Source organism: Arvicola amphibius, chromosome 3, assembly GCF_903992535.2.
Source record: "Arvicola amphibius chromosome 3, mArvAmp1.2, whole genome shotgun sequence".
NCBI classification, from domain to species: domain Eukaryota; kingdom Metazoa; phylum Chordata; class Mammalia; order Rodentia; family Cricetidae; genus Arvicola; species Arvicola amphibius.
This window is the reverse complement of record NC_052049.1, coordinates 152,370,763-152,442,851: the sequence shown is the minus strand read 5'-3', so window position 1 is coordinate 152,442,851 and position 72,089 is coordinate 152,370,763. Positions and strand designations below refer to the sequence as shown.

Below are 72,089 nucleotides of genomic sequence, written 5' to 3'. Positions count from 1 at the left end.
TTCAGGCTTGTTCCAGCACATCAGGCACAAACAGTCTCTTTGATCTTTTTGCCACTTTCAAGAAACATCTGCATCTTTGTAGTAGACCTGGCAAGATGGACCAAACATTTGTGAAAGGGCACCATCATACACAAGATGACAGAACGGTCTGATTGGAGAGCCAAGTCCCTTGTTAGATCCTAGAGACCTCAAGAAAGACAGCAGGATGTAGGACTTATAAAAGAGAAGTCATTTTCAAGCCTTGATGTTCAAAGGGGACCTGTTGATTCCAGCTTCTGATTGAACAGACACAGAAGGATAGGCTTCGTTTCTAGGGTTATCCAAACACTTGGACAAATAAGGAAACTCACAATCAAGCAATTCATACTTTGTCCTCTTCCCCCCACCCCAAGATGAAGCTTAAAACTTTCTTTGTCAAAATCCCTTTGCTGTTTTGCATGTATTGTAACAGTGAGAGATAAGAATCTATGTTGTGAATATTGAGCAGATGTTAATATGTTGATGCATGCCTTAAAAAATCATTGGTTCCCGTATCTGCTCCCCTCCATCAATGTTCATCAATCCTCATCACCTTCCACTGCTCCTGTTGTGTGCATGAACTGGACTGAACTTATTCTGTACTAGCTGAATGCTAGAGTGTGCCAAGTAAAATAGCATTCAAACACTTTTCCTTTTCAGTGGTGTTGCAAGGGACAAGATGGCAATTCTGAAGGGACAAGCAGCATAACTGAAGCAAGGAAGGCAATGAGCATCAACATGGAGATATGGAAAAGGTACTCCTCACCTACCATTTCTTCTGTTGCTCTATGGTTTACTTTCCCAAGCAGGTGGAAATGCACCATGGAATGAAAGAGAAAGCAGAGGGGCAAAAGACAGAGAGCAGAAGTTTTCAATCTTAGCTGTGTCCAGGTTTCTAGCACATGTTGTGGATTGAGTGTTCTGTGAAGCCCCAAAAGCATGAACTGAGCAGCAGTTTGAGCCAAAACTCCTGATGGCTTATTGAAAACATTTCCAGGCCTTGGAAATATATCCTAATAGGAATTCCTATCATTTCTGGAAAAGCCAGGCAAACCAAGATGTTCTGAGAATCTAACTCTCTTTCTAGCATGAGAGACAAAACAGACAGTTTGGGCAGCCTGTGTTCAAAAATAATTCAGTTTCCGAACTTAACACAAGAGCAGAAAAAGCATTAGAGAAAATCTCAGAGAATTCCGAATTCTCTAAAACTTGAATAGTTGCATCTGGACATGAATGTTCATGTATACATCTACACAGCCATGTTTATTGTTAAAACATAGAATAGGAAGCAAAATAATTAACCCAGATTCATCCTGTGTCACTTTCTTCTTTAGATGCAGAAACTGGTTTAGAGTTTCAGGACAATCACTAGACAATCTCTAAGGCAATTTCTATCCCAATGAACACATTACACTCTATTTTATCAAGTTCATTAAAATGTAGTTAATGTATAACAAAGTAAATGCATTTGAAGTGTACAGTTATATGAGTTTTGATAGGTGCACACACACCCGTTAAGCCAGCAACATAAAAGGCAGAACATTTCCTTCACCTCCAGTAGATGGGCTGCAGTGCCTCTGTAGTCATTCCTTTCTTCTGTTCCTACTGCAGACAACTATTGGTCTCTTTTCTGTCAACATAAAGGAATGGGTATTTATACAAATAGACCATACAGTGCATCCTCTCTCATGTCCGGTCTTATTCATTTGAAATAATGAGTTTTGAGACTCATGTATGTGGTTGCATGCATCAGTAGTTTCTTCATTTTAAGTGGTAATGGTTTTGTTTTAAATCCAGCATCTCCTGATGGATATCAGGGTTATTTCTACTTTGGAATTTTTGTGATTAAATCTACTATGAACATGCATGTACAAGTTTTTCTGGCATCTATTTTCAATATTTTTAGGCAAATACTTAAGAGTAGAATGACAGATTAGGTGACTTATATATCTAAAAGTTTAAGATCTCAAATTACTTTCCCAAGTTGGCTACCTATTTTACAGTACTATCAGCTTACAGGAACTCTTCTTCTTCTTCACCAAATCTGTTCCTTTTAGTAGTTTCAATTTCAGACAGGCAACTGTGTTTATAATAGTGTATGCATCATTTACATTTTTTCTACATTCCTTGAAGATGTGGAGTACAAATATTTTCATGGGCCTTTAGCCATTACTTTTATCTTTTTGTGGGTAGCCAGTAAAAATTATCATTTTTATATGCTATCCTATGGTTATTGTTGTTTTTAAAATGTGGATAGAAATCCCTTGACAGATAAACACATTACAAATGTTTATTACTTGGTTTTGACATATTTTTGCTCTCCTTATTTATTTCTTTTTGAATTAGCATATAAAGCAACAGGTTTACATCTGACTTTTTAACGTGATCTTTTTTACATGATCCTAGTTTTGCATGATCCTTTCCACAAGCACACTCTTGATTCCCATCTCTAACATCCAAAATAATATTTTGAAATTCCATCTATTGTCTTGGAAATCTTATAACTATTGTTCTTATCAGCTGAATAAAATCCTCTTGTGTGTGCATATTATGTTTTCTATGTATTTGTATGCACATGTTCATGTGCATGAGTGTACATGTTGATGTGTGTCTACATGGAGCCTAGAGTTCAACCTCAGGTGTCATTCCTCAGTACCCACCCACCTTATTTTATAAGACAGAGTCACTCCTCGGGACCTGGTGTTCATCAATTCAGTTAGACTGGGTGGTTAATGAGTCCCAGCATTTTGCTTGTCCATTATATCCAGGATTATAAGTGTGCTCCACTGTGTCTAGCTTTTTGTGGGTGCTGGTAATTGAACTCAGGTTGTCATACTTGTAAGCAGTTTTTAACTGAGTCTTTTCTCTAGCTCTATACCATATCTCCATTATTCTTTCATCTATTGAAGGCATGCATACTAATCCTTTGTTATACTATTTATAAAGAGAGCAACAGTAAGCATGAATGGGAAAGAATCTCTGTGTTAAGTTAAAGTCTTCTGGGTATATTCTCAGGAGTAGCACAGCTATATCATCTTGTGGTTCGACCCTCAATTTTTGAGACTCTCCCATACTGTTTTCCCTAGTGACCACACAGGTTTATACTCCTGCTACAGAAAGAGTGAGATAGCATGTCATCGATAGAACTGTGTTTTCCTTGCAAATTGATGGCTCCACAGGTGTATCTGGGTTAGTTTCTTTGATGGCTTTCATCTGTTACCAGCACCAAGTAAGCCTCATCCAAGATTGGGTCTTATATGAATACTTGACAGCAAGTTCAGAAGACACTAAGTATTCAATATTGAGACATTGTTAGATCTTTTTGTTTTTGGAACCTTGTGGCAAACATTTGGCTGAAATTAGAACAAACAGACCAGAAAAATGGTGCAGAAAACCTGCGAGACTCTTAGCACAATTCAAAGTGATGGGATCTAGGTTCAACATCAACTATTTATTCTCCACAGAACTGTATTTTTAAGAAAAAGAAAGCCAATGTCAATTTACATTAGGAGTATCTGATCTCTTAGCCTTCTCTGAGCATCAAAGACAGTGAGTATAGTTGTGTTCTTTCTTGCTGAATACTCAGTGAGGGCTTGAGAGATTGAGGATCAGCCATGGGTTTTGTATCACCAGCTAGTGTGTTAATCTATATTACATGGAAGTTGGAAGGAAGATGGAGGGATGAGTGATCAGGCACCTATCTTCCCTGAATTATTTATATTTGGTTGGCAAAAGCATATTAATTAAATTCACTACTGTTTTCTTGAGTGTACAGTTTAGTAAATGATTTCCAAATAGAACTCTGTGTTTCTTACTGCAGCAAACTGTTTTTATTGATTTATAGATTGACTCGCTACTTATTTTATTTTTCTCTCCTTCACCTTTCTCTAATATGTTTCGGGAAATTGGGCTATGTATATATGTTTCATTTGCCTGCACTAGTAACTAAGACAATTTCTAGCAGGTGGGTGGCTCTCAATAATATGATATAGATGTTTAGTATGGTTATGCACAACTTTTTTACTTTTCTGATTTCTGTGCTTTTTTATTTTTATTTTATGTCTCAAATGAGCCATTCTTATTTTTTGAGAAAATGTATCCTATTATTTCTACCTTTACTTAAAAAAGAAAAATTCTTTCTAGATTTCTTCGACTGTATAATTCTGTCTTCTAGTATGAACTTTATTCCATTGAAACAGTGATCACTCAATGTCATTACCTCATTTTCATAATTGCCTTTTTCATGCTACATGCTTACTCAATAACAAAATATTTTCAGATATATTTCTGCCTAATTGATCAAAATAATCCAAAGTCTCCCTTTTAGGATACCTGAATATGAAAAAAAAAAAACTCTGATACTTGTAAATCTCATTCCACTTGTTAGTAACCAGCATTTTCTAATGAGACCATCTGTATTTCTCAAGACATTAAGATATGCTATTAATCTATACAGCTGAGACAGTGGACCTGATTAAAAGCTCTTTGTTCCTGAAAGAGTCAGAAGAACTCATCCAAATCTTCAGTTTCTGGTCTCAGTTACACTGCATTAGCATGCATTTGCTTCTTATTGTGGACATGCAGAAATATCAGGTCATGTCCCATCCTTCCCAATGTGACCATGTCTATGGCCACTAGAGCATCTTTGTGGGTCTCACCAGAATATCTTGATGGAGTTGAAGACATGCTTTGAATAACTCAATTGTTAAAGGAAGTCATTTCTCTTTATGTTTTGTTTTTATCTCCACTTTATGTCCTGAAATGGGACTTTCTCCTCTTCATTTTATATATGTCTTTGGAGACAGACAGACAGACAGACAGACAGACAGACACACACACACACACACACACACACACACACACACATATATATATATATATATATATATATATATATATATATTCTCAGTATAAATGTATTTATGTACAATTGTACATACAAAATCATAGCAACACTGAATGATGCCACCTACTACAACATGGACTTCCTAGAGAGTGTTAATTTATGCAGGCGATAATTTTCTCTAAGCTCCATACTCCTTAGTCTTTAAACACAATATGAATATGATTAGAATCATACAATTATCTTTTTTATTATCATCACATTCATTTGTTTCTTTGTATTCTGAACACAGCATATATTTTTTAACCCACATACTCCAGAATTTACCAAATCCAGCATCATTTTCCAGCTCACCAAATGTGCCTTTATTTTAATGATGGGAAATCTGACATTCAGAATAGAAAGGTACTTTTTCTAATGGTTCACTGTGTCTCATTGATGGGGCTGGTAATAAACCTTGACTCATCTGAATCTCTTAATCAGTGTTCAGTTGAAATTACATTCTTCATTCAATTAAAACTACCCAAGAAAATAAAAAGCACACACTGATTCTTCAGGGTGTTCCGTGACAAACTGTCACCCATTCTACCTCCAATGTAAGTCTTCTACAAATACTATTTAGTAGATGATCCATCCAGAAGGCATTTTCTGCAACAGTTAAATTAGAACTCATGCTATGAATTTTATTCTGTGACCTCCCCCTTCTTCTCATAAAATGAGCATAACTAGTTCAATATTCTGTTATTATAAATGCTATTAGAAATTATTCAGGCTAATCATAATAAGCAAAGAACTAAGTAGTGATGGAAAGTTTAAAAATGTATCTGTCGTTTATAGAAAAATAGACACAATAACTTATCTATCACACTTACACTCCACTGAGATTGCTATTAGTATTACTCCATTAATTAAGATAATTCTTTCCATATTTAAGTCATGCAATTAAACAGCACAATAAAATTGCGGCCCATAAAATAACATATCCTAATAAGAAGAGATTATTCTGACAGTTCTTTAATTCACGTCTAGTGAAACTATGAAACAGAATTATAATTCTGATGAAAGAAGGAAGCCAAGAGGACACAACAAGATGGACAGGCCTCTCATGCTTATCAACTGAAAGAAAGAACACCATGAAAGTGGCTGCCCTAGAAAAATAAATTTGCAGATTCAATGCAATCACTATCGAAATCTCACAACATTCTTTACAGAAATAGAATGAAAACATCTTATAAATTCATCCAAAAGACCCAGATTGCTAAAGCAATCTGAAGCAAAAATCAAAACTAGCAGTTTTGGAGGAAATTTCATAGCTAATATCAGCTTATACTACAAAGCAATGGTAAATAAAAAGTCATGATAGGAATCTATGTTCAAATATACTTGCAAAAAAATCATATATCTTAACTGAGATATTTTTTCCCTTGGATAATTTTCACAGTACTGATTTGCTACACATGGTGCTGATGGAAAAGACATAAACTGATTTACCCAGTGGTAGACACTGCTTGCTATAATATTAGCCTGGTTGATAAAATAAGCCCACTGGTGAAAAGTGGGAGAACTGATTACTAGCCTAACCAACTGATTTCAATTGGATTTGAGGCTTTCTCCTTAGGACATAATTCATGCCTGGTACTCTAAGGTACTCAAAATAAATTTGGTTTGCAAATCAAAACTACTTTTAGATACCGTCTTACACCTGTCAGATTAGTTAAAATCAAAAACACCAATGAAAGCCTTTGCTGGAGAGGTTGTGGGGTAAGGGGTACACTAATCCATTGCTGGTGGGAATGCACACTTGTGCAACCACTTTGGAAAGCAGTGTGGCGGTTTCTCAGGAAATTCGGGATCAACCTACCCCAGAACCCAGTAATTCCACTCTTGGGAATTTACCCAAGAAATGCCCAATCATATTACAAAAGCATTTGCTCAACTACGTTCATAGCAGCATTATTTGTAATAGCCAGAACCTGGAAACCTAGATGTCCTCAGTGGAAGAATGGATGAAGAAAGTGTGGAATATATACATATTAGAGTACTACTCAGTGGTAAAAAACAATGACATCTTGAATTTTGCATGCAAATGGATGGAAATAGAAAACACCATCCTGAGTGAGGTAACCCAGACCCAAAAAGATGAACATGGGATGTACTCACTCATAATTGGTTTCTAGCCATAAATAAAGGACATCGAGCCTATAATTCGTGATCCTAGAGAAGCTAAATAAGAAGGTGAATCCAAAGAAAAACATATAGTTATCCTCCTGGATATTAGAAGTAGACAAGATTGCCAGGCAAAAAATGGGAACTTGGGCGTAGGGTGGGTTGGGGGGATGGGGGGATGGGGAGAGAAAAGTGTGAAGTGGAGGATGAGGAGAGCTTGGGGGAATAGGATGGTTGGGATATAGGAAGGGTGGATGTGGGAACAGGGAATTATATATCTTAATTAAGGGAGCCATTTTAGGGTTGGCAGAGACTTGACTCTAGAGGGGTTCCCAGGTGTCCAGGAAGATGCCCCAAGCTAGTTCCTTGGACAGCTAAGGAGAGGGAGCCAGAAATGTCCAGATCCTATTGCCATTCTCATGAATATCTTGTATATCACCATAGAACCTTCACCTGGCATTGGATGGAGAAAATGACAGAGCCCCACATTGGAGCACCGGACTGAGCTCCCAAGGTTCTGATGAGGAGCAAAAGGAGTGAGATCATGAGCAAGGAAGTCAGGACCGTGAGGGGTGCGTTCACCCATTGAGACAGTCGGACAGAACTAACAGGAGACCACCAAGTCCAGTTGGAATGGGGCTGATGGAACAGGCGACCAAACCGGACTCTCTGAATGTGGCTGACGGTGGAGGAGGACTGAGAAACCAAGGACAACGGCGATGGGCTTGGACTCTTCAGATTGGACGGGCTCACTGTGAGCCTTGTCAGTTTGGTTGCTCACCTTCCTGTACTTAGGGGGAGTGGGGAGGACCTTGGACTTAACATAGTGAAGGGAACCCTGATGGCTCTTTGGCCTGGAGAGGGAGGGAGTGGGGGGTATGGGTGGAAGGGAGGAGAGGGAAGGGGGAGGAGGAGGGGAGGAGATGGAAATTTTTTTTTCTTTTTTTTCCAGTTTATTTATTTTTTATTAAAAATTGCCATCTCCTCCTCTCCTCCTTCCCCTTCCCTCCCCTCCCCTCCACCCACACCCCCACTCCCTCCCTCTTGAGGCCAAACAGCCATCAGGGTTCTCTACACTATGTTGAGACCAAGGTCCTCCCAACTCCCCCCAGGTCCAGGAAGGTGAGCAACCGAACTGACAAGGCTCACACAGAGATTGGATGGAGAAAATGACAGATGGAAATTTTTAATAAAAAAATCTATCATTGTAATTCGCCATATAAATAAACTGAAAGAAAAAAAATGGAAGATAGTGGTGATATTGCCATTCTCATGAATATCTTGCATATTACCATAGAACCTTCACCTGGCGATGGATGGAGAAAATGACAGAGCCCCACATTGGAGCACCAGACTGAGCTCCCAAGGTTCTGATGAGGAGCAAAAGGAGGGAGATCATGAGCAAGGAAGTCAGGACCGTGAGGGGTGCGTTTACCCATTGAGACAGTCGGGGGTCTGTCTCAAGAGATTGCAGTAAAGAAGAAAGGTAGTATGTTGCCTAGAGACAGGTCTTGTGATGTCAGTGACGAATATGACTGATTTTGCCCTTGTTGGAAAAGTCTGTCTGAGGCTAAAATGAAAGAGTTTTAGATTAATTCTGTTGGCAGAGAAAAATCTCAAATCAGCCTAAAATAGACTCTGCAGTATGGTTACTTGTGGTAACTAAAATGAAGATTTATAATGAAATGGAGAAAGCTGATCAAGGAAAAATGGAAGATGTAGAACAATTTGAGGAGAAAAAAAAGCACCAGGAAGTAGAATAAAGCTAAGTCCTGTGTTCAAGGAGCTATGCAGACGAAGAAATGGAATTAATGGGGTGGTGACCTCAGGGTCAGATCCCACCCAGCTATGATTCCAACTTGGAAAAATTAACAAAAGTAACAGCATAGGTCAAGGCATGATGGCATTTCCACCGCCGAGCACTCTGGAAACAGTGCCGGGGGATCTCTGAGTTTGAGGCCAATTTGGTCTACAGATCCAGTTTCAGAACAGCCAAGCTTAAGCTGTGAAAGAAACCATGGAAAACAGAAAGCTGTCAAAGATGTAATAATGCAACAAGAGGGCCATGTTCCAGCTCCAGCAAGTAGCAGAACTTGGCAGCTTCAGTCACATGATTCTGGCTTTAAAATCAAGGATAGATGAAAGGGGTTATAGAATCTCCCTCTGCAACTAAGGAAAGCAGTCGAGGCCACGTGTATTTCAGGGGTGTCCCTGCATGGTCTTCCAGAAGGGCTATTGAGTGAAGCTATGAAGGTAAAGCCTGGATTGCCTTGGAAACTCAAAAAGTTGGAGATGCCATAGTCATAGGATATCTGCCAAGGGAAGCTGCTAACAAGGAATGGAACCAGCCCAAGAGAAAGATGGGTGTTGTTGTCAACAAAGTTTATAGTAAAGTATTTGAAGATCTGAAGAGTATTTTGACATCAAACATAGAGATATAGAGTTTGAAGTTTGTCCAGCTGCTTTTCAGTCTTGATTTAGTCCAGTATTTTTCACTGCACTCCCTTTCCTATGTTTATAACAGCAATGTAAATGCTGTGCCATTTTATGTTGGATGTATGTGATCAGCTTGTGTGCTTTGACTTTAGAGGGGATTACAGTTAAGAGATTGCATGAATCTTTGAACATTAGCCTTTTAAACAAGTTTGAAACAGTGATAGACTATGGGACTTTTGAAGTTGGACTGAATACATTTCTGCTTTATATATTGCCTCAAGCCTATGGTGCTAGGGATTGGAATGTGGGGGTTTGAATAGAAAAGCCTCCCATAGACTCAGGGAGTGAGCCATTAAGAGGTGTGGTGTTGCTGGAGTAGGTGTTGCATTGCTGGAGGAAGTGTGTCTCAGTTCACGTCCTGATGCTTGTGGATCAAGATAGAAAATCCTCAGCTTCTTCTCCAGCACCACATATGCCTACATGCTTCTGTTTTCCACTATGAGGGTAATGGACTAACCCTCTGAAACTGTAAGCTAGCTCCAACTAAATGTTTTCCTTATAAGAAAAAAGCATAGATTAGTAAAACTGAAGTTTATAAAGGCAAAATGGCTACCTCTGACATGTCTTAGTTGTGCCTCTTGACTTCTCGGTGATAGGGTTGTGTTAACTTTGAAATGTGGATAACAATATCACTTATGTCACACAGAGACATTGTAAAAAGGATTTGAATCACTACATGTTGGACTACTCCCTGACATACAGTGGATGCTGAGTGTTATGTATTATTACTGTCATCTTACCTCTTCATTAACTTATCCAAAGATAAGAAAATTATGATATAAAGTGATCATGAATTCATAAATCACCATCTATCTTCTCCATGAACTTCTCTTCATCAAATTGTAATTTAGTAACAGTGTAATTCAGATTAATGTTGCCTTTACCATTTTAAGTTCTAACTCTGCCCATTCTGATGAAAAGGGAGTATTTGTCTAGGCCCTGGAGAAAATAATCTTCCTACCTTCCAGCAAAAAAAAGATGAGACAATTAAGATAGTCTACAACGAAAGAAAGTTATTTTCTTTAGTTAATAATGCTGTGTCCAGTTGTAATGGATTACTAACAGACCATGAAATACAACTGTGTGAACCAATAAGAGAAAAGAATTTTTATGTGCACAGAAAAACTGGTAGCAACTGAAAGGTTACAGACTTAGAGAAAAAGCAATGATCAGAGACAAAGGATGGTATGGAACACCTAAGAAAGCAATCTTGAAGTCCTTTTTGGAAAGCAATAGATAAATAAAAAGAGAAGGAAAGTCAGAAGAATTATATTTCAGGATTGTTCAGCTGCATTGGAAAGGATTATTCAATGGTTTGTTCTTTCCATGAACTGTAAGGGACTTTTATCAGCATCCTCCAGACGTTAGAGTATGAACTACCTACTTTGTAGATCAAGAAGAGAGTGATAGGGAGTGGGTACAAAGTTGTAACCCCACTTGGTCGGTCAGCTATTCAGGGTCCGCTGAAGGGGCACTAACCTGAAAGAACATGGGCTGGAGAGAGAAATGTTGACCAAGCAAGATTCTATTGTCAAGGTCTCCTTTATTAAGGTGAAGGTTACAGCTTATATAGCCCTTGAATGAGAAACTCGGCTTGGGGTGGGGGGTAGGGGGTAGCAAAGGTTACCAGCTAGCAAACCTGGTGTTCCTTGTGCTAGCAGAAACATTCTTTTTGTGGTTCCCTTAACAGTTCTCAAGATAGTTAGGATGTGAGTCAGGTTCAGTTAACAAACAGTTCTCAAGATAGTTAGGATGTAGGGCTCTCTGCAAACATCCTTAGGACAATGGTCCCTGCTATCATCCTAAGGACAATGGTTTCTGCTATCATCTTTTAGGACTATGGTCCCTAACACAAAGTGCACATGTAAAAATGTCACAGTGATTTCCATCATGCCATATGCTAATCAGAGAAAGGAAAATTTTCAGGCTCCAAAACTACAGAGAAACCCTGTCTTGAAAATCCATTAAAAAATTAAAACTTAAAAAGGGGGATGTTAACATTTTATGGAAATGTGACAATGAAAAAACTAGGCATCTTTTCTATGGAGAAAGAGTATGTCATCTACTTAACATGGTCACCTTGCTGTGCGGTGGGCTTGAACAAACTGGCTCCAAGTAATTCAGTTTATCCATATTGCATTGATAGCTAAGGCTGACTCCTGCTTTAGTTCAGTTTATGGTCCACTGAGATGTAGTCTTATTCATGTATATGACTTAATAAAATTGAAGCTGGTACAGAGTATAGTCACCATAAAAGAATTCAGGGCCATTGAGTAAGCTTAGCAGGTAAAGTCATTTGCCACCAAGACTGAAGACCAGAGTTTGATTATCAGGTCCCACATGGTAGGAGGAAAGAGGTGATTTATCCTCTGAGTTGTTCTCGGACTCCCACAAGTACTCAGTGATATTTGTGGGTGTATGTGTGTGTCCTGGCACATTGCAGATATATACATACAAGTGTATGTATCCTACTATGTACATGTAAGTCAGAGAAGGTTTTCAATGCTTACTTTTCAACTGTTGAGCTGTTTGAAGCAAGGTTTTGCATTATTTTGCTATTTATTCCAGGCAAGCAGTACTGAGAGCTTCAGGGTATTTCTCCTGTCTCCATAGCTCACTTCGCTGGAGGAGTATTAGAACTGCCCATTCTTACCATGTACCCAGGAGTACTGAAATTTATTCTATGGGGATTTCACAACATGCATAAAATACATACAGACAATGTTTACCGTCACCCCCTAGGATACACCCTCAACTCCCCTCCTAAGATAATCTCTTCTTTAATTTTTACTTTAATAGCTAAATGGCGTCATTGAGTGAGTTTGATCAACTTATGTGGGACTACATTCCTAATGAAAACATACTTACCTTTCTCTAGAAGCCATCGACGGACAGAAATTCTTTAGTGAGGGGTGGAGGGTTATGTGTTTTTTTGAAGCACTCTGCAGGTCTTGTGCAGCCAGTCACAGATGCTGTGAGTTCTTAAAGGCAAAGAAGATAATGAAAGGGCAGGGTACAAAGACTGTATGCATCTCCATTTTTAAAATTAGGTTTTTTTTATATTCATACACCATCTGTGTATTGTCAAGTTGTATGTCTCAGTGTTAATTACCAATGCTTTGGTCTATGAGTACAGCAAATGTCATTAGGAGTCATTCTATTGCTATGTCCTCTTAGTAAAATAATAGCATGTTTCCCATTAGGGCCCATGCCCTATCAAGGCTCAGGTTCTTGGATACCTTGACACTATCAGTTATAGGTTCTTTCTCTCGGAAGTGTCCTAAAATCTGATCAAAAAGCGGTTGGCTACTGACATAGATTTGTGCCACTCTCACATCAGCATATTTTGCAGGAGGGTTGTCATTGTAGATTGTAGGGTTTCTAGTCGTGTGATATTGATTATTACTCTTCTCCACTGGTAATGTACAGAGTACCTTCCAGCAGCATGAACAGAGGTGAAGCTTCTAGTTGGACACTAGCTCTGTTTCTCCATGTTTGATTTACTGTCAACAACATAAGGGCATTATCGGTAGATTTGGTAATAGCCTGTAATATTCGGGGGTGAGAAAATTTATGAGAACCGTTTGACAAATGGTTCAATGTGGGGCCATATTATACAGGTGCATTATATATACATATTTCTGCATTGTATCTGCAGCCAGACTCTCACGTCACAATAGCAATGGAGGTGCTAAAAGCTTCTTCAGAAGGCTGTCTCCAGAGCTCAGGATATGCTGCTACTTTCTTTGTAATTATGTAGATCGCTTGAGAAGAGGTGTCAATTCCAAGCTAGTGATAGAGTTGTGGATGTGACTTTAGTCCTGCTACCCAAGAAACAGAATGCTAATGAACTTCCCCCTCAGTTTACCTTGGGGAATAAAAGGTGTTTGGATAATAAATGTGGGTGAGCTTCAGGATTTGAATGAACCCTGAGACTTCCTTCCCATATTGCTGTGTGAGTTGTATCTCAATTAGTCACGAGAGAAAGATGTAACTTATTCTTGGTACTGGAGGTTTAATCTGTGGCATAAAAAATGTCTACTTAGGGTATTGTCTCCCCAAATATATGGTGACTCCTTTTAAATCTTTTCATATATGTCTATATTTTAGGAAACATCTACAGTATTAGATTACCTGATGGAAGTTTGACTAGCACCCTTTATTAAAGATGCTATCTTTTTTCTAGTATGTATTTTTTACTTGTCAAAATTCAAGTAGCTGTAGGCATATGGAATTATGCTTGGCTCTTTAATTCTATTGAATTGATCAATGTTTCTATAAAAATACCATGCTGTTTTTATTACTATACTTCTGTAAAATAACCTTAAATTTGTGATAGTAATAACTTCTACATACTTCCTTCATTACTTAGGGTTGTAGCTCTCCTGGGACTTGTTTGTTTATTTCCATATATAGTTGAATTGTTTTCATTTTTATGAAAATCTGTGTCAGAATTTTGGTGGGAAAATGCTTTGAATTTATAGTTAACTTTTAGCAAAATAACAATTTTCATACCACTAATTCTATCTATCCACGAAGATGTCAGACCTTTCCTCTTCTGATGTCTTCTTCAATTTCTTTCTTCAATATCTTAAGTTTGACTCATAGGAATATTTCACTTTCTTGGTTAGAGATATCCTCTCAAAATTTTTGAGGCTCATGTGAAAAGTACAACTTTCCTGAATTCTTTTTCAGTATGTTTGTCATTTTCATATGGCGAGGTTTCTGACATTAATTCTGTGTTATGTTACTTTGCTGAAGGTGTTTATCAGCTGTAGACATTTCTGAGAGGAGTTGTTAGGGTTTTTTACATATAATATATCATCTATAAATAAATATATTTTGGCTTATTCCATTTCTATTTGATGACCTTTAGTTGTATTATTACTTTTGCTAAGATTTTGAATACTAAATTGAATAGCATGGAGAGAGTGAAGAGCCTTGTCTTAATCTTGTTTTTAGCAGAAATGTTATAATTTTCTCTCCATTTTGTCTTCATTATGTTGAACTGTGCTCTTGTATCCATAGTGTCTCCAGAGATTTTATCATGAATGGGTGTCATAGTTCATCTAAAGCTTTTCTATATCTAATGAGATGATAGTGTGCTTTTTATCTTTTAGTCTGTTATATAGTAGATTATACTTATTGCTTATATATGTTGAACTATTTATCTGTGGGATGAAGCCTACTTAATCGTAGTTTAAAATATTTTTGATGTTCTTGAATTCAGTTCTTAAGTATTTTACTGAGAATTTTTTCATCTAAGTTCATGAGGGATACTGGCCATTTATATATTTTTTTCTTTTTTTTGTTGGATCACTGTAGGGTTTTGGTGTCAGGGTCATGGTAGCATCATAAAAATATCAAAAAATGTTTTTACTTTGAGAAATATTGGTATTAACTCTTCTTTGGAGGTCTGATAGAATTCTATGCTAATTCCATCAGACTCACATCAGACTCAGGTTTTTTTTTTTTTCGGTCTAAAGGTTTTCAATTAAAGTTTCCATTTCACTAGGGATTACAGGTCTGTTTAAATTATTTATTTCATCTTGATTTAAATTTGATTGATTGGTCATAAATACCTCTGATTTTTCTACTTAAAAATCTTAACTATTCAGGCTTCGTATATGAAGTTTTCAATTTAAAAAAAATATCTCTGATAAGATATGTAACAAATTCTAAATCTAATTTAACATGGAAAACATATAGAATTTTCTGTGATACTAAAGCTAGAGGAATTAACACTGGTATCGGAGAATGCACAAGTGAGACAAATACATCATTTGGCATCATCCTGAGTTCTTTATTGATAGCCATGGCAGCATATATGGGCTCTGTTCTCAGTTAAGATAGTATCCAATAGGTGACATGTGCATGTGTGAGTGTCATATGTAATGACACCCCACTAACTAATAATATTAATGACTGTGTTTTACTCAATGTTCATACATAAATCTCAGACAGTCATGGTCATATCATTTATTCTTTCACCAATGTTATTTGGAAGAAAAATCACATCTTCTCCCAGAATAATAGGAAAAACTGATGTCAGTAGCAAAATTCCCATCTGTTTGGCTATGTGAGGTCTGTTAACTCACAAGATAACCTCTCCCAAAGGACTCATATTCATAGTCTAAAACATAAATTAGAAATTTGTTTTTGAAGGTTCTAAATTATTTCCTTAAAATTTGAAGAATCAAGTATGGTTTGTAATATATGCCACATGTCTCTTAAGTAAGTAGAGACACGACCTCATGACCTTTCATGTATTTTCCTCTCAACAATTTGGTATGGACAAAAACATATTAGATAACCTCATGACATCCATAACACTTTGCAAATCATAATAGAAAACTAATATTGAGTCCTTTAAAAGGTTATAGAATATTTATAATATTGTAAAGGGTAAAATGCAAAATTATAGTAAAGATCAATATTGTATTTTCTGATAACACACCTTAACATTTAAGAAACACAAGAATTCCAAGTTTAAAATTGTTTATTTGATCATGTGATGTGGTTCTATTGCTTCCTATGATTTATAGCTGTTTTGTCTTTTAGTCGAGAAGCCATTAAAAGACAGAAATAATTTATTTTTTTGAATGTATAAGTTAATGAGCAAAAATAAGCAAAGAAACAAATAAGCAAATGAACTAAGGTCACCTAACAATGTTCATTGACCTAACAATGACCACAAATTCTCGAGTATCACTTTTAAATCATATTCCTATTTATTATTTTATGCTTATTATCTGAGAAATATTTAGAATCAATTACAATATCAAACTGAAAAATAATATACAACCATCATACATAATGAATTGGTCTCTATCAATGTCTATTCCTCTTAAAGATCAGTAAGCTAGAGAAAAATCATAAAAATAGGCAGACAATTATACACAAACAAGTTAATAGAGTCAAAAAAGTTATTATTTGTTATATTTCTTACATAATTATAAAAATACCATATTTATTGCATTTATAATATTATATAGCTTTTTCTTGGCTCTGTGTATTTCTGTACAATAATCTATAATTGAGTAAAAATATATCTGCATGTTAGTAATTAAGAGAGCTCTCAGAACTTAAATCTCCAATGACATCTCTAGACAATTTATTTCCAGCAAAAAAAATGCATTAGATGGAAATAAATAAGCAAGAAATATTTCAATATTATTGTAATAAAGAAAAGACAATTCTTTCGACTCCACTGAAAAAGAAATCTACTAAGACCTTAGTTTACAGATGAAGTAGTGGAAAGGTCCCGGAGGAGACCTTTAAGAAGTAGATTAACCAATGTGTTTTAGTCATCTATTGACTTATAAAAAAATTTAAATGCCCACAGAAACTGTTAAATAAAAGTAAGTTTTTCTTGATCACATAGGAAAGGGAAGACTTACAGGTCTTTGACAAAGGGATTCTTGGTTTTTAAAGCTGTTAGAAGGCTAAAGCAAGATTTGTGATATTTTTAAATGTCAGAGAAAAACTATAATGAAAAAGAAGACTTTGTAATAAGATAGGAACCCACTTAAAATAGTCAAACTGGATTGTCAGGCCATCATGCTTAGTCCCAGGCAATTGTGATGAATGAAGAAGCTTCTAGATATTAGGCATTACATGCATATTTATGAGAAATTTGTATAATTAATATTTGGTATAGTCATAAGGAACAAATTTTATATATATTCAATCATCTATAGAATGTATTGCAATAAAATCTCCATTACTTGCTTTCCTTTTTCTCCCTCACCACTATTTCATTTCAATTTCATGTGATTTGTTTATTTTACAGAACATTATCAGTTTTGTTATGTAATCAATAATATCACATATTATCAAAGCTGTTTTGTTTATTTTTGAGGTCATAATTTTATTATAAATTTCTCCCTTTCCCTTCTTCCCTTCTGTACTCCCAAATTCCCTTCCCTGTTATTTTTCAAAATCACTTAATGCACTGGGTCCCCTTAGTCCTATTTGCATGGGCCTGCATCTCTGCCTGTCTCCTGGAGCTTGGGTAGCCTTTTTTGGGCCACATGCTTAAACAAAACTACCTCTCCCTCTGCTGGCACCCTTCAACTATCCGCAGATCCTCTGCTGCAGCTGGGAGTCGGGTGGTGGTGGCCGGAGCCAGAAACATTATTTTTGTTCTTGTGAAATAGTTCTGTAGAAACACATTTTTTTCAGGAGCTTTTCCTCCGCTATGTTAAAACAAATGTCTCTCATCAGAGGCTGTTTTCAATATGCTGTAAGATTTGTGCAAATGTTGAGTCTCGGTTTCATGAGATTTCTGCTATGTAGTGAATATATCAGCTATCACAGGGGACTTTCATTTACAGTCACACATTCCTTTATCTCAACATAAATATCTTAGACATTGAGTAAAATCATGTGTGAAATTAACTTCTTATGAAAATTGAAATTGCAAGAAGATGTCAAACAATGAGCTTGGATAATATCAACTCTTGTGACCAGGTTAGTCATTTGAATTTTGCTTTAAGTATCTAGTTAATATGATACCTTCTGGTATAATATAAGATTAGATCTCCTAAAACTGACAAGCTGAAACTGGTCATTGAAGTAATAACTGACTATATTGTTCATTTCCTATATATTCTTTTGTTAGTGGGAAAGCTGTAGGCTCATATGGTTAAGATGTTAATTTCCAGAAACTCACTAACTCACTTAAGTAAACTCAGTGTTAGAGACTAAAAGGAAAACGCCTTTCCATTCTCTGTGGCCAATTCATTGTCAGCTTGAGCCAAGGAAAGAGGATATGAAAAGTCAAGATTGCTGTGAAGAAACAAATTATAAATTCTTGCAATCATGATGAGGTCAACAATCCTCAATGCTTATCATAGAGAAGTACCGTCACATCAGCAGGGGTTTAAGATTCTGTTCGTTGTCCACAGTGAGTAAAATAATGAGTTGACAGTTCCAAGAGGATGTTTTTTCCTGCTAATTCCAGGAATTCTGTTTCCCTAAGAGTTGTGTGTGTGTGTGTGTGTGTGTGTGTGTGTTGTGAGAGCAACAGCTTTGAAAGTGACTAAGAATAAGGAAAAACAAATTTAAAATTTGTAAGTGAGATTTCTAGTTTAGAAATTGAGAGAAAAATGATAAAATGACAATTAAAACACGCAGAGAAAATAAAGTAAATATGAATATCCACTCTATTTTAACTAATACAATATTTAAAAAGGAAACACTACTTTAAAAATCATAATTCTTAGGTCACATTTTAAAGCTATATGCTGGACCAAGGTTTATAGAAGATCAGCTGTGGAGTTTTTGTTTGGTAGGCAAGGATTCTAAGCTCAAGAGCAGTACCACTTAAACAATGTATTCAATGTCTCACCTAGAGATCAATTTTTTTAATATTTATTTATTTATTAAGTATACAATATTCTGTCTGTGTGTAAGCCTGCAGGTCAGAGGAGGGCACCAGACCCTATTACAGATGTTTGTGAGCCACCATGTGGTTGCTGGGAATTGAACTCAGGACCTCTGGAAGAGCAGGCAATGCTCTTAACCTCTGAGCCATCTCTCCAGCCCCTAGAGATCAATTTTAAATCATATTTTACACTTGTTTATTTATTTTGGGTAGTTCATATATGCTTTGTTGTGTGTGGAGAGATGCGTGTACTACCTGCAGGAGTCAGCTTTCTTTTTTATTTCCTGTAGATATAGGAGATTAAATTGACAGTCCAGCTTGGTGTCAATACAAGCCATCCCCTATGTCATAATTCATATTTAAACTAAAAGAGGCTATACAATTTTAGTGTGTGGCTTCTGAAATCACCCTTGTCTCCATTATAGATGACTATAAAGAATAGAAATCAGGGCCAGTAGATAATACAAGGGAAATTTTCTGTATGAGGTTGGAAAATGACCCAAGTGACTTCTCCTCTTATATCATTAGATAGCACTGTTGATTCCACCTTAATGCAAAAAGATATAAGAAATGTTGTTTCTCATTAAAAACTCTGATTCACATGAGGAAGCATGTGTGTTTAGGTGACAGTTACCTGTATTTTCTGAACTCTACCTACCATACTACCAAATATGGCCTATTGAAGCCTCAGGGAGACTATGCAAAGTCTAATCCCATCCATCTCTACATTCAAAGGGAACCCCCAAAGCTCTAGAAGATATGAGATCTTCTCATCAAGTCCAGAGGTGGCTTCTCATAATGTAATGACTCTCATAAAATCAGGGATCTGTTTTCACAACCCCATTTACAAAAATACCAAGAAAAGCAATGAAAAAATAAAGAAGTCTACAATATGAATTGCAGCTTCTGTACATTAGCTATTACAGTACTTTCAATGACCATCCTTCTAAAGCATTTTTTTGTAGTTTTTCCTTTTTGTATTCTGAATTTTTAATGTAGTTAAGCATGCAGCATGACATGGAGAGTTGATTTTCTGTTTTTTTGTATATGGGGTTCTGTGGGTCTCTTGAGCCAGGGTTCCCAGAAATGACAAAATGATAAGACGAATCTTGAAGCAGAAAGATTTTGAATTCATACCATGCTTTAAGTGTCTTAAAATAGCTGCTATAGCGCAATCAACTACAGAAATCATTCTATGAAATTCAGGAAATGAGCATTTTCAAACTTAAGATCTTAAATTCTACCTCAGTGGAAGGTTTCTAATAAAGGGTAACGTTTGGACCACAAATACATCTATATGATTTCTTTCTCATTATTATCCCAGATAAGCAATATGCTTCTTCCTTTTTAATATTCTTTGTTTATTTTTCTTAAGGAATAGGGATGGTTTTCTTAATTAGAAAGTCTACATATAAGGATTAGGAATTGTGTGGCTAGGGTGAGGGGGTTGATGTTTTCATGTTTGTTTATGGCTAGGATTTTCAGAGAGAAGAACTAGAGCTTGAATTAAAATATGCATGACTGAGTAGTGAGAGCAGCAAGGGGTACATGAATTTTAAAAAATGTCTTATGTTTATTTAGATGTTTTCATTTCAAATAATATAGTTCAGAGCCATCTCTTTTCTCTAGGAAGCATTTAGAGCATTAGGCAGGAAAGGATTCCCTCGTGGGCTCAGGAGACAGGGGATATTAAGCAAAATATGCAAGGTTCCACATTCCTAGTTTGGTGCTTCCTTGCATGAAGCACAGAAAAAAAACAGAGAAAGATATTTTTGCACATATTTAGATAATTTACAAGAGGACAAATGAGACATTAAAATGGATATGGTCATTGTTTTAAAAGATAATTATATATCCTAAGAATGTGTTCATTTTCTAGAAGCCTGATGTTGCTATCTACATAATGTGTATTAATATACATATTTAAGATATATCAGGTTAACCAAAACCAATTTTTTAAACAATATTAAATATAAATGGATGAAAAATTTTCCAGAGGTGAATAAAAAAATTAAGATTGTCATGCTCCCTAAAAGCAACATCCGCAAAAGTGACTCTCAAAATAATTTCCAATTTGAAAATAAATATGAAAGATAATATAAGAGAATGTGTATGTAGTAATAAACTGATGTACAATAAACATGCGGAGGATATAATACAAAGAAAATACAGAGTATGATGTGTTCAGAATGAAAAAGCAAGGATATTTCAGTAAAATAAACTATAGTAGAGCACATTACTACTTAATTAAGGTAGTAAATGCTATGTTTAAACAGTTGTAATTTTTTAATGAATCTGTTAGTGTTAAATTATAACATCATTGTTAGATTTATTTCAGCTTGTAAAGTTTTGTATTACAGTGAGCATAATTTAAGAGTATCTTATCTGGCTATGGCAGTTCTCACTTATAATCACTGCAGTTTTAGGGCTTTCAGGAGAATTCACTCAAGTTCTAGGCCATCAGGGATTGCAGAATGAGATCTGTCTCAAAATAAATCACTATGAAGAGTATCTTGTAAATCAAGAAAAAACACTAGTCCCTCTCGTTTCATTTGATTGAGTATAAATATACATTTAGTCAAACAATGGTATTATAATTCAAACTATTTCACATAGCTTTATAAAAAATTAGAAGACTGAACATAGTTGGTACTTCTTATTTGAACTCAGAAGCCTAGTTACAGAATAGGGGAACAGGATTTGTCAGGTATTTCATCTCTATGATGAATAGCTGCCAGAAACAATGCAAATCTGGGGTGAGATCATTTAATTCACAACTTCAGATGTTTTGCTCAGTCACTGATTAGTTGATTACACTAACTTCAGTCCCATAACAAGGCAGAAAGTTCATGGAGGAATGAGAAGGCAAAAGAAATGTAGAAGTAGGAAGAAAAGAAGTTAGAGATTTGAAAGGCTCAGGGTAAAATAGATCTAAGATTATGCCTTTGCTGGCATACTTACTCCAGCTAAGCCCCACCTCCTGAAAATTCCTAGCACTTCTAGAAATAGAACCATAAACTTGGAACCAAGCCCTCAATGGATGAATTTGGTAATATGTCGTATTTAGACAGCAACAGGAACTCTTAATTACCAGTAGTTTATTTTAATCCATAATTAAAATTGGTAGCCAGTTTCATCATTAAAGCAAAACTCAACTGCAATGATGTTACTGGCTCAACAGTATCATTCAATATGTGGAAGCTAGAGAGGAAGACTTGGAGTTATCAAATGGGAGAATTTCAAAACTGAGTTTTACTATTACCGTTCTATCTTTATAACACTTAGTGTGGTTTGATATTCAAAGGCTCTTTGCAACAGATACTGAGGAATAAGAGGAGATTCTGTGAGAAATATTAAGGGCATAGCAGAATACCAAAATGAAGTCAGGGAGCTCTGAGAACTAAGTAACTCTAGTCTAAAATACAGATGGCTGGCCAAGCTACAGCATCTACAGACAGCAGTATTATGCTGTTGCTCAAAAGGAAACCTTCCTACACTCTACACTTGTCTTTCACGTTTCCTCCAGCCCCATGCCTTGCACTTTCACAAGGTGAGCAACGTTGGTGATGCTTTACCCAAGGTTAGCCCTTAACTGGCCGGTATGCCACTTTCTTGGTGAAGTCTTCCCATAGCTCCCAATTCTAACCAAGCTCCTGCTCCTCTGTTCATCCCTGTTATCCTTCACTATTTGAAATTATAATTCTACTGTTTCCTTTGAAGTTTTATTTCAGAAACTGAAATTCTGAAATAATTTCTGGGACTGGAAAGTGTGTCAAAAGGAAAGCATTTGACTAGTATGTGAAAGGGCTTAAGTTGATTCTGATATAGCTAAAAAGTTAATTAATTTAACTGACTGATTAAGCATATGAATAGAAATAAGAAAACAAAATTTAAATAATACATAACACTTTATTTCCTTGAAGGCAATAGTTGTAGTAACCAGTATTCAAATCATTTGTTTTAATTACTAAGTCATTTGAATTATTGTGGAAATTTAAAAGTTTGCCCTGTGATCAATCCATTTCTGTAAGATAAAATTACTAAGACCAGTAGGTCAGTGCTATTATTAAAAGGGAATAATTTAGAATAATACAAGAAAAATATCTTCAACTTGCAAAAAATTCCCTGAGAAGATAGAGAAAGCCAAGTCCCTGGAAGTGCTCAGGCTAAGGCTGGAAAAACATCTCACTGAAGGAGGGATTCCCGTAAGATAACCTCCCAGACCTTTTCCAGATGCGCTCTTTTAATTTATTAGTGATGCCTGTCCATGTGAACGAAAGGTCAGGAACACAGAAATAGCCAAACGCTATTTCACGACTCTTGTAAAGTTTTCAAAGGCTAGTGGTAGAGTAGGAGCTGGAATCGTGTCTCTGGAAACATTTTCAGGAATGCAAGAATCAATGGATGCTTAATGAGTTCTGAAACAAAGTTACTGGAGCCTAAGATATAAAAACCTTTCTGAAAAGTAAAATTCCAAGTAGTTCTTCCCCAGCCTGACTGCTTCAGATTTTCCAAATCACAAATGTGGCTAGATTTTTCCCATTTTATCATATCACTGAGATTAGCCGAGGCCTGTTTATATAGTGATTACCCATATCTGTCCATCTACATGTTAGGTGCCCACTTGGAAATAATTAGAGTTCTCTCATGGGATGAGTTTTACAGGTCGGAAAAAATAGTAGCATTAAGAATCACCTCATTATAACAGATCCTCCCTATAATTCCAGCACTTGGCAGACAGAGTCAAGTGGATCTCTCTGGGTCCCAGCCTAGCCTAGTCTAGAGTATACATAGGGAATTCCAGGCCAACCAGAACTATTTAAAGAAACAATCAAATCAACATACAAACCAAGTGAAATAGAACTCTCTTACCATAATACATAAGCAAAGGACTTGCAACATTAAAAAGAAAAAAATAGGCCCTGACAAAATGTCATAGGATAAAGAACTTTTAAAGATGCCTTTGAGTTTGATTAATGTTTCTCATCTACTACTTAGCATGGGCCTACAATTAAGAAGAGTCTGTATACCCAGTGAGACTCCCTGGAGAAAACCAAGATTTCCTTTACAAATGGCCATTAGCTGGAGGCGGCTACTGAGCTAGGGATCGAGGCATGTCTGCTTCTCCTCTCAGCTTTAACACTTGTCTGGTGCAGACCTACCCAGGCCCTGTGTATGATGCCACAGGTTTTATGAGTTCATCTGTGTACTGGCCCTGTTGTTTCTAGAAAGCCTTGATTTCTTAGTGTCCTCAATCTTCTCTGCATCTTACCCTCTTCTTGCCTTCTCTTCCACAGAGTTCCATGAACCCTGAGGGGAGGGATGATACATTCCTTTTGGTGATGAGTTTCCAAGGTCTCCCACTCTCTGGATGATGTCAGACTGTGGATCTCTGTTTCAGTTCCCATCTGATTCAGGAGAAGACTTCACTTGATGGCAGTCAGGGTACTGAATATGAGCATAACAGAATGTCATTAGGAGTCATTTTATGGCTACATTCTTTTAGTGAATGGTAGTCTTTGGTTTTCCCCTAGGTCCCTGGCCTACCTAGTCTCAAGCTTTTGGCTACCCAGGCAGTATTGGGTATGAATTGACTCATGGAATTGGCCTTAACTCGAACCAGATATTCATTGGTTATTCCCACAAGCTTTTGCCACTATATCACCAGAATATTACAGGCAGGACACCACTGTAGATAGCAGAGTTTGTAGGTGAATTGGTGTTTGCATTTCTCCTTTGGTAGCATGAAGAGTACTTTCCAGTACCATGAACACCACAGGTGAATGCATTATGCAGACACCAGCTCGACATTTCCGTGTTCAATGAATTGTGTATATTTTGTCTTCAATAAACAGATCTTACTATAAGTTTTGTAGAAAACAACCAATAGCCTTGACAATAACCTGGGTTAATGGGGATTCTTGTGTGGCCTGTTTGGTCAACAATTCAATTAGATGTAACCTGTTCCTGGTACTAGAAGCTTCATTTGGTGAACAGAGATATCCAACTGGGACTATGTCTCCTCTGTTATTTGGTGATTTCACATAGAATGCCTTCAGATATGTACACATTTTAGGAAGCTGCTACTGTATTAGGTTTCCATACTGCCCCCCAAAATGGCCTTTAGTTTTAGTCTTTTTCCCCATATTCCCTTTGTCACTGCCTTCTTCTCTTGCCCTCCTTCTTTGATCCTCTTGTTTCAGTTGCCCGCAAGACACCCCAACCAACCCTCATCCATTCATAAATATCTATTCTATTTCCCCTTCCTAGAAGACCCATTCCTCCACACTAATCCTTACTCTCTATCTAACCTGTATAGCTCTACAGATTGTAGCCTGCTGATCAATGACTTAACAGATAACATCCACATATAAGAAAAATACATGCTGGGCTGGGCAGTGGTGGTGCATACCTTCAATCCCAGCACTTGGGAGGCAGAATCAGATAAATCTCTTTGAGTTTGAGGCCAGCCTGGTCTACAAGAGCTAGTTTCAGGACAGCCAAGCTATTACACAGAGAAAAATCAATAAAAAAAAGGAAAAAAGAAAAGAAAAAAATACATTTTTGTCTTTTGGGGTTTGGATTACCTCCTGGATTTTTTTTTTTTAGTTTCACTGATTTGTCTAAAAATTTCATAATTTCTTTTTCAGTTGAGTAATATTCCATTGTGTAAATGTTCCACATTTTTCAAATTTATTGAGGGACACCAAATTTGTTTCCTATTTCTGGCTATTGTAAACAGAACAATGAACAGGGTGATCCAGTATCCTAAGGTAGGATGGAGAGTCCTTTGGGTATATACCTAAGACAGGCATAGCTGGATCTTAAGGCAAATTGACTCTAAGATTCCTGAAAAGCTGTCATACTCATTTCCAATGACTGCACAGGTCCCATCAGCAATGGATGAGTGTTGCCTTTTTCTTACACTCTCTTCAGCATGAGTTGTTATTTGTACTATAGATCTTAGCAATTCTGATAGGTGTGAGATAGCATCTCAAAGTCATTTTTACTTGCATTTCCCTGGTGGTTAAGGATGTTGGACATTTCTTAAAGTGTTTTTCAACCATTTGAGTTTCCCCTTTTGAGTATTTTCTATTGTTGAACTCTACCAATTTTTAAAAATTGAATTGTTTCTTTTTCATGTCAAGGTTTTTGAGTTCTTTATATATTTTAGACATTATGCCTCTATCAGGTGTGTGGTTGGTAAAATCTTTTGTCATTCCATAAACTGCCTCTTTGTCTGAATGATGGTGTCCTTTGTCTTACAGAAGCTTTTCAGTTTCATGAGGTCCCATTTATTAATTGCTGACCTTTGGTGCTGTTTTCTATTCAGAAAGTCTTCTGTCCCACTGAATTCAAGGCTATCTCCCACTTTCTCTTTATAAGATTCAATGTTGCTGATCTTATGTTGAGGTCTTTGATTCATTTGGAGTTATATAGTTTTATGCAGGATGATAAATATGTATCTATTTCGATCCTCTATATGCAGCCATCCAATTTGACCAGGAACATTTGATGAAGATGCTGTCTGCTTATATTATGTATTTCTGGCTTCTTTATCAAAAATCAGGTGTTTATAAATATGTGGGATTGTGTCTCAGTCTTTAGTTGTATTCTGGTGATAAATATATCTTTTTTGCCAATACCATGCTGTTTGTTATTAATTACTATAGCTCTGCAGTATATTATGATATCATGAATGGTATAATTTTATTGGTTCTTTTACCCTTCAGGAGAATTTTAGACAGAAGTTTTTGGGTCACTTATATATACACCGTTATATTATCTGCAAATGAAAATGCTTGGACTTCTTCCCTTTCTATTTACATCTCTTCAATCTCTTTAGGTTGCCTGTAGGTCTAGCTAAGACTTCAAGCACTATATTGAATGAATATGGAGAGAGTGGGCAACTTGTCTTGTTCCAGGATTTAGTGGAAATACTTAGATTTTCTCCTAATTTAAGTTGATGTGCTTTTCTTTGATGGAAAACTTTCAGTTATTGACCAGTCTTGCAGTCATTTTTAATCTGTTTAAGACATCCTGATCATGATTTAGTCTTAGTAGTTATCTATGTCTAGGAATTTCTTTCTTTCTCCTAGGTTATCCAATTTTGGTACATAACTGTTCACAGTAGTCTCTTACAGCACTGTTACTGTATTATCATATGAAATAAACCTACCTTTACTTTTGAAATTATTCATGAAGTTCTTTTCTCCATTCTTTCCCGATAGTCCTTTTTACTAGGAATGGGAAGCAAGCAGCTCAGCTCACCAAAGAAGTAAAGAGATTAAACAAAGATCTCTAGCAAAGTAGAGCTGATGTTCAGAGGCTTGATGAATGTGGATTCAATTTACCAGATAATAATAAAAGTCACTCATATACACAACGTAGGTCCAGAAATGACTCCATGTGTTACAGTGCTCAAGTGGTCATTTTCTAATTAGCCAACATGTTCTTTATCAGCCACAAGTAAAGCTCCTTGCTACTTTTGCTTGTTGGAATGTAGGATGTACTTTTCATTGATCTCTGTTTCTGAAATCTGTGGTATGAAATTTAGAGAGCAGAGAGGTCATCAGATTTAGCTGGCCAAAAATATTTCATGAACCAACTTTAATTTGTCAAGGAAAAGCATTTGTGTGGGATGTAAAAACCTCGAATTCACTAGAGTATATTAATTAATATCATTGAAAAGGTTAAATTTACTCTCATTAAGGAAAAATGTTGATTCCCTGGGAATGAGGCTATATTTTAAGAGAAAAGTGTATTTTAACCCTGACATTGGATTTGAAAAAGCATTTTATTATTTATGTAATTTAATGAACTTGATGTATTTGTCTGTAATTACCCCTCATTTCTGATCTCCAAGAAAATTTGAAACCTAAACCATCAAGAAAATTTTTCAGAAAATAAAGCCCTGACATTTGAAGATTCAAATGTGGAAGTCTCCTACATGCTTCCTTATTTTCTGGAGAGGCAGCCCTGGATATACAGGACCAGAAATCTAGCCCACCAGCATTGAGATCAGGACTTGCTGCTTCTAAACGAAGTGAGATTTAGTGTGAAAAGTAATCTTTAGCATTGGTCAGTAATGGAATTCAAGGTAGATAGTTTTCTCTTACATGACCTCATATACCATGGCTTTGAATTTAAAAAAAAATCTGTGGGGTGTGTGTGTGTGTGTGTGTGTGTGTGTGTGTGTGTGTGTGTGTGTGTGTAAAGCCATTAGAAAACCACTGAATAGTTGTGGTTATAACCTCAGGTCATATGTTATGTGATTTTGTTAATGACTTTAGGATTAACTTAAGCTGGTATAGACCTCAGGATTCATTAAGCTGGTCTGCTAACACACAAGTCCCCTCTCCCACACACAGAGTCTCAGCTGGTTGTATATCTGCCAGGATCTCCATTCCTGTACACAATATGTATAATGTGTGTGTGTGTATGTGTGTGCATGTGCACAGAGTCTCATCTGATTGTATATCTTTCAGGATCTCCATACCTAAACACGATATATATTATATATGTATGTATGTATGTATATGTGTGTGTGTGTGTGTGTGTGTGTGTGTGTGTGAGAGAGAGAGAGAGAGAGAGAGAGAGAGAGAGAGAGAGAGAGAGAGATGTTTTCTCTTATTTAGATTGTATGGTACTCAAGGGAAGGCACCAAAGATTTCCTCCTATTTTCTCCCCCCATTCTGCTTAGCCCATTTCTGAACAAGCACCGGGAGATAATTCATAGATGTTTATAGATTGTTTTACTCCACGTTGGAAAGAGGAAATTCATTATTATGACCATATTTTCTATTTTCCACTTCTGTTTTGGCTTAAGGAAATGAGTAAGAAACTCCTCACCTAGGGAAATCCTCTAGCAGGTGGAGCAGAGTTCTGTATGAGCCAGTGCAGTGTATGGTGCAAGAAGAAAAGCAAATGCATAGACTGACCCCAGGTCTATGAGGCTCTGTGCCTCAGAGACCTCAGCAAAGGAGTAAACAGGGTCTTAATGCATTCTGCAGATGATACTGAAGTGGGAAATGCTGGAGTAGCAGAATGGGCCTTAGTAAAGAAAATAAAGTAAGGTTCAACTTGGAAAAAAAGAACTAACACATCGACGGGAAAAATAATTCAAAACACAGATTCAGCAGGAGGGGATAAACTTGGATTGCAGTACTCACAGCAGGCTGTCCCGTACGGTCCAGCATCAGAGGTGACATGTCACAGTGTTCCTTCCTGAAATCTCAAATATTAAGTTTAGGAATTAAAGGTCCATTTTGACTTAGGCAGGCAAATTAAACTGAGTTCAACTATTATGATGAAAAATGAAAATAACGAAACTAACAAAGGGAATTCTAAGTATTCATGAATACCGTTTCATAGAACTCAGTTACTCAGAACAAAAATCAATTGGCAAGTCACATTTTATAGGATGAAAAGTGAATTCTAACACTCTACCACACAACAAGCATGAGTATTTTTGTCCAACTTGGTTCTTACACTAGAAAAATGTGAATTTAAAATGCACTTTTAGTTTTCCAGTATTCTGGTGATTTTATTTCTCCATTGTTCCTGAAGGACAACTTATTTACCATATCATCACAGAATCATTTACAGTAATCTTCTCCCAGTGTCAGATAGTCAGCCAACTACTTCTAATTCCACCAAGAAAAAGTGAGTGGACCCACATTTCTGTTTCAGACATACTGGTCTTTCCAATAAGTAATGCACTTTGTAATATAAAATATTTTAATATAAATCAATAAATCAACCCTGAAAATTGATCCCAGCTTCAAATGTCTATTTCACCCACATCAGCTGGTACTTAGTATATCCACATACCTTCAATCGCATCCACACACAGAACTTTAAAGGAACATAAGTGCCTCTCTGCACCAAGTGGATTAGCATGAAAACCAGACAAAGGAGAAAAACAGACTAAATATATTATGATTTTCATCATTACACTGTTGCTCAACTCCCATTTGCTCCACCCTGATTTCCTTTATGCCAAGAATATGAAACAAGAATATAAAACAATTATATTCAAGGTTTCTAAGAAAAAAATCTATTTTCTCTCCAGTCTTCAATATATAACAACTCATATTTTTTCCCAGGTGTCCAGGAAGACACCCCCAGCTAGTTCCTTGGGCAGCTGAGGAGAGGGTGCCAGAAATGTCCAGATCCTATTGTCATACTCATGAATATCTTGCATATCACCATAGAACCTTCACCTGGCATTGGATGGAGAAAATGACAGAGCCCCACATAGGAGCACCAGACTGAGCTCTCAAGGTCCTGATGAGGAGCAAAAGGAGGGAGATCATGAGCAAGGAAGCCAGGACCGCGAGGAGTGCTTTTACCCATCGAGACGGTGGGACAGATCTAACGGGAGACCACCAAGTCCAGTCGGAATGGGACTGATGGAACAGGGGACCAAACCGGACTCTCTGAATGTGGCTGACGGTGGAGGAGGACTGAGAAACCAAGGACAATGGCAATGAACATGAACTCTACAGCATGGACGGGCTCACTGTGAGCCTTGTCAGTTTGGTGGCTCACCTTCCTGGACTTAGGGGGAGCGGGGAGGACCTTGGACTTAACATAGTGAAGGGAACCCTGATGGCTCTTTGTCTTTGGAGAGGGGTGGAGTGGGGGTATGGGTGGAAGGGAGGGGAGGGAAGAGGGAGGAGGAGGGGAGGAGATGGAAATCTTGAATAAAAAAAATGAGAAAAAGAAAAAAAAAGATATACAAAATAAGTTCTAAAAACATAAGGATACCAATAAATTCAGGTGAAGTTATCAGAAGACAAGAATGGTAAAGTCCGAGGCATAGTTTTGAAATAAGAATATACATTCATTTAGTGGAGTTAATTGATAAAAAAAAATAAAAATAAAAATAAAATGTGCTTTTATTCTGTTCAGTAATATAAAGACTGCAACTGATTTGCCATGTGAGATGTCTTCTTCAACTTCAAAAACTGCCCAAGAGGCAGTTTGCGATACAAGGTTGTCTAAAATAAAACAAGGTGAACTAAATAAATATGTGAGATGTGGTATATGTGATAAAATACATCAGGCAAGAAATGATGCCCAAGGACAGTCATGGCAATACATAAATATTCAACACCCAAGCAAAATTCACAACTTATTTTCAAGAAAAATATTACCATGAATTAAAAGAAAACAGGAAAATATGATTCACAATAGGTATAAATAATTTAAGTCAACACAGATAGATAAGGATATTGAAGTGGCTATTCATGCATAGAAACATAGGTTCTGAAATTTATTGACATTTGAAAATAAATATTCAAATTAAAATTCTAGAACTGAAAACTATATTTAGTGAAAAATGCACAAGTTGGATCAGTAGTTGAAGAAGAAAGATTAGAAAACAGACATAGAACTGCAGGAACTACTTAGAACGAAATCTAGAGATAGGAAGAGTAAGAACTAATGAGGTATGGGAAAAATACAAATTTCATGTGCCTATAATTTAAGGCCTAGAAGAATTTAAAGACAAAGGGAAAAAGAAGTTGAAATGCAGGCAAAGACTTCAAATTTGAAACATATCTAAATCCATGGATTTATCATTACTGAATCATAAACATAACTATTCATAAGGACAGTCAAATTTGACACACAACAGACATTGGATCAAATCTACTATTCATAACCAAGAAGTTTATAAGGAACTCAGAATTTGGAATGGTTTGGAAAGTTTTAAAAACACACCATGTCTAAATCTAGCCTTCACCTATTTTGATTGTATTATACGGAGCTCAAGCTATAACACACATATATAATACATACATACACACACACAAATATATATATATATATACACACACACACACACACACACACACACACACACACATATATATATATATATATATATATGGTTTTTGAAACAAGGTTTCTCTGTAGCTTTGCTTTGTAGCCTGTCTTGGAACTAGCTCTTATAGACCATGCTGGCCTAGAACTCACAGAGATCCGCCTGCCTCTGCCTTTCAAGTGCTGGGATTAAAGTTGTATGCTAGCACTGCCTGGTGGCACTTATATTTTTAAAGCTCCTTGAAAATGTATCTGTGGGCCATGAGAATAGAAAATCTCTATATTTTCTCCTGTTTTATATGCTCAATGTTTTAAGAAAAATGTTGATCAGTACCTACTCCTGTGATTTTAATGAAGGTAGACATGACTCCTTATTAATAGTATACTAAACTGATAGATTAGTATACTTACTAAACACAAAAAAGAGGAGGCAGAGGAAAAGAGGTAGAAGAGAAAGAAAGGAGGAGAACAAGACCAGTGAGAAGATCATCTTAAATTCATGAAATGAGATATTAGTGTATAGGAGACTATAAAATATATTTCCTAGTTTTAAATAGTAAAGTTGAGAATGGATCATTTTTAATTTTGTAGCTGGCACATGTGAGACTGTATGCTTTGCCAACTTACAGAGTAAGGAATCTAATACAGTAAAATCTTCTTAGAGTATATACTTATATGAAGTTTATCTAAATGAAATCATAAAATAACAATGGAGACAAAATCACAACTGGAAATCTTTCATAACCAAATGAAGCTTTCAACAATGGGAATGGTAATATTTAATCATCCAAATGGTTAACATGGAAAATTTCCAACCAATCCAGGTTGTTGCCAAGGCTATTGGTGGCTCTCTACAAATTGATGGTAAGGCCCTAGTGCTGAAAACAACAACCACCTACACAACTCATTGATCTAGACCCTGCCTAGAGCCTTTGCCTTTTTGGATTAGTATTAATGACACTGGAAGGTACTCTGTACACTGATGTGGGATTCCCCTCTGTATGCTGTGAATACCACTGGTTAATAAAGAAACTGTTTTGGCCTTGGATAGGGAAAAAGAGTAGAGCTAGGCAGGGAAAAATAAACTGAATGCTGGAAGAAAGGAGGAAGAGTCAGAGAAAAGCCATGGAGCCTCAGCCATAGATAGACATGCTGAAACCTTGCTGGTAGGACACAAGTCCTGTAGTAAAATATGAAATAATGGAGATGGGTTAATTCTAGATGTAAGAGCTAGCTAGCAATATTCGTAAGTAATTGGCCAATCAGTGATTTAAATAATATGCTTTCTTCACAATTATTTCAGGAGTCTGGTGGTCAGGAAATGAACAAGCAGCCTCCTTACAAAAATTGGCACTCCAATGTGTGCTAGCTAGCTAAATCCACATAAAACCTGAGAGGGATTGGAAAGGAATTCTAGATACTAAAAAACAAAGTTTAGCATATTTTTTTTCAAATGGGCTCTACTTGCTGGTGGAATGCAGCAGCTCCTTTAAGAGAGGTCTTCTTGATTCAGCAGTAACAGAATAAAAGGCAGGCAGTTTTGAAATGGTGGCTTCCTGGACCATGCTGCCAGCATGAACTCTGTCTCTTTCAGAAGACTGAGCATTTAAATGGGGTTTGTGAGCAAAGTGCTACAACCTGCTTAAAGGCAACAGAGACCCTCTGTTTGAAAATGGGGCTGTGAATATGGCTCTAGCTAAACAGACCTCTGCTGTACCATGTTGGACTGGGTGGAGCCAAAAGGCAAAGCAGACTTAGAAGTGCTTAGGTTTATAAGGAGCACTTAACATTTTAAGAAGCCATCCTGGTCATAAAGGAATTACAGATACACAATAAAGACAAATTCAGATGAAAAAGACCTCTAAGTGGGTGACAGTGTTGGATAAATATGCCTAGGCTTGGGACAGAGAAGAAAATGAATATAGACAGTTATAAAAAGAAGTAAATTGTTTGACAAAGTCTTTAAAGAGGCAGAGTACAGATATTCATAGATTAAAGGAGTAAAAATAATAAAATTAATAAAAAACTTGTAGAAAAAGTAATAGAGTAAGGAAAATAAGCCATGTAAAGATGGAATACATGTAGAAAGTCTAAATTATGTATATTATTTTGTTTATGCTGAATTTTTGACTGTGAAGGAGCTAAGTATAGAGAAACATTTCATTGTATGAGCTGCTAAGCTAAATCAAAGGTATCTTGATTTCAGAATTTTGGTCTAAGAATATGTTGCTTTCAGAAAGAGGTTCTTCTTTTGTTTCCATTGAGGATGAGAACTTGTGGATTCATTCCAGTTTAATGTGGTTTGATGGATCATGATACCCCAAGAGGTCACCAAAACATCCCCAAATACTTCACCCAACAAAAAGCAGGAAGCAATTTGGAGAGAACTATGTCCAAATTTCCCATATGATTGTTTATAAATGTTTGTTTACATTTTAAAGGGGTATGCTATAGAGATTTGCATTAGTATTTATCTTGGTTTATTGATACAAATTTAGGGTCAATATTGTTATATGTATATTTCTGCGCTTCATTAAAGTATTGTGTTTATGCAGCTCATAAAATGTGATGTATAATTCAGAAATATAGGTTAATAGATAATCCTCTATAATAGTCAAACTTCTAGTCATGTTAGGTTTTCTAGATATGTAGAGATACATTTCAGTTAGATAGGTATTCTTTACATCTTTCAGAGACCTTCAGAATATTACATTTAAAATGTTTTAATAACTTAGGACTTTTCATGACAGTGAGACACGTGTACTCCTAGAAGCACCAGGCTACTTCAAGAGGATAATAAGCCTCATGGTAAAATATAACATAACAGTAATGGGTTAATTCTATATGTAAGAGCTAGCTAGCAATATGCTTAATTAATTGGTCAAGCAGTTATTTGATTAATCCAGTTTCTGTGTGGTTATTTTGGGAGTCTGAGCAGTTAAGAAATAAGCAAGTGGCCTCCTTACTACAGTACACTATCAAAAGATAAAAGTAAACACCAACCCAGCTACAAACCATTCAATCTACAATGGTGACCTGTTTGCAAGATTCACTGGTGCAGAGTTAAACAAGCTTATGGGAGTAACAAACCAAGATCTGATTTGAGTTAATGCCCTCTCTACATGGCTGAACCTATACCCACAATGCTTTACCAAGAACCTGAAAATAGATAGGCCAGATACCTAAGAAAAAGAAGACTGCCATTCTACTAGAGCAACACAGCCATAAAATGATTTCTGATGACATCTTCTATATTCATAGACCTATGCCCTTATCAGTCATCATCAGAGAAGCTTCCTGTTGTAGCAGATGGGAACAAATACAGATACTCACAGTCAGAAAATGTAATGAGAATGAGAAACCTTGGACCACTCAGCCATAAATGGAATGTCTTCATTAAATTCCCCTTCTTGGGGGCACAGAGAACTCTTTAAAAGAGGAGGCAGAAACCTTCTTTCCCAGTGCTACCTGTGAGTTGGCTACCATCTCTTCTACGGCTTCATGGCTGCCTTCCAGCCTCTGGTGAAGCCCAAGATTGTCAAAAAGAATACCAAGAAGTTTATCCAACTCCAGTCAGACCCATATGTCAAAATTTAAGCAACACTGGCAGAAACACAGAGGTATTTACAACAGTGTGGAGAAGATTCACTGGCTAGATCCTAATGCCCAACATTGATTATGGGAGCAACAAGAAATCCAAGCACATGTTGCCTAGCAGCTTCCAGAAGTTTCTGGCCCACAATGTGTGCAACAAATCTTACTGTGTGAGATTGCTCACGTTTCCTCCCAGAACTGAAAAGCCATTATAGAAAGAGTAGCATAGATGTCCATCAGTGTCACCAATCCCAACACCAGGCTACACAGCCAAGAAAACGAGTAGATGGCTTTTGTGCACGTTTTATTTGTGTTTAAATAAAACCACAAAAACTGGGGAAAAAAAGAGGAGGCAGACATAGTGTAAGAGTCAGAGGGTATGGAAAGCCCTAAGAAATAAAGGCTTTGGAAACACAGCACAATTAACACATGTGTAAATTCATAGATACTGTGACAGTGCACACAGAAAATGGTTGTGCACCAAAAGGGCTCCTAGAGTTTAGAAGAGAAGTGGACACAAGCACCCATTCCTAACCTAGAAGCTATTCTCCAATTGATAACTACTTGCATATGAAAACTTAGTTTTCTTCAGTGGAGTCCCATATTAAGTGGTAGATGATCCACACTAAAAAACAATCAATGGCATCTTTGGGGGGTCATTCTCTCATAATGTTATGCTAGAAAACTTTTTTGTTTTGCCTTACAGGTCCTTTGCCCATAAATTTCGGCTTCCCATTTGTGTTTTTATGGGACTCTTATGTGTGTGTGGACATGTGTGTCTTTGCCTCTGTACATTTTTCCTGGACTCTTTTTCTTCTGTTTGCTCTTTTGTACATTTCAACTGTTTTTTATCTTATTCTATTTTATTATTATCCCTTAAGTGTCTGTTTGTTTCTTTTCCTCTTTAAAAATAAATTTTTATTTAATTTACTTCCCAGCTACAGTTTTCCCTCCCTCTTCTTCTCCTATTCCCTGTCCTCACTGCCTACCCTTTTCCTCTCCCCACCCCATCCACTCATCCATTGTTGCTATCCAGAAAAGTGCAGTCTTCCTATCATATCAACAAAACGTGGCATATCAAGATGCAGTAAGACTGTGAACCTCTGTTTGTATTAAGGCTAGGCAAGGCAACCCATTACAAAGAGTATGGTCCCAAAAACCATTAAAAGAGTTGGAGACTATTCCTTTTCCAGCTGTTAGGATTCCCACAAGAAGACCAAGCTACACAACTGTCACAAAAATGCAAAATATTTTCTTTTTTTTTAAAAAAAAAGTACTCTTCTCTCATACATCCATCCTGATCACAGTTTTTCCTTCTTCCATTCCTCCTAGTTTCCCCACACCTCCCTTCTCTTCTAGATCCTCTCCTTTCCTGTTCTCCTTTAAAAAAGAGCAGGCATTGGAGGGATAGTAACTGAGCATGGAATAAAAAGTTATAAGAACTTATAACAAGTTATAAGACTATGCATAAACTCTTATATCAAGACTGAATAACACAACCCAATAGGAGAAAAAGGTTCCTAAGAACAGGTAAAAGAGTCAGAGATACCCCTACCTCCACTGTTTGGAGTCCCACAAGAACACCAAGCTACATAATAATAACATACATGCAGAGGACCTAGTTCAGATCCATACAGACTTCGTGATTGTTGTTTCAGCCCTATGGGCCCCTGTGAGCCCTGCTTATTTGTTACTCTGTGGGCGTTGTCTTCATGATGTCCCTGACTCCTACAATCCTTACTCCCTCTTCTCTGGGGTTCCCCAAGTTCTACCTAGTGTTTATCTATTGGTCTCTGCATTAGAAAAAAATCATCCTGTGTGAGGCAACCCAGACTCAGAAAGACAAACATGATATAAACTCACTTGCAAGTGGATATTAGCTGTTAAAGAAAGGATAACCATGCTATAGTCCTCAGACTCAGAGACGTTAAGAAACAAGGGGGGATCAATGGAGGATGCATGGCTCTCCCTGGGGAAGGGAAATAACAGATTTTTGCCTGTTTATTTTCTAAGGAGATACAGATAAGGTGTGGATTTAGATGGAGAGGAGTTAGGGAGTATTGGGAAAAACTGGGGATGGAAAGTTAATCAGAATACATTGTTTTTAAAAATCTATTTTCAAAAAAAAAGAGGTAGAGGAAAAAGAGTTACAGGAAAAACAGGTACAGGAAAAACAAGTAGAAAAAACAGGTACAGGAAAAAGAGGTAGAGGAAAAACAGGTACAGAAAAAGAGGTAGAGGAAAAACAGGTAGAAGAGAAACAGGTAGAGGAAAAACAGGTACAGGAAAAAGAGGTAGAGGAAAAACAGGTACAGGAAAAAGAGGTAGAGGAAAAAGAGGTACAGGAAAAACAGGTAGAGGAAAAACAGGTAGAGGAAAAACAGGTACAGGAAAAACAGGTAGAGGAAAATCAGGTAGAGGAAAAACAGGTAGAGGAGAAACAGGTACAGGAAAAAGAGGTAGAGGAAAAACAGGTAGAGGAAAAACAGGTACAGGAAAAAAAGGTACAGGAAAAAAGTAGAGGAAAAACAGGTACAGGAAAAACAGGTAGAAAAAAACAGGTACAGGAAAAAGAGGTACAGAAAAAACAGGTAGAGGAAAAAGAGGTAGAGAAAAAACAGGTAGAGGGAAAAACGGGTACAGGAAAAACAGTTAGAGGAAAAAGAGGTAGAGGAAAAACAGGTACAGGATAAAACAGGTACAGGAAAAACAGGTAGAGGAAAAAGAGGTAGAGGAAAAAGAGATAGAATTGTAATTATATAGATTGAACTGGCCCCCTAGTCAACCTCTTGGACAATCTTCATGCCTTAGTATTTCTCACAATCTGAGCAGCAAAGCAGAAAATCTAATGCTATTAATTTAAAACATTGTTAATTCACTCATCAAGGCTCCAACACATTAAAGAAACATGATAGAATCAATTTTATTTTTGATGTCAAAAGTCAACTAAGATATCATAAATTAAATAAGATGAGACTGCTAATTAACGGCTAGAATGAAGAAGATACTGTTTTTAGAACATAGCACTGACTACATTAACTGACTGGTAGCAAATGACAAAGGTTGCTGGTCCGGCTGTCAGGCATTGTAAGTATCATCCAGCTTCTGTTTTACAGCTGTGGGAAATATAAATAGGATAAATTTTGTATTCATGGAATTCCACCTGAGGTTACAACACTGGGGAAATTAATGTGCCTTCTCCAAAAGAAAATAAGAGATGCAAACTGGCCACTGAAACGCTAATGCTTCTCGGTCTGCTCTCACGCTTGATCCCTGCTTTGTGTACTCTGGCCTTGCAGACATTTCAGTAGCATCTCCTGGGTACAATAAAGGACCTTGATTTAGAGCGCACGCATTCTCCTCCCCATTAGATGCTTGCTCAGTTGCTCCTGTGAGGATATTACATGACATCAAAAATCCACTGCAGCAATGTAACTGGGAGAAAGTGGAAGTGAGAAAGAAGGAGCAAACTAAAACGAGAATTTTGTTTATGTTGAAAGTTCAGGTGTAAAGGTTTAGTATCTAATTTTTTTGAAACAAGATTTTATTGGCTTTGTTGGGAGAGTAGCTAGAGGATTTAATAAAAGTTTAATGTAGTAATCCAATAGTTTTCACAAATTAAGTCATTTCTGCTTAGCATGAATAACTACTATAAAAGCAGGGAATAATTACCCTATGGTGTGCATAAAGATATTAAATTATAAACTGTAAAGATCATGACTATTATTACATAGCCAAGAAGAGACATTTCCATCACAACGTCCTTCCTCCTTCTGGTTTTAGTTTGCATACGTACCAAACACAATTGTGTGACTATCCATTCATTTTACAAAGGTCATGTTACAGATCATATTTCCAACTTTTATGGATGAGTATTTTACATGCACTCCAGGAGCTGAAAGATATGCAGATCTTCACATGGAAAGTTTATCAATAGAATTACATAGACTGGTTTGCCAAGTATGCCTTAAGCAACTAAAGACAAGAAACTCTTCCTGTAAAAATTTTACTTTCACTATTCAAATCATTTAACTTTTCTTATGAGATATACATTTTAGTATTATCTGTTTGGGAAGCTTCTTGTATGGTCAAAATAGAACATTGCATTGTACCTGGTGCTGCATATTTTCTCTCCCTAAATTACTAAAAAAAGGTTAATGAATACTAATTTCATGAGGCTGAAATATCTATGAGTTTAAAACATGAACTAGTCTGTGTCTAGTCTTTAGGAATGATTTTGAGCACTAGATGGCTTGTTTGCACAGTATGGTTTGATTGCCCTACAGTTCTGGAGGCTGGTAGTACAAGATCGGGACTCTGAATAGTCTTTTCCTTCTTAGTAGATCCCTGTACGTGGAGGCTGCTTGTTCATTTCCTGGCTGCCGGGACCCAGAAAAATTACCCAGAAACTATATTAATTTCAACACTGTTTGGTCAATAGCTTAGGCTTCTTCCTAACTAACTCTTGCATCTTAAGTTAACCCATTCCTATTATTTTGTATTTTACCATGAGGCTCGTGGTTTACCGGTAAGGTTACCAGGCCTCTGTCTCCTTTATAAGCTACATGGCATCTCTCTGACTCTAGCTTCTTTTCATTTCTATCTCTGCTTGGAATTCCCACCTTTCTCTATTCTGTGCTGCCATAGGCCCAAAGCAGCTTCTTTATTAACCAATGATATTGAAACATACTCACAGTATACAGAAAGGAATGACACATCAGATCCCAAACTGTGTCTTTGCGTGTAGATAATATCTCCCAGTGCCTTCAAGTCATCCTCCCTGTGTGCCATCAGACTCAGATATGACCATTAGCTGCAATTCAGGTCCTGATGACATGGTTCCATGTGGCGGCACAAGCCACAGGTCTGTATTGTCCTGGCAGCAGCTTAACCATCAAAGACTAAAATGGCCACAGGTGATGGTCCAGACTGTAAGCCGCTGTGTGGCCCTTGGTGGCAACAGAAGTTATGGAGATCAGCTCAGAGCCAGGCTGCAGCAGGGCCATGAACCCAGACATGGCTCCCAGCAGCATTCCAGACTCAGACTGGCATGATCCTGGGTGACAGCACAGGCCTCTTGGATCAGCATGGCCCCTGTCCTGCCATATGGAAACAACACCTGTGGTAACCCAGACTCCACATTTCTGCAGAACCCTCAGCGGCAACAGGAGTCACAGACATCAACACAGATCATTACTGCTGCATCAGGGTCATAGACCAAGACATGGGTCTTTGCAGCAGCCCGGGTCTGAACATCACCATGGCCAGGGGAGGCAATCCGGCCATCCACATTAGCCTGTTCCTCACTGCCTCTTCAGATCTGCCTTTCTTCCCAGAGCATGAAGTATTCTGCCTCTCTTTCATTCCCACTTCCCCACCCTGTACTCACTCATCACAACTAACCTAAAGGCCTGGGGTGTCGGGTGGGGGTGCTGTCTGGATAACAGATAAAGTTTGTAAATCTTAGTTTTCATTTAATGGTTTCCAAAGGGATTATTAATATTAGCTTACGGAAAGCCTTTAATGACATTCTAGACTGTAAGAAATGGCATGCGATAATAATGGAAGCTCTGAACTTGTCTCAAATAGGATGGACCTGTGATCACTACTTCCTCACTTGTTGCCATAGCACTAGATAATGCCAATGAGTTCTCCATGAGGACCGAGAGCTATTATAACTCCTTTGAATAGATTTCCTCCCTTAAGAGCACTCTGCAAATCATGACATATCTCACAAAATTTGAGGCAATGGGGATTGCTTCAAATGACTCACCCAAAGACACACAACTTCATCAGAGGTCTATAGAATTAGAATATTACCAAATAATAGAGATTACAGTGTTTTAAAGAAAACTACAAACCATTTCCTACTTTTGTCTAAAATCTTCTCGTTTTCCCTACAGCTGCCTTCTAACGGTTTCTTGATTGAGAAAATGATGCAACATTAATTCTTCAGATTACAATATTGCATTCATAAATTTTCTGAACATAAGAGACAAAGACTTAGACAAATGAATTCCCCTAAAAGCTGCAAATCTTATTCCTATTTCAAAGTAAATTACGAAACAACTTGAATTTACATTACTCAGCCAAGTGATAAATCAGATTATGCAATGCGAGATTTCAGAAGGCAGCAGACACTGAAAGAGCAAACTTTTAAACACAGAAGAGGAGGCAGCTCACCCATATCCAGTCACCCTGTCAGCCTTGCTTTCCTGCTTCTTAATGCTCGTAGGACTTTGTGACTGGACAAATGCACGCTTGCATTTATAAAGTCACTGTGTGTGAGGAGTGTGTCTGTAACCAGAGAGCAGTGTAATCTACACTAACGCAGACTTCAGGTTTGAACTAGTATATGTTCATCCGTCATTTTTCTGCTATTTCAGACTTGTCAAAGGACTTAGCCATTCTGTATGGGCAACCATAGAAGCCCCACATACAGGCGACTTCTCCTTGAAAAAAAATCACATTGACCGTAGTGGATAATTTTTCTAATGTGTTCTTGGATTCGGTTTGCCAGTATTTTATTGAGAATTTTTGCGTCAATGTTCATGAGTGAGATTGGCCTGTAATTCTCTTTCTTGGTTGAGTCTTTGTGTGGTTTAGGTATCAGGGTAACTGTAGCTTCATAGAAGGAATTTGGCAGTGACTCTTGTGTTTCTATATTATGAAATACCTTAAGGAGTATAGGTATTAGGTCTTCTTGGAAGTTCTGGTAGAATTCCGCATTGAAACCATCTGGTCCTGGGCTTTTTTTGGTAGGGAGGTTTCTGATAACAGTTTCTAATTCTTCGCGACTAACAGGACGATTTAGAGCATTTACCTGGTCCTGGTTTAACTTTGGTATATGGTATTTATCTAAAAAACTGTCCATTTCTTTTACATTTTCCAATTTTGTGGCATACAGGCTTTTGTAGTAAGATCTAATGATTCTCTGAATTTCCTCTGTGTCTGTGGTTATGTCCCCCTTTTCATTTCTGATCTTATTAATTTGCGTGTTCTCCCTCTGCCGTTTGATTAGTTTGGCTAAGGGTTTGTCAATCTTGTTGATTTTCTCCAAGAACCAGCTTCTTGTTTCATTGATTCTTTGGATTGTTTTCTGTGTTTCTATTTTGTTGATTTCTGCCCTCAGTTTGATTATTTCCAGTCTTCTACTTCTCCTAGGTGAGTCTGCTTCTTTTTTTTCCAGAGCTTTCAGGTGTGCTGTTAAGTCACCAATGAGTGCTTTCTCCGTTTTCTTTAAGTGGGCACTTAGTGCTATGAGCTTTCCTCTTAGCACTGCTTTCATTGTGTCCCATAGGTTTGAGTATCTTGTGTCTTTGTTTTCATTAAATTCAAGAAAGACTTTAATTTCTTTCTTTATTTCTTCCTTGACCCAGGTGTGGGTCAGTAGTTGACTGTTCAGTTTCCATGAGTTTGTGGGCTTTCTGGGGGTAGCATTGTTGTTGAATTCTAATTTTAATCCATGGTGATCCGATAAGACACAGGTGGTTACTAATATTTTTTTGTAACTGTGGAAGTTTGCTTTGTTACCAAGTATATGGTCAATTTTCGAAAAGGTTCCATGAGCCGCAGAGAAGAAGGTATATTCTTTCCTATTTGGGTGGAATGTTCTATAGATGTCTGTTAAGTCCATTTGGTTCATTACCTCCATTAAGTCTTTCAATTCTCTGTTAGGTTTCTGTCTGATTGACCTGTCCATTGGTGAGAGAGGAGTGTTGAAGTCTCCAACTATTAGTGTGTGTGGTTTGATGGCTGCCTTGAGTTCTAGAAGTGTTTCTTTTACATAAGTGGGAGCTTTTATATTAGGGGCATAGATATTCAGGATTGAGACTTCATTCTGATGGATTTTTCCTGTTATGAGTATAAAGTGTCCCTTTCCATCTCTTCTGATTGATTTTAGTTTGAAGTCAACTTTGTTGGAAATTAGTATGGCCACACCCGCTTGTTTCTTAGGGCCATTTGCTTGATAAACCTTTTCCCAACCCTTTACTCTGAGTAGGTGTCTGTCTTTGTGGTTGAGGTGTGTTTCTTGTAAACAGCAAAATGTTGGATTCTGTTTTCGTATCCAGTCTCTTAGCCTGTGCCTTTTTATAGGTGAATTGAGTCCATTGATATTAAGTGATATTAATGACCAGTGGTTGTTAACTTCAGTCATTTAGATGCAGGGCTGGTTCAACATACGAAAATCTATCAATGTAATCCATCATATGAATAAACTGAAGGAAAAAAACCATATGGTCATCTCATTAGATGCTGAAAAAGCATTTGACAAAATTCAGCACCCTTTTATGATAAAAGTTTTGGAGAGATTAGGGATACAAGGGTCATTCCTAAATATAATAAAAGCTATTTACAGCAAGCCGACAGCTAACATCAAATTAAACGGAGAGAAACTCAAGGCTATCCCACTAAATTCAGGAACACGACAAGGATGTCCACTCTCTCCTTATCTCTTCAATATAGTGTTTGAAGTTCTAGCAATAGCAATAAGACAACATAAGGGAGCCGGGCGGTGGTGGCTCACGCCTTTAATCCCAGCACTCGGGAGGCAGAGGCAGGCGGATCTCTGAGTTCAAGGCCAGCCTGGTCTACAAGAGCTAGTTCCAGGACAGGCTCTAGAAACTACAGGGAAACCCTGTCTCGAAAAACCAAAAAAAAAAAAAAAAAAAAAAAAAAAAGACAACATAAGGGAATCAAGGGGATTCAATTTGGAAAGGAAGAAGTTAAACTTTCATTATTTGCAGATGATATGATAGTATACATAAGCGACCCCAAAAACTCCACCAAAGAACTCCTACAGCTGATAAACTCCTTCAGTAACGTGGCAGGTTACAAGATCAACTCCAAAAAATCAGTCGCCCTCCTATACACAAAGGATAAGGAAGCGGAGAGGGAAATCAGAGAAGTATCACCTTTCACAATAGCCACAAATAGCATAAGATATCTGGGAGTATCTCTAACCAAGGAAGTGAAGGATTTATTTGACAAGAACTTTAAGTCTTTGAAGAAAGAAATTGAAGAGGATACCAGAAAATGGAAGGATCTCCCCTGCTCGTGGATTGGGAGGATCAACATAGTAAAAATGGCAATTCTACCAAAAGCAATCTATAGATTCAATGCAATCCCAATCAAGGTCCCATTAAAATTCTTCACAGAGATTGAGAGGACAATAATCAACTTTATATGGAAAAACAAGAAACCCAGGATAGCCAAAAAAATCTTATACAATAAAGGTACTTCTGGAGGCATTACCATCCCTGACTTCAAACTCTATTACAAAGCTACAGTATTGAAAACGGCTTGGTATTGGCATAAAAACAGAGAAGTTGACCAATGGAATCGTATAGAAGACCCGGATCTTAAACCACAAACCTACGAACACCTGATTTTTGATAAAGGAGCCAAAAGCACACAATGGAAGAAAGAGGGCATCTTCAACAAATGGTGCTGGCATAACTGGATGTCAACCTGTAGAAGAATGAAAGTAGATCCATATCTATCACCATGCACAAAACTCAAGTCCAAATGGATTAAAGACCTCAATATTAATCTGAACACATTGAGCTTGATAGAGGAGAAAGTGGGAAGTACTCTACAACAAATGGGCACAGGGAACCGTTTCCTGCGCATAACCCCAGCTGCACAGACATTAAGGGCAACATTGAATAAATGGGACCTCCTGAAGTTGAGCAGCTTCTGTAAAGCAAAGGACATTGTCACTAAGACACAAAGGCAGCCTACTGACTGGGAAAAGATCTTCACCAACCCTGCAACTGACAAAGGTCTGATCTCTAAAATATATAAGGAACTCAAGAGACTAGACGGTAAAATGCCAATTAACCCAATTAAAAAATGGGGCGCTGAACTGAACAGAGAATTCTCAACAGAAGAAGTTCGAATGGCCAAAAGACACTTAAGGTCATGCTCAACCTCCCTAGCTATCAGGGAAATGCAAATCAAAACAACTTTGAGATATCATCTTACACCTGTCAGATTGGCTAAAATCCAAAACACCAATAATAACCTTTGCTGGAGAGGTTGTGGGGTAAGGGGTACACTCATCCATTGCTGGTGGGAATGCAAACTTGTGCAACCTCTTTGGAAAGCAGTGTGGCGGTTTCTCAGGAAATTCGGGATCAACCTACCCCAGGACCCAGCAATTCCACTATTGGGAATCTACCCAAGAGGTGCCCAATCATACAACAAAAGCATATGCTCATCTATGTTCATAGCAGCATTATTTGTAATAGCCAGATCCTGGAAACAACCTAGATGCCCTTCAGTGGAAGAATGGATGAAGAAACTGTGGAATATATACATGCTAGAATACTACTCAGCAGTAAAAAACAATGACATCTTGAATTTTGCAGGCAAATGGATGGAAATAGAAAACACTATTCTGAGTGAGGTAACCCAGACCCATAAAGATGAACATGGGATGTACTCACTCATATTCGGTTTCTAGCCATAATTAAAGGACATCGAGCCTATAAATTTGGGATCCTTGAGAAGATAATAAGAAGGTGAACTCCCAAAAAAAGATATAGTAATCCTCCTGGATATTGGAAGTAGACGCGATCGCCAGGCAAAATTGGGAACTTGAGGGTTGGGCGAGACTGGGCCAAGGGAAGATGGGGAGAGAAAAGTGTGAAGGGGAGAACGGGGGGAGCTCGGAGGAATGGGGTGCTTGGGATATAGGAAGGGTGGATATGGGAGCAGGGAAGCATATATCTTAATTTATGGAGCTACCTGAGGGTTGTCAAGAGACTTGACTCTAGAGGGGTTCCCAGGTTTCCAGGGAGACGCCCCCAGTTAGTTCCTTGGGCAGCTGAGGAGAGGGAGCCTGAAAAGGCCAGTTCCTATAGCCATACTGATGAATTTCTTGCATATCACCATAGAACCTCCACCTGACGATAGATGAAGAAAATGACAGAGCCCCACATTGGAGCACTGGACTGAGCTCCCAAGGTCCTGATGAGGTGCAGAAGGAGAGAGAACATGAGAAAGAAAGTCAGGACCGTGAGGGAACCTCCAGCTGGCGACAGATGCGGAAGGTGACTGAGCCCCACATTGGAGCACTGGACTGAGCTCCCAAGGTCCTGATGAGGAGCAGAAGGAGCGAGAACATGAGGGAGAAAGTCAGGAACGAGAGGAGTGCGTTCACTCATGGAGACGGTGGGACAGAACTAATGGGAGATCACCAACTCCAGTTGGAATGGGACTGTTGGATCATGCGACCAAACCCGTCTCTCTGAATGTGGCCAACAGCGGGGGCTGACTGAGAAGCAAAGGACAATGGCTCTGGGCTCTGATTGTTCTTCATGGACGGGCTCTGTGGGAGCCTTCTCAGCTTGGTCGATCACCTTCCTGGACCTGGGGGGAGTTGGGAGGACCTTGGTCTTAGCATAGAGTGGGGAACCCTGATGGCTCCTTGGCCTTGAGAGGGAGGGAGGGGAGGTATGGGTGGAGGGGAGGGGAGGGAAGGGGGAGAAGGAGGGGAGGGAAGGGGGGGGAGGGAGGGGGGAAGAGAAGGGAAGGAGATGGAAATTTTTTAAATATAAAAAAAATAAACCATGAGGAAAAAAAAATCACATTGACAACGCACAAAATGAAAAGCCTGCTTGCTCAGTAAAATCCCCATTCTTCACAGAAGTCTAAATGTATGGGGCAGATGGAGAAACAAATTGCCATCCCAGAATTGCCAGCTTTGACATTCCTCAGACAAAAATCAAATGCTTCCAAAAGGACATAGCTCCATGAGCCTTCAAAGTCTGGAGGACTAATTCCCTTCATCGCCCTCATCAAATTGTTTGCAATAGTGCAGTGTCCAGTAGCATAAAACTAATGGGGAAAGCAGGAAATTTCCTGGGGCCTTTGTGCAAATTAGGCATTTTATTTTAACATTAGAATTTTGCACAAACCACCCCAAATATTTTGAATTTAGGAAACAGTGAACCGATCCAATTGTTCAAAAGGTATGTGTTTCATTATATAACTGTCTACAGCAACTATAAAACTTCAGACAGTGTCCTTGGAAAGGGCAATTCTTGTTTCACTTGCTGAACCATTTAACTGAGCCATCAGCTCTCCTTTCAGGACCCACATTTCACTGTGTTTAATGCTGAGCTCTTCTGCTTAATAGAAACAACTTTAGACAAGTACATGATTTTTGCTTTTTTAGAGTGTAGGCTGTTTTTATATAATAAGACACTTGTCATTGGTCTTTAGCACACAAGCAACTGTGACATTTGTCAGTTAATCATACTATTAAAGTGAATATACATGATCACAGAAAATAGATAAGACTCATGAGCAACTTCCAATCTTAAGTTTGTGGTAAATATTCAGTGTTCTCTCCTGTAATCTTCTTTGCTCCCTGGAATAATTCATACAGCCCAACAAAGAAAATGTGAGAAGTATGTGTGAAAAATATGAACCCCTCACAATTTTAATATGATCCTAAAGGTATGGGGACAGTTATAAATACATAATTTCTATTTAGGAAAATCATTAATCACAAATACAAAATATTCATTTAATCTCCATGTTATGGTCACACCAAAAGATAAATACAAATAAATACACTTGTTAATATAAGAAGCCAGTTCTCAAATTATGAGTTTGGAGAAAGAGGGTACCTCAAGGTTAAGAGTTTTTGCAGCTATTCAAGAGGATCCATCATTAACTTCCAGGACCCATACTGTATTGGTTACAACCATGTGTAACTCTAGCCCTAGGAGATCTAATGTCTGCTTCTGGCCTCCAGGATTACCAGCCACATGTGGCATAAAAACACATGTATAAATAAAAGTAAAAATAAGTCTTTAAAAGGGTTGAAACAGAACCAGTGTTTTAGAAATTTTATTGGAAAACACTATATGATGTAAGAAGCACCAAAACATCATATGTAAAAAGAAAGCGAGTATTTTATAAATAAATAAGCATATAAAGAAATACAAATAATAGAATAATTTAAAATAGTTATAAATAAATATAAAGGCTAGAATGTTTTGCATGTAAGTTTCAAATTGGATCCAACAGAGTCTGTCCCTGCTATAACACTTATTGAATACATTGCTGGATTTTGAATGTTTGCTTTTGACAAGGATTAAATTAAAAACAGTTATTTTGCATTGTTAACCATTTTAAATGATTTTAAGACAGTATCAAGATAATACATATAGTTGTAATATACTATTTTAGCTATAAAAAGATATTTTTTAAAAAAAATTGTGTTAAACACACAAGTACCTATCGAGGCAAGGAAACTAAAAGGGACTGTTCAGGGAAGGAGAAAAATGTAAAGGTAGAGAACAAAGTTCGATGCAGAGAATATGAGTTTGGAAAGGGGTGCAACAGAGAGATGTTTAAATGAGAGATAGAGAAGAAGAGAAGAAGGGAATGGTTAACTTGAAAAAGCCATATGGAAGCCTAACACCCTGCAAAATTTGTGTATATCCAAATAATATATTTAAATATATATGTGTGCATTGCACGTATAAAGATAATTTATTTACACATATTTATTGGATAAGTATTCAAATAGAATAGTCTAATTTTATTTGCCCTTCCCAGGGGATAGCCAAATGTGGGATACCTTCCCTGAAGTTGTTGATGGGTGTCTTGGAGATCCGTTAAACAAAACAGGCTATTGCTCTCAGTTTCCCACCAGAACCAACCTATTTGACACTATTGCTGAAGATGCCGCTTTTGTCATCGGACTTACGAAACCTTAGCTGCTACAGACATTAGTAGCTTTCTTACCATCACCTTTTGATCAAATTTACAGTGACCAGGGTCGAAAGATGCTGACAAAATTGCCCACTCCTAAGCAATATACAAATAAAAGCAAAACCATCACACCATAGATATGCCAGAGTGAAAATTAAATCCTACAAAATAAGAAAGAGAGGAATACATAAAAATTGAGTATCTGGAAGAAGACTTGTGCTGAGTGGAGGGGTAAGTTCTCAGGCACTTCTTGTCCCATAGGGCACTATGCTCTTCAGCTTTGTAATGATTCCATGCCTTTCCATATTCAAGCTTAATCTTTGAAATATATATACTGAATTCTTTTGGTATATAAAAGATAAACATGAATATAATATGTAAATATTCTTAGTAATTGAATGCAATCAATCTGAGAGCTGGACTATGGTAGTTGAAAACATGTTTCCTAACTTAATAGGATAAATTCATGGCTTTTTAAAAAAAAAAAAAAAAAAACACCAGGTCTGACTTGCTATCTAAAGCAAATTGTTCTTCAATAGTCAATTAACAAGGTAAATTAGCCAACATATTCATATCTCAACAAAGAGGGTACAGAGAAAAATATTTTTCAAAATGTGGTAAGCAAAGCATAAAAGAGACTCACTTAACCTGGTGTTTTTGGTGTGAGAGACAAGAATGTCTTTTTTTTTTTTTTTGCTCTAAAAGCTTCAGTAGAGGAAGAGTTGAACACTCAAGCCTCTTCAGTCTGCCTTTCTTCTCATCCACGTTCATGTCACTAAAGATGTTTCTGTCAAATACTTCAAACTGTTTTCTTCTTTTTCCTTATTGTAAAAATAGTAGATCAGTCAAAACTCCAGCAAAAGTGTTTTAATTGCCATCATCAACTCAGAACTTCAAATCTGCTTTAGTTACAGAAAGAACACTGCCTCTTCCTCTATATGTGAAGGTGACTTGAACGCACTGCATTCACAAGGTGGCTGCCGTGTTCAGCTGTGAGCACTACACGGGTCTCAGCTCATGAATGAGTTAGCTCCAGAAGCTTCAACAGAGACAATATCTTTTCTCCTCCCTTCTCTCATCGTCTCCTTCCTTTACCTTCTTTCCTGTCTCAGCCCTGACTGATGGAAATTATTCATTACCCAGCTGCGCTCTCAAAGTTATTTCTCATGGACACGTGGGTCATTAATACATCAAGGCGAGAGCAGGCACATCAGGATCTATTCCAGCTATGCCTTCTGTGGATTTTCTTAGCCTTTAGGTCATCAAAACTCACACTAGCCAAAACAGTCAAACTCCTAATTTAAACATTGTGATAGTAATCACCTGTTTTAATTTCTACTACATTGCAAAAGTAAAACTTTTATAATATAAAATATTTAAAATTATTTTATTATGATCAGATTCCTATTTCTGCTTTTTATTGTTTCAAGCTGCACACAGAGCCTGAGAGTTTCTATGTTCAAATTCTGCAGCATTTAACTTTCTTTGTTTTTCACTTGGTTTTGTTTTATGGTTGGCAGTTTGATTCATTTGCATTTGGTGTTAGGGGTTAATCTCAGTCCCTTAGACACAGGCTAAGCACAAATCCTTCTGTATTCATAGGATTTATTCATTTATTTTGCTTAATCTTATCATGCATTTTCATCTATATAAAGTACTTTTTTATAATGCATATAATGATCATAGAGCTGCCAATGTTCCTTCAGTGTGTTGATTTCATTGCCATTGGCTATATGCACCTTACAATGGCATTACTAGATTACATGGGTATATTTGTTTTGTTTGAAGAATCTCCACAGTGCTTTTTCTGATGGTTGTGTTTATTTAATTCCTCATCAAAAAATGTGAAATGGTTCCTTGTTTTCCATGTATATACCTGTTTCTTTAGTTTCTGGATAATAACTATTCATACAAAAGTGAGAGAAAATCTCATTATGGTTTCAATTACAGTTTGCCTAATGATTAATTGATGTATTAGCAAACATCTCATGGCCATTGCCAATGTGATCTTCTTTTACAACCTGTCTATTTAGTTCTAATGCTCAATTGTCATAGTTACTTGGTAGTTTTGTTATAAAGTATCTCTAATTCCTTCTATTTCCTGTAGAACATGCTCTTGTCTGACAGATTTCAAATGCCTTCTCCCATTAGGTAGTTGTTCGTTTACTCCATTGACTATTTCTTGCTTTGACAGAGCTTTTTGGTTTGTTATGATATTATTTATTTAATTTACTCTGCATGTTTGTGCTTTTGGTGTTTTTTAAATAAAAAAATCCCATTCTAATGACCTTAAAAATTTCCCTACGATTTTGGTGGATATTGTGAATTTTAGACCTCACAAATTTAGATTTGGATAGATTTTTCCAAGGGTGATATATAAGTGTCTGGTTCCATTCTTGTGGGTGGGTATACACTGTCCCCAGCATTTCAAAAAGACTGTCTTCTCAGAACATGATCAGTCACAGCTGGCTGTGTGTGCTGGGGTAAACTTTGAAGGTTTCTACTTAACATCATTTCTTTTTCTTTTTTCTTTTTTCTCTTGTTTTGTTTTTCAAGACAGGGTTTCTTTGGAGCTTTGGGGCCTGTCCTGGAAACTAGCCTCCCAAGTGCTGTGATTAAAGGCGTGAGTTTTCTATGTATCTGCATTTATGTCAACTATTATTGTGCATTGCCATAGCCTTGCAATATGTTTTGAAATCAGGTAACGTATGCCTCATGGCTTGTTATTTTGAGCAGTTATATTTGTAATGTGGGATATTTTACAATTATATATCAATTTTAGTATTTTTCTAGTTATTGCAAAAATTTCATTTGCACTTTTACAGGAATTTCAATATATCTAGAGTTTACCTTACAGCCATTTGATAAAATGGAATGCCTTTCCACTTTTCTACTTTTTTTATTCTTGTGTATGTTTCTTCTAAAATTTCTTTCATAGCTGTGTTATAGTTTTATGAATAAAATTTCTTCCTTGGTCTTCATTTTGGATAATTCACTACTGAAATACACCAACGCTGCTAATATTGTTCTTGATTTTGGATCCTTAAACTTTCCTGAGGTTATCTCAGCATTCCATGTGATTTTTGTACAGTCTTCCATGTTGTCTGTTTATAAAATCATTGAAATGAAGTGAAAATTTAGCTTTAAAACAATATGCAAAACTATAAAAGAAATGAGATCAATTGCCCACACACCAGAGGATACCATCTCGTACGTTTCTAAGCTCTCTTAGTCAACTTAGTAAGCCACAGAAAGAAACAAAAAAGGAACATGAAAGTAGAGTCCTTCTCTTGGATGACAGCATGGAGCAGGAGTGGAAGTGGAGAGGAGAAGGCAGTGAGTTAGTGAGAACACCGTATGCTAGATGTATGGGGGAGATCGTAAAAGATCGAAGCAAAATAAAATAATTATCCAAGAAAAGACAGGGACCAGATGGCTTCTCCAACCGAGTTCTACAGCCTCCCATAATAAAAACAAACAAACACAGAAACAGAAAACAGCTGCATATGCTAGATTTTAACAGGCACGTGCTTCAAGATAATGAAGATAGAACCTTTATAATAAATCGCCAGCTAATATGTCGAATAAGGAAAAACTGAAAGACCTCTCTCTGTGATCAGAAAAAAAAGACCTTCACTTTACCACTTCATTCAGTATAGACCCATGCAGCTGTACAAGAAATGAAGGGGCATTCAAGCATGAAACAACTGCAGTGCCCTGAAAATTGTGTTTAGGATGCTCTATAGCAGGAAAAAATGTCCTAGGTTTAGTTGGTAAGATGTAACAATGTAGGCGAAAAACGGACCAGCAAATAAAATTTTAAAGAAGATATAAGATATAGTTGATTTTTGTGAAGGAAGAAAGATAGAAGCTGGAGGTAAAAGTCTGGGTTTGGAGAGGTCAGTCAGAAGACAATACCAATGCAAGCGAAATCACCTCGTAAACAGACATCACATGTTTCAGGATGTAAACTGCTTTCTTGATTTGTACATTTGTATTTAAATATTTGGATATTCACATGTATGAATTTTGTTTACATTTAAAACACAGTGTTACATTTTTTAAAATTTCTTACTGTTTGAGACTTTGCTAGTGAATCATCTATTTTAATCGAATGCACCCCATTCCTTTCCCTCCAGATCCTTCCCTATTCCTCTTACCACTTTTCTTTCTCCACTTCATACGCTATTTATGTGGTCATTGTTAAACCCACTGAGTTCACTTGGTTGCTTCCCATCTGCCCATGGTTATATGACCATCTACTGGATCATGAGTAGTGTCTTAAGGGGCCGCACTCCTAAAGAAAGCTAATTCTCCCTCCTTGGAAAATCATCAGTTGCCAATAGCTCCTCAGCTAGGTGTGAAACTTTAGGGACCCTACCCATTCTGGCTCCTACCCTGCTTGATCTCAATCAGGCCTTAAAAATAAAAAATTCTAGTGCTGTTTTTGGCAATGCCTCTTACTGCATGTTCATTGGCCCAGGGACATTGCAACTCTTGGTGTTTCATGTTTGAATAGCATAATTCAAGGCATTCAAAGATTCTCTCATAGTAAAGCAAACAGGAAAATGCAGAACGCTTATATGTAGAACCGCTAATCATGTAGAAAAAGATTCTGAAGTTAAATCATTTTTCTTTATTTCTAATTGTCCCTAGTAGGGTAACATAAGTGACCCCAAGCTAGCTTCTGGCAACAAGAAAGAAATGTACCATGAACCACACTCCAGGCACTCGAAAGGGTGAATCCTGGAGAAAAGAAGGCTTCCTTAGAAAGGAAAGGCCACTTAGTAGGCAATCAGAAAGCCAAGTCATCATAACTAAATCTATAGGAAAGCAGACCAGTAGTTCAATAATGTGACAGAAGTCAGAGTCACTGGATTCGAATGATGCAGAATACTGAACACCAACATAAATAGTTGCTTTTGTTTTAATCGCCAGTGTGAAGACATTGATGCTGAAAATCTTCCTGCTTTTTTGTTTGTGTTTTAGTTTTCCATTTGGTTTGGTCTCTCTTCACAGAGAAGAGAAATTGCAGTAGCTGAAGTGTGTAAACCGGATGCGAGCCTGATTGCTGAGCAAAGTAGCAGGTTCCCTAAGTAGATGGAATGGTGGCTTAATTTAGAACATGACTAAACAGACAGAGTAGAAAATTGACTCAATTTGCATTGCAGAAGAGCTCTTCCGGTGAAGAATGTGGAAATTTGATGATGAGCCAGTAAGGAGGCGGAGACTCCAACAGTGATGGGCAAGCTTCTGGCTTGGCTGCCTGGGAAAACAGCACTTCCCCAAAAGGGGAGGACTGGAGGCTAGTGTGAGTCTAAGAAAATGATGAGTACACTTTTGTCAGGCTTAAAACAGCAAAGGCACCCTTTGGGGAAGTTGTTTAACCAAATTATGATCATAAGAGTCAAGCTGGCTAGGTAGGCTAGTCAAACTATTCAAACTAGCTGTGTCGAAGAGCTCTGTGTCCAGTCAGAGGCCCTACTTAGTAAATAAGGTGGAAAGATCAGGATAACAAGTGACTTCAACTTCGAGCTATACATACAGATATACATACATACAAACACACACATATACACACATTCATGCATGCACACATACACACACACTCACAAAACAAAAACAATGAAAACAGACCATATACTCGTACACAGTGATATGACATTACGTGATTCAGCTATTTATTCAGAACAGCTAATCTGGTAACCCAGGCAACAAATGCAAGTGCAAGTTAAAAGTCATGGAAGCCTAGCATTATATTTTCATATTGCATATATTTAAAAAGATGTATTAGAATGAGTGAAAGTAAAGAATTGTATGTCAGCAGGTCCATGAGAAGGCTCAACAAAGAAAGTCCATTTCCACCAAGCTGACAGGTTGGGGATACACCTGCCCAAAGAAGAGAATCAGATATCAGAGGTTGTGCCCTGATCTCCACACACATGCCATAGTACACAGGAACACACATAACACACACACTCACAAATAATTAAATGCATGTAATAGAAAGTATATTTTAAAAAGATCTGGTTTGGCTTTTTGCATGCTGCCCATGAGGATGGAATATAAATTTCAAGATTTCTTAGTTGAGAAAAATAGAAAAGATTGGCTAATTTAGCAGACGTATTCTGGCAAGGATTCTTTTATTTTCATATTACCTTTAAAGTCTGTTTAAACAAGTAATGAATATCAATAAGGCATTTTAAGTGTCCTTCAGAAATGTGGTTCTAATACATTTAGTAGCTTACAAAAGAAAAGGAATTTAGTGAATTACAAATGAAACTTTATATTCAAATTGTAAAAGAGCTGAGATTTTGTTAATGAACTTTAAAAGAAGGACTTTATAGTTTTTTTTCCTCAGAGAAAAATGTTAATTACTAATGAGCGAATCATACTCAAACTCTTGGAACATTAATCTATACTGACATAGACAAATGTAATAATTATGGTGGAATGAAAGAATTGCTTCATATTTTAAATAAATCATTACATATAAATTTGATGTCCATAAAATGAAACTTTTTGAATAAACATTAAATTAACTGTGTTTAATTTTTCATTGTTCTTCTGTAATATCTATCTCTGAAACATTTTTCATAGCTAAAATATATAAAAATACTCTTTTTTGAAAATATTCTTTAAAGCATACAAAATACTGAAAATGGTTAAAGGATTAACAGAAGACACATTATAAAACACATTACAATTAATTACAATAATTCTATCCAATGGCTACCTTTATAATAAGCTTTATTTTAAATATGAAGTAAAATAAATGATCACTATGGCTGGCTAATAACCACACAGCCCTTCTTTTTCTGAGCACTTGTGTATATGTGTAGTATGTGAACATGTACATACTTTTAGAATTCATCTTTTTACATTATTGTTATAATTTCTGGAACTTATATCAGAGACCTAGCATTTAGGCTTCCAGATATTTCTAGAATAACAGAGTCATTCCAGGATGGCAGAGTCAGCAGAGGAGAAACTGTCATAGTGGAAATATTCACCAACAACAAGGCCACACAGAAGTCATGCTAGTCTAGTGTTTTTTGATATTCCTGGTCACACAGCTGCCAAAGCCACCCAAAGAAATAATTTTTCTCTAGTAGTGTGAGCTGTTACCAAGACTTCAGTGCAATTATTCTTTCTTATATTTCATACATTACGTACATATATAATTCAATAGCAAAACTCTTATTTGAATCCACACATTCATATTCTTCAACAGACATTCTTCTGATTACTTTCTTTTCAAGCTAATCAATAAATATTTGATAATTTACAGTCTGTCAATAATATAAAAATTCTACGTTATTATTCCTGATTATTCATAATACACAGTTAGCTCTTATTTTGGCATTATACCTGATTAATCAGTTTTTATTATTAAAGTGCAATTCATTCCAAACTCAGAGGAAGATTCCAATACTCTTTAAATTTAACCGAATTACACTCTCAATGAATTATGCATTAGAAACAGCACACTGGTGGTGAACTTCTGTATTAGTTTCAACTTGCGCTTGAAGATCTCTACCATCAACCTACTCCTATATCTCAGATAAAGATAGACCTTGCATTATACCTAATTAGTACATGATTAACAATGGTCAGTGGTTTATCTTCCCAAATAAAGTTCTGAAGTTTCTAGTGGAAATATTTCCCACAACTCTTCACTCTCCAGTGATATAAGAACCACCTGGGGGATTCTTATCACATGAATACCAGAGTCTAAAAGGGCAGTCAAAGAAAAAGAGTGCTCGCAGTGTTGATCACATTTCTGCAATTATGATATCTACTGTACAGGCTCCATGCAGCTCACCTACAGTCATAATCAATTAAAGTCACTCTTAATGTCTTAAAACTGGGGAAGCTAGTTCATTTCTTTTACACTATTGATTTCATTAAAAAAGTTGTTCTATTCATCTTTCCTTGAAAGTTAAAATAATTAAAGATTTCTCAAATTTGTATTTCCATGATACACCACCCCACTCAAAAAAAAGTCCTTCCTTTTCAGTTGTTTAACACAGGTGGCTGATCACTTGAGTATAACAGAGGTACCTTTTTTTTCCCAAAACTGATGAGGTTGATTTTTGACAGGGCCACCAAACATCCTTGGTCATTGATTAAATCAAGCTCCATCATCAAGTGCAGAGCCTCAGATTTTGTAGTTTGGCTCTGCCTTATGCTGTCACCTTAGTGTCTTGTTATAGCAATTGTTTGCTTTGCACTGGGGGAGTGATTGTGATTATCATCTCAGTGCAAAAGACCATGTTTTCCACCTGGCAGTGATAACCACAGAGACCAGAAAGAAATGACCCAGTGGCCCCTAAAATTCCCCGGCCAAAGTTTTTTTAAATGCTGGAACCAAGGACATTCAGATTTCTACTAAAAGTTGAGAAATGGAACAAGGAAATACTAGAAATAAACAACCATAATGTTTGACATTGTCAATCAGAATCTCACACAATTTTTAACTCTAACAATGGTCATTCTTTTACTTTTCACAGTGTATATTACAAACATAGTGTGTAGCATTTCATTCAAGAAAGAAACATCTGGGAACAATAAATGCTCTTGGCCCATATTAATGAAAAAGACTGCTAGATATCATGTTAGGGAAATATGCATTTAATTCTTAGTAATAGTAGACTCCATAAAGAGCACAGTGAAATAGCATTTTAGTAAAACTTCAATATGCTGTAGTACGAGTGCCTCCAACGAAAAGCTGAGGTAGGCAATGTTTATGGTAAGGCTAATATTTTTAGCACCCAAAAGTTTTTGCTTGTTGAGGAAATTTTTCATCATATAGTTCCCAAAGGAACTATATGCCTAAGAAGGGGAAGAAAACTGTGAAACAATTTGATAATGAGAGACTGCATCGCATAAATTCCTTTATGATAAAAAATTTCATGATTTCCAGTTGGATATATGAGTAATAGATTCTATTTATATAGATAAGATAGAAGTTATTATAATGAATGCTTTCTGATGTTGTTCTCATACATATAACTTTACGGATCCATTTAAAAATGGCTTCAAAACAAAAATGTCACCTAATTTGCTTGAATAAATGGAACAACTGTAGTTGTTACGTGATGCTAATAATAAAACTTATAAAAGAAAAAAATGTTGGTATTCTTCCTGAAATTGTGTGTGTGTGTGTGTGTGTGTGTGTGTGTGTGTGTGTGTGAATAAACATGGTCTTAAGCCTCTAAAACATCCCAGTAACTTTTCAAAGCCACATCAGATCAGTGACTGAAAACTGGTTAAAAACATCAGATTGAAAGAACAGCCTCTGGACAATAGGGTGGAAGGAGCTCTGCTTTGAGGCTCTTGCTGCTGCTGACCTCTGGGGTGTTCGTATTCCCACTGATGTCCAATTTCAAGCTCTCAGCATGATGTGATTGTGATCCTTAGGAAGGATGTATAGTAATGAATCATTACATAGCATTTCCAAGACACAGATGGAAAGCAAGTAAATGATCTCAAGATAATGGTGAAATAAGAAACAGTAAAGTTTGGTTAGCCATTGCATATACTTTATTTAACTGAAAGATTGCATAGCATATTATTTAATAGTGTATGTGCTTAGCAAGAAGAATACATAGAATACATTCAAAAATTTTAAAAATCACTAATAAGCTACTTAAGAGCCAAACCTAACACAAGGATGAGCTTGCATTTTCCACTCCCTTGACACCAATTATCCTCAAAAGTGATATCAATGATTAAGAATCCATATATTTATGATCACTTTATCTTTGGACAAAGGACCTAGAACATACAGTGGGGAAGTGTAGTCTCTTCAACCAAAGTTGTAGTGTAATTAGATAGCTATGTACAGGTTAAATAAATTGAATTATTTTATCACTGATTTATACAAAATCAAGTAAAGCAATGAAACACTTAAACATAAAACCTGGAACTGAAAAGTTACAAGAAGTAAACATGGAAAAAGAGATCTTTGTTGTTAGTCCTGGAAATGACTTTCGCTGTAGTAACAAGTGCGTAGACAAGAAAAGAAAAAGAACAAAAAAGAAAAGTAAAACCAATCACATGGAACTGCATCAAGTTAATAGCAGCTACATAAACACACAGTCAGAAAGTACAGAGAGAGCACATGTGGTGACTAATAACCACAGTACACTTAGCAGAAATGCTCCCCAGTACAAAAGCAATACAACTGAAAGATGAACAATAAACATGAATAAAAACTTGTCAAAGACAACACAATGAGAGACCAAAGTAAGTAAAAAATGTTTGCTGTAACTAATCATTAGGAAAATGCAAATTTAAAATCACAGATACATTCCCTTTATGGATACTTACTATCAAAAGGACAACATCTTACTGTGATGATACATGCCTGTAGTCTCAGCACAAAGGAAGATGACAGGGGAAGGTCATGGATTTAGGGTCAGTCTGGGCTATGCACCAAAGTCCTGTCCCACAAAGCATGACAAATGAAAACACCCTGTACATATTAAATTGTTCACAGGAATGTAAATTACCTCAGCAGTTATGGAAACTATAGAGATTCCTTAATACTATTTAAAAAAAACCAAAGGATCAAATGGACTAGTATCATGACTATGGAGTATTCAAAATTCAAGTGTTGGAACAATAACTGGATTTTGACATTATTGAAAATAAAGTAGATGAGATATGGAGCCAACCTAAGTATTCATCAACAGCATATTGTATTAGGAAATGTCTAACACACAAACACACACACACACACACAATTCACGTTATAAAGGAAGAAAAAAATGTTATTTGCTACAACCTGAGCACTAAAGTGGTGGAGGATATTATGCTGAATGACATATAAGACAAATTCTACACGATTTGTTATTAGCTTTGAGTTACTATACAAAATACCTATGCAAATGAACTTAACTGAGAAAATCATTAAAAACACATGGTTTTAAAGTTATCTGCTGTAACATAGTTCCGTGGATTCTGGTTCTTGTTGAAGCAAGATGTCAGGGTAGATTGCAGGTGGAAAAGAGGAACCTTTCACCCTACTGTGACAGCAACAAAAACAAGGAACAGTGCAAGGGACCAATGTCAAACAGAACATTTCAAAGGTACACCCACGTTTTCCAACGAGTCTTCAGCTATGAATTCAGCAGTGGAATATTCTATCTATGAAATCATAGGCCTATGATTCAACAACTCTCAGTAGCACTACCAACTGAGTGAAAACTAAGCCTTCTGCACAGGAGTCTTTGAGAGGCAGCTCCTAAACAAATCACAATATTCATGTAGATGTGGGATCTAAAATAGTGAAATTCTAGAAGCACAGAGTAACATGTTGGTTATCTGAGACTTCGTGTGGTCAAGGTTAGCAAAATTAGTGGTGGTAACGGTTTGGTCAGAGGGTAGAAATTTAGGAGAAATAATTTAAATGATGTATCCATCTGTGAACCACAGCCAGTAGTAATGAAATACATTCTTGAAAATCACTAAAAGATTGGATGCTGTGTTCTTATCAGAAAAATAGATGAGCAAACGCACCAGTTGTTTCTTCCTGCTGTGGTGGAATAACACAACCCAAAACAATTTATAACAGAAAGATTTTTTTAAGATTTATTTATTTATTATGTATAAAACATTCTGCCTCCATGTATGCCCACCCGCCAGAAGAGGGTGCCAGATCTCATTACAGATGGTTGTGAGCCACCATGTGGTTGCTGGGAATTGAACTCAGGACCTTTGGAAGAGCAGGCGGTGCTCTTAACCACTGAGCCATCTCTCCAGCCCAGAAAGATTTTTTTTAAGCTAAATGTTCTCTAAGGAGAGTCTATAGTGGAAGTGTAGACAGAACAGCAGGTGGCATAAAGCAGAAAGACATGTGGAAATCGAGTAAGGCTATAAACTCTCAAAGCCTACCTAGAGTGAAATACTCCTCCAGCAAGACCACACCTTTTAGGAGCTCATTTGTCTCCTCCAACAATACTACCAACTGGAGAACATGGGTTCAAATACTTGAGCCTGGAGAGGACATTTCTGACTCAAAGCAAATATTGAGGTGATTAGTAGGTTGAGTGGCTCAATTTAGCCATTAAATAATGTATATACATATTGAAATACTGCATACAAATTATACATAACTAATTGTATAAGTTGTACAAAATTAAATATAGTTTAAGTTTTATTAAAGAAGAAGCAGTACAACATTCTGGAGAATAAAAATCTATTTTAAGAAAAATATTTTTTTATTTTTTTAATTTTTTTATTATTTTTTCACCCCAAAAGCACCCTAGTTCTAGGCTTCTCTCCCTCCATCCCTTTCCCACACCTGATTCCTTCTCCTGCCATTCCCACCCTCCTATAGTCTACCTACAGAATTTATTCTACTTCCCTTTCTTAGGGAAACCCATGCATTCTCCCCATAGCCCTCCTTGTTACCTAGCCTTTCTGGGTCTGTGGATTATAGCTTTGTTATTATTTAATTAACAGTTAATATCCACTTATAAGTGAGTACCATGTTTGTCTTCCTAAGTCTAGGTTACCCCACTCAGGGTGATTTTTTTTTCTAGTTGGATCCATTTGCCTGCAAATTTCATGCCATTTTTAAAATTATTCTTTCAAGGAGACTGTTTACATGTATGCATCTCATTCTCTATTATTATTCTTTACATTAAAATATTCATAGAGGAAAGAAAGAAGGAATTTTCTCCTAACAAGTTGACATGTGGTCTTTTGGGGATGCTGATGAAATGTGATTAAGATACTTGATGTAATATTTAACCAGACAGGGTTACAGAGGGGTTGAGAACATGTATTTTGGACGTGATAGCTGTATGTTGTCTTTGCTGTCTCAAATCTGAAAATACAGCCAAAGAAAATACATGAAAATATGAGCTTGTCTGTGTTCTAATGACCCTCACTCAGAACCTTAGACAATAGACTCCATGTGTCTGTAGGTCATGTTTTAAATAAAGTCAAAACAGCATACATCATCCGGGAAATATTAATATTTATTGAAGACTTTTAATCTATAGTTTAGTTTGTTTCTTTGTTTCATAGAATTTAAGCTTTTATTTTTTACTTTATAGGTATGAGTAATAGCATGCACCTTGAAATGGACAAAATTATTAATTTACTAGATCACTTCCTCTTTCAGCCAGTCTAAAGAGTCCATTTTTTTTTAACATTTAAAATGTTTTAGTCTAGTGCTTTTTGTTAACTTTATTGTAAGAACTGATTTTGTGAGAGACATGCCAGCAGGCAGAGTGGCCTCCATTTGATTTCATGCTTTAGTTGCTCCTGGGTAACCATAGAATAATGGGAATCTATGTGCACCACCCCTGCAATCAACCACTGTTTTATCAGAAGGGAGTTGTCTGCCTATGTTCCCATGTCATGGTAAGTACAAGTAAGTGGTGGAGAGAAAGCCTGACTGGCTTCCCCTCTTCATTAAAGTTTCCTTGGCTGGTAATCAGAGCCAACCCCACGATGCCAAGGTGGCTTAGAAAATCGACGGTTATCACTCTTCAGTGTTTAAAATACAGTTTAGTCCTTCAAGGTGCTGAAAAACAATTCCTTTAATAAGGGGTATGTGTGTTAAATTAAAGCTTTCTTCTGTGCACGTTTCTGCAATGTCTTTACATACTTTCAACTCTGAATTCTAGTTGAAAACACATTGTGTAAAATTAAGCAAGGATGAAATCAGAAGGAAAGCAAATTAACTACTGGAAATTAAATCTACTTTAGTGATTTATTTTTCCTCTTTGAACTACGCATTGGATTTTTTTTTTTAACCTCGAACCAGAGAACATAGCTTTACAAAGCAAAACTATCAGACCTCTGTTAAAAACATAGAAGATGTTGCTCTCCAGAACCTTTAATATCTCCTAGAATAATACAACTAAGTATGGCGGCATGTGTGATATTTTATAGCCTAAACAGATCTCTAAATTTTGATATGAAATAGCTTAGAATTTAGCACATCTGCAGAAGATTCTGGGTTTTTTATCCTTTTTCCTTTATGTCTCTTAGGATTCAGTTTGGATTTCTTCAGTCTGAATTGTAAGCATATTTAATATAAAATGTAACATTTATATAATAATAATATTTGGTAAAATGAAATGAAAATAAATCTTGGTAAAAAATGAAACACCTCAAAAATATACATTCTAACAGTCTCAAATGAAACTCAAATAGTTCAGTTGAGTTCTAATTTTAGAGTTGTGATGTCTTGGTGCTCATGACAGCCAAATCCAGCTTTGAATCTGACATCACTGATTCCTCTTTTGGGCCAGAGTCTTCTTCAATAAGACTTGTCTATAAAATCCTCTGAAAAATCAAAGCCAACTGTCACCCCAAAAGAACAAATGACACCTGTCACTAGTGCTAGAGACTCTCATCATAATTACTCGATATTAAATAATTTGAGAAAATCTTCTCCAATTTACTTTTCTCATGCTGTACCTTCCCATCTCTTGCTCCCCTCTTCTTAAAGAAATGATAGGAAATATTTCTTTGCACCAAATGGAAAAATTACACTATTTACATATTCTTGTCAGTTTTTCAAAAAGAAACTAGACATGGAAGCATTTAACTTCTCTGAATAGAAATACATTATTGTCTATTTTCCAATAAACAATGAAAATTATTATCAATCAGATATTTATACAATTAAATATACATGGCATGTTTTTGAACTACATTTCTTACAGTTTCATCATGAATATGTCCTACACATATTCTCTCTGATGTTTCTAAAATAGCTCAATAAATTACAATCTGAATTTTTTCACTTATTTTTGATTTTTAAACTTTTATTTCTATCATTAAGTAGAAAACAATGAATATTATTACATTTCTCGTTGTCCTTTTTACATTCCTTACTTTACAAAACTTTTAATGATTATAAATATTTTACTAAATAACATTTAAATGCTATAACCATATATATATATATATATATATATTCTACTTTAAATTGTATTAGTTTCATAATAATTTAGCCAGCTATTTGGGCTCTCCCACTGTCTCATAATTAATAGGTACAAACTGCAGATTATTTTACTTAATATTTTATGAGCACTGTTTTGTCTGAGCCACTATTCTTGGTTCTGTGTAGTCCATAAAGAAATTTAAAGATTTTTGCTGTAAAACTACATTCTAGAACTTTATCTGGTTCTCCAAAGACAAATTTAAATACAAATATACAAGTGAGTTCATTAGGATTAGTTTCCTTGGTTGTGGAGTCTATGACACTAGACAACAAGGAAGTCTTTAAAGTATTCCATTTTTTTCTTTCTTTCTACCAGTGTTTTGCTCATTTGTTATTTATCTATTTATTTAATTGCATGTATATGGACTATATTTACATCATTCCAAAGTCTCCCATCTCCTCCCCAAACTCTTCCCACATCTCTCCGGCTGTTTCTAAAATGTACCATTACTTTTTATCTATTATTATTACATATATATTAATTAATATGCAACTACAACTTGATGAGTCCATTTTGTGTTGCTAATATGTATATTTTTATTAATCTTTTTCATACAGTTCATTCTTTTCAAGTTTTACCCTTCCCCAACTTCTCCCAGATCCTCCCTACACACCAAACTGTATTTTATTCTCTCTCTCTCTCTCTCTCTCTCTCTCTCTCTCTCTCTCTCTCCCTCTCTCTCAATAAAATAAAAACAAAACCCCAATAAGACAAAAATAGCCTCTAAAAATATTAAACAAAAAAGCCCCCACCCCAATACAATAAAAAAAATACCATGGATGAGATTTGTTTTGTGCCGGCCAACTATTTCTGGCTATCCGGCTTCTCAGTTGAAGGTGATGTACTCAGTGACCCTCCACTGGAGATAACTGACTTCCCCTTTCTTAGTTGCTGTCAACCACAAATGGCTTCTTGATTAGAAGTGGAGTCCCACATCTAATTCCCTCTGTCAGTGCTGGGATCCCCATCTGACTTGGCCCTTCAGAGGTCTTGTGCCCGCTGCTACAGTCTCTGTGAGTTCATATTTGCATGAGTATTCTAGTGTCTGGAAGACACTGTTTCCTTGGAGTCATCCATCACCTCTATCTCTTGCAATCATGATATATAATAGCCCACTAAGGGATTCATTCCCAGGGAAGACTGATTCTCTCTCACAGCAACCATTAACTGTCTGTAGTACTTGTTCTGGGTTGGGGACTTGTGACATTTCCCCCATTTACAAAACATGTCAACTGATATTCCTGCCTATGTGGAAAACATGGGCTCTCAACAGACATCCTGGGTTCTCTCAGCTCTTACACTTTTCCCATGTCCTGTTCTGCAGAGTTCCCCGAGCTTTTCATATAAGCATCATGTTGCAGATTGATCATTTAGGGCTTGATACCACAAGGTATATTGTACTCTGCATTTTCATTAGTTGTAATTTTCTGTAATCGTTTCTGCCACAAAAAGAAATGTCTCTGATGGAGGTAAGAACTGCATTTGTTTGTGAGTGTGTGAGGTAAATATTTAGAAAGCAGTGATGAATTGAACTGGTTTAGGAAAGTAGCCATAGTGGTACTCTTTAAGCTGCATCGCTTTACCTGTCATACCTAATCTAACCTTGCAACATTTTTATTTGGACAGATATCAATTTATAACCTCAGTTTTCAGAGAATTTAGACAGCAAAGAGATAATGTTAACTTCCTCCAGACAACACAGCTGTATAAAATGAGGAGCCACTGAGAGCAGGAAACAGGATTGAGACACTTTACATCAATGTTTGCATACTTTGTCTCTTCTGAAATTGTCAGTGGAAAGAAAACATCATGAAAAGACATTATACCACTCATTTTATGTGTATGACTATGTTTTCTAACTAGGATGTTATTATTGTTTTCATAAATCTCACATATTAATACTAAAGGATATGGTAAACAGTATCATATTTGAAATCAAAGAGACCTGGGTTTTGGTTTAAGCACTGTTCTAGAATGTTGTTGTCCTAAGCAAAATATCCCAATGTCTCTTTCTCTGCAGATTGAGTACCAGATCTACAACAAATTTGTTATAAGGATCAAGTGAGAGGACAAATTTCTCAATGCTAATGTTGTCATGTTGCTTCAGCCTTACAAAAGCAGGAACACCAAACAAAAAGTTTTTAATAAGAATTTTAACTGAGGAAGCATGGGAAAATTTTAAGGATAGCACAGATTTTTTCATATAATACTTTTAATAATACTTTCAGAATTTTAAACATTAATATGAAGTTATTTGTGCATATTCATTATCATTTTGTCTTTCCAGACTACCATCCATGGTTTCCTCTCTCAACCTCACATTTTCCTTTTTAACTTTTGGTTTTTGTAGAACTTACTCTGTCAAATTTGTACTGCCCACTTACTCATGGGTATGGAAATATCCACTGGAACTTGATCTATATAGCAAAGGGTGGGTCTTTTAAAAGAAACTGACTCACTCATTGTAAAGCCATGAACCATCAATAGTCTAAGCTAGGGGTGGAAAAACCCTGAGGTTCTACACATCCATGATGCAATGTTGACTGGCTTGACCCTGTGCAGGCAACCACAGTTTCTGAGTCCATCATGTCCAGAAAATACTAGTTTGTCCTTCTTCTCCCCAATCTCTGGCTCTTATGATCTTTTCAATTATTCAGCCTCCTCTTTCATGGTAATACCTAAGTCTTAGGAGAGGTAGTGTGCTGTATATGTCTTTTTGGTGACTGAACATTGCACAAATGCCAATTCTCTGCACGTAACCCAGTTGTGACTTGCTGTGCTAACCACAATCCACTCACTACACAAAGAAACTTCTCTGATAAAATCTGAGAGCTTCATTGCTGTGGGATAATGCTCTTGTACACTGTAAAGATTTGTCATTTGTATTAGTTTAATAAAACACTGATTGTCCTAGCAGTCAGGCAGGAAGTATAGGCAAGACAACCAGACTAGGAGGATTCTGGGAAGAGGAAAGGCAGAGAGTCACCAGTCAGATGCAAAGGAAGCGAGATGAAAATACCTTACTGAGAAAAAGTACCAACCCAGATGGCTCAACATAGATAAGAATTGTGGATTAATTTAAGATATAAGAGCTAGTTAATAATAAGCCTGAGTTAAAAGGTTAAATAGTTTACCTTTCAAGTTTTTTTATTATGTATACAATATTCTGTCTGTGTGTATGTATGCAGGCCAGAAGAGGGCACCAGACCTAATTACAGATGGTTGTGAGTCACCATGTGGTTGCTGGGAATTGAACTCAGGACCTTTGGAAGAGCAGGCAATGCTCTTAACCACTGAGCCATCTCTCCAGCCCCTAAACAGTTTATAATTAATGTAAGCATTTGTATGTTTCTTTGGGACTGGCTGTGGGACTGGGTAGGACAGAAACTTCCAACTACACTGCACTAGTCTATGAGTAAAGAGATACAAGTATGGAGGGCAGTTTGAAAATATATCCATTTGGTAAAGTAGTAGTAGTAGTAGTAGGTTCATCCCTGTGGTCTATGTGCTTCCCAAGGGCAGTGATCCTGACTTATAGTACTAGACAAAAATTTCTTCTTATGGGGTGGAATTTAAATCCAATCAGATAATGGTTTATTACCCCCATAACATTAATACTGCTATTGCACCCATATGCATATCTTGCTACATCTGTCATTATTGTTGTGCAAGGTGTTCATAGCTAGGTAAAAGAGTTAGTGACTTTTATCCACCATGAGTCTGTATAACAACATTGGGTATTATGAGTGCTACCCAGGAGGTAGGGTTCCTAGTTTCTAACCACATGCTTTTCCCATGTCTGATGACAAAACTGTGTCTTTCCATACAGTTCTGCTAGTTATCTGATAGAAATGGCAGTAGTCTGTATCATTTGGTGAATATCAAGGGAGAGAATGGGGTTTTTTTATTTTTCAATCTTTGGCCTCAGTGAGGAGTATCTTCCCCTATTTAGGATAGCCCCAATTAAATAATATAGTTTTTCCAATATCTTTAGGGGTAGTTATCCTTACTATCCCATCTGTCTTATTGTCTCATCCTTCTTCCCTGTACAAGCCATTATCCCCCATTCACTTCATATCACCTGTATCCCTCTATCTACTTTTCCTAAAGGTATTTCTGCATGGGAATTTGGGAAGTCGCAGTCAGGTGTTTGGGAACAGGCAGATGGGTTAGGAAAACCCCAGTTATAACTTCATCTGTTCCAGATGCCATGGTTTAGATTAGCAATAATTGAACACCATGTATGCTTTCAGTATGTGGACATGTAAAAGCAAGTATGCCTTATCTATGGTAGCATCAGCTAGAATGTTGCTAATCCCTGGGGACACTCTGGCATCTCAGTCATCTCTGTGGTTATTTTTACATCCTCACAGGATGGTCAGGCTTTAGAATTTCAGAAGTATCCTGCAGGGTCGTCTTTCCAGATCCTCCTAGGCAGACACATTCCCCTCCTGCCACTTGACCTGGTAAAGCTTTTCCTACCCTTTGAACATGGTAAGGCTGCCCATCTCAAGCACAGGTGGATATGTGTTTCATTCTTATCCTTATACTCCTTTTCTCTCTATTCCTTAAAAATCTGTGATTAAAAGAGTGACTATGTGAATTAAATTATGGTTAAAACTTATACAATGTTCATAAGTTGAGAGGAATAACATTGAAGCATCTAATGTACATATCTGTATCAAACATCAGAGGGAACATATCAATTTGTACCTACTTTGACATTAATTATCTTTAAAAGAAATGAGTGGACATGCCACATTTGATTTCAATTCATAGAGGATCTTGGGTACATTCAAGTAAATAGTCAGAGGGAACATTTGAAGGAAGGATGTGCCTCTTTGCTAGTAATCTGGCAAGTCTTCTCTCTGTCTGCTTTGGAAGACAATGCATCAATAGAAGCCATGACACTTCACCTGTGAGGTGGACTAGGGGAGGGAGAAGCCAGGGTATACAATAGAACAGCCCAGACCTTTCTGACTTCAGACAGCTTCATGCTTCATATCAATCCACATTTTCTTGAACTTAAGCAGCATGAACAAAACGGATGCCAACATTTCAAATGCACTAATGTGTTCTATAAAGGTCCAATAGTTAGAAGACTGATTTCTCTGTGCCATGTTTTAATGCTATACACAGCTCCAGTTGCCTTTATAACTAAAGGAGGCAGGTACAAATGGCCCCATTAAGTTATTGGATATCATTATTCCTATTTCGTTATGAGAAAACTGTGTCACACAGAGAAACAAAATTATCTTCATAAGCCCACAATTAGTGGCAGTTGTTAGTCTAAAAATTATCTATGTTCTCTACCTGCTGTCCCTCTCGCCTTGCTTCTCTTTTGCCCCTCTATTCCTGTAGAATTAAAACCAAGAAAACTCAGGACACAATTCTGTGCTGATGTACCCAGCAGGTAGCAGCAGCAATGAGATTCCCTAAATCCTTCTTTGAAGTGGACAGGATATAAATAAAATCTAAATGAACCGACATCATTTCACATGCATGGACATTTTAAGAATGATTTCACACGAATGCAAGGGCCTGGGGAGCTGTAATTGAGCAAGAGAATGAGAATGTTGCAGCTGCCTTTTACAAATGGCTCAACAGGGAGTCTGAGAAATTAAGGGAACTGTGTTGTTACAAGAGAGGTTGAAATGAATTCTACACATCCCCAGAGGGCTAGGCTAAGTGTGGGGATGGAAATGAAGCAGCAGTATGTGAAGGCTCAATGGATGGAAAGGGACTGTATGCAAGTGTCTCAGAAAACAAGCATAAAATGTAAGATTATCGTCTTCCAATTGCAACATGGATGAGTCTTTTGGAAAATGTAGGAATGAAGCATGTAGGAAAATGGAACAAAAAGGGGACTAGACTGAGATCATGAGTTGGAGTAGAACCACAACAATACCCCAACTACATCTTAAATCTCCTGGCAGGTAATATTTCACAATGGCAGCAACTAACATGCAGACTATGTTTTGGGTGGTACTGTCAAGCCAAAGCACAAGTCAAATGTAAAACAAAACAAGAAATGGTGTCCCCAAAACTGGAAGGGCAAACACTTAAAGGACTAACTACCCCTAAGCATTCAGTCCCCCAAACTTGGAAAAGATCAGGAAGGAAGATTACTTTTGCTGTGTTCTCTAACAGGGAGTTATTTTTACTTCATAATTATTTCCTTCTTGATTTGAATTTAGAGGATAATTTAGCATGTGAGATTTTGTAACAGCTATAGAGAAAGGAAATAGAAAAGAGGGTGGAAGGAAAGACATGCAAAACAAACAAGCTTTGGGACATAGAGGGTGCTTCCATGCTCCTATCTCCAGAGGATATGTGCTAGACTAAGGCCTCAAGCAGAACATTTCAAATATATATATTTGAAAGCTAGAAAGCAGCTTAACGTCTGTGAAATACTGTATTTCACTCTAATAGCTCCAGCCTGAGTCTTATATTAGCGTCCAACATCAGTTTAAGGGCTATCTTTCACCCTTCTGTCCTTTCTACCTGAAGCCTAGTCATACATTTCTAATGTCTTTGTGTCTTTATAAACACATTTTGTCTGGGAGGACTCACCACCAGCAAGGACAAGCAAGAATTGTCTTATAGAAGTAAATGGACACAGATGACCTCATTGTTCCCACCCTGGGTAATACTGAAATAATTATGCAGTACAGGAATCAGAGAAGTTGGAGGAAGAAGGGAAGGGATGGACACAAATGATTGAATCCATCTGGTCAAAATGAAATTCAAAACATAAAATGTAATGGCTGTTTTATTCCATCATTGAAGCTACCCCATAGTTGTCTCAGATTAAAATTTGTTTGTTCCTATTCTTTGAAGATTGTTGTCGCATAAATAAGTTTTCTGCATTAAACAAATGTCTAGCTACATATACAATTAAATTTAATGCAAAACAAGAATTGTAATTTTCTATTCTAACCAATGTCATCTTAGGTTACCATCTCACTTCAGAAAACTTGAGAATTTTACTCTAACATAGCCTCAATGAATTGCAGTTTTATTGTACTAAAATTTTACATTTCTGTTTTGTTGGTGGATAAATTCATATACATAATTAGATAGCAACATTTTAAAATCCAGTGTGAAATTACAAGCTTCCATTAAAAATGGCAATTCAAAGTGTTCGTTGAAATGTACCAGCTCTAGGTCTGGTTAATTCAAGGTTATTTTTTTATTTGAAAGTTTTCTTTAATAAAGTTTATAAATAAATACCAAAAGGCACATGAATTTTTTCCATTGAACCTTGAGACTCAGAAGTAAAAATGACTTTTCAAACTTGAAAACTCCCCCCCCCCAAAATAGGAAAACTGGATGAGGTTTGCTTTTGCTTAGCAAAAATATGCAAAAGTCAAGCTGGAAACTGCCTTGTAAACACCTATTGGTATATGAAACTGCCTTGTAAACACCTATTGGTATATAAAAGATAAACAAGTTCATCAAGACTAAAAATAAAGATATTTTACAAAAACCAAATAAAAAGTAAAGCTAACTAATAGAAAATGACAAAGAGATAAGCTAGTAATTAGTGTTACAAAATTCAACCTCACTTCCAAATGTGAAGCTTCAACATGGGAATAAAATATTCTTTTTCATCTACTAGAGAGTCAAGTATAAAAGATTCAATGCTTAGCACACATAAATTTCAGAGAAATTGACTACTTATATACATGTATGCACACTTAGTAATACTGTAAATAATGCTTTCTAGAAAACTCTCCTAGACTACAATTTAAACTTGGTAATGGAGTCTGCCCTTGAGAGGTAAGGTAGACACAGAGTCAACCAAAGCACCAATGTAGAAGGGAGCAGTGGGCCATGTTCCCGCCCAGCTCCTGGCCGCCCTGCTAGCGTATGCCCCAAAATAACAACACACAAATTGTATTCTTTTAAACACTGCCTGGCCCATTAGTTTCATCCTATTATTAGCTAATTCTCATATCTTGCTTTAACCCATATTTAGTAATCTGTGTAGCACCATGAGGTGGTGGCTTACCGGGAAAGATTAAGCACGTCTGACCTGGTG

At 36.8% G+C, this 72,089-nt stretch overlaps 1 pseudogene; it reads left to right on the top strand.

Annotated features, from left to right (window-relative positions):
* The first annotated feature begins 35,243 nt into the window (after positions 1–35,243).
* On the top strand, positions 35,244–35,622 carry LOC119810581 (annotated as a pseudogene).
* The last annotated feature ends 36,467 nt before the right edge of the window (positions 35,623–72,089 follow it).